General features: G+C 48.1%; 2 protein-coding genes and 1 pseudogene across 2 annotated transcripts; 1 reads left to right on the forward strand and 2 right to left on the reverse strand.

The window, feature by feature from the left end:
• Window positions 1-18,593: 18,593 nt before the first annotated feature.
• Window positions 18,594-20,320, reverse strand: LOC117855578 (glucan endo-1,3-beta-glucosidase). Its single transcript, XM_034737960.2, has 3 exons — window positions 20,095-20,320; window positions 19,293-20,004; window positions 18,594-19,207 (listed from the first exon to the last, which is right to left on the reverse strand). Exons 1-3 carry the CDS (start codon window positions 20,165-20,167, stop codon window positions 18,823-18,825), a joined length of 1,170 nt encoding a protein of 389 aa, XP_034593851.1. The 5' UTR covers window positions 20,168-20,320; the 3' UTR covers window positions 18,594-18,822.
• Window positions 20,321-30,275: 9,955 nt separating this feature from the next.
• On the reverse strand, window positions 30,276-32,525 carry LOC117855576 (glucan endo-1,3-beta-glucosidase). The gene is made up of 4 exons (XM_034737959.2): window positions 32,415-32,525; window positions 31,034-32,326; window positions 30,692-30,946; window positions 30,276-30,572 (listed from the first exon to the last, which is right to left on the reverse strand). Exons 1-4 carry the CDS (start codon window positions 32,485-32,487, stop codon window positions 30,538-30,540), a joined length of 1,656 nt encoding a protein of 551 aa, XP_034593850.1. The 5' UTR covers window positions 32,488-32,525; the 3' UTR covers window positions 30,276-30,537.
• A 39,132-nt stretch (window positions 32,526-71,657) lies between these two features.
• The window catches only part of LOC117858315 (glucan endo-1,3-beta-glucosidase GV-like), a 4,185-nt pseudogene continuing 3,753 nt past the window's right edge, over window positions 71,658-72,089 (forward strand).

A 72,089-nucleotide genomic window follows, 5' to 3' on the forward strand; every position in this document is an offset into this window, starting at 1 on the left:
TTTAAAAGGGGTTCACACAATAATTCAAACATGAGTTCAAACATAAATTTGAACTCAACACTCAAAGAGAAATGCACCAGCATGAATGCAACAATGAAAGCCTATCATTCATTAACTTATTTTAGAAAAGATTTAAATGCCTAATCAAATAAATGTATCCTTAGAGAATCCTTAGGTCCTTAAAAACAAGCAATTAAATTCTAGCAAATTCTAAAAAATTTTATTAATTTGCAAAACTTGAAAATTAGTGTGTTACACCTACTATATCCACCTCGTGTTGCCACGACCTTCCACGTAGCGCGGGCTGTGGCCCATCCATTGTAGGCCGAAACAAGCATCGGCATGGCCAAGCTCAATAGCCATCATCTTACACCTCCAGATGTGCCACCTCCTATCTCCACCCCTGCCCAATTGTTCATCGAGACGCACTCCTCCTCTATCTATGGCGGCTCCCCCTGTCAGATCCGTGATTGCGGCCCTAACCTAGCTTGGGCGGGCTCGTCACTGTCACGCCCCCACTGCCGGATTTGCGGCCGCCGCCCTAACCCGGCTTCAGCGGGATCATCATCATGACATCCCGCCTCCCACCCCCAGATTCGTGACTACCGCCCTAACCTGGCTTCGGCGGGCTCGTCACCGTGATGCCCTAGCAGCCTCCGCCTCCCGCCCAGCTCCGGCAATGCTCCTACTGCCTCCGCCATCACCCTCGATGGCCGCCCTGCTAACCACTCAACATGTGACCCGGCCTCTGCCTCCCGCCCAGCGCCGACGGAACCCCCACCATCGCCCTCGACCACCGGCACGCTAACCACTCGGCATGTGACGCCCCCGCCCCAGCGACCACTAACGCGGCCGGTGGCGCCCCCGCCGCCTTGTCTCCCCGCGCCGCACGGCGCTACCCGCCGCCGGTCTAGCCTGCCTTCCTTTTGCTATGTCTGGACAGGAATGGAGACTAAGGGATTCTCTGGCCGCTGACGACTTGCCGGAGGGCAGCCGCTGCTGCCACACTCAAGCTAGGAGACAAGGAGGAAGAGGATTAGCTTGTGGCCATTGGATTCACGTCACGCACGAATTGTATAGGGATTCCGACCTAGGTGGGCTGGCGTGCTCCACCCTGCCGTGAACGGGCCATTTTTGGGCCATTGGTAATCGGCAAGGCAAAAAAACGATGGATGTGCACAGTTCGAAAGCACACAAAGAACTAGGGAACATGAAAATATTTTTTTTGAACGAACGGGGAACACGAAAACATTGGCTAGGCCCGAGCTGAAAGAGCGCATGGCCTAGTAGCCAAGCTAGAACAGCCCGCTGGAGCTAAACTCTAGAATAGGGGAAAAATGACTTAGTTATCTTGGGGGACAGGAACAGTCTCCGTGCCCGGGGCTTGACTGCACCCCTCATCTATCAATCTAGAAGCGACGAAGTCGCGGATCATTTTTGCGGTGATACGACTTCGTCCGACGATAGTTGTAGGTGGAAACTTTGGTGGCGCTTTGCTTGGAGCCATTTCTCTCTTTCGCACAGTGTTGACAGTCGTCTACAACGAAGACAAAAGGGAATTAAGAACAAAACTAACTATAGCAAGACAAAGTGCTACCAAACCAAAAACGGAGTAAACACAAAGGTGGAATGGAAATGAGTGGTGAAGAGAAACATACCTCGAAGAAGGAACGGAGGCAAGAAGCGGACGTCTGGCACGCGTGAATGAGAAAGAAGTGGCCCAAACAAAGAACCCTAGTGATCCCGGCATTATATAGACCACCAAAAGGGTACGAGATTCGAAAAGGCGACGCTTTGATTAATATGAGGAGATGTCTTTTCATGAAAGAAAAAACACTAACGAGCTGAAGAGGAGAGGCACTTTGGGAAGTCCTTGAGCTCCCCAGCTCGGGGTGAGACAAGTCGCTAGTTCGGCTCGTCAGAAATGACCCTCGCTAGCAAGGGGCTACATTGCCCCCCACCCCACCACCACCTTTAAATTGCTTGGTCCCCTGACTCTCCTAATTTGTTTGCGAAGTGGTTTTGCGTAATATGTAGGAATGGACCATGAGCGCGGAGTGCCAACTTCACATGTCAAAGGATGGCCGCTGCGCAGGCGGGAAGCGTTGCCTGAAGACGGTGAGCCTGTGGCTCCCGGTGCTGGGTGGACCGCGGTGAAGAGAAGCAGCGGAGTACTTTTCGGCAATCAGCCGTTTCACGAGTGGAAGGGCCTGGAAGGCGCGAAGTTAGGCTAGGAGGACTTCGTGAGAAGAGGTGACTTCGGGTCCAGCTGTAAAGTGATGAGTAGTGCAGGTGGTGTAATGTTACCATAATGACCCTAAATATTCTTCAAATAAAGTGATAAAGGGGGGTGATGTGTTGTAAATTGTAAAAATTATGACCCTGTAAAATGGAACCGTCATGAATGAAGAAGGACACGTTCTGGACGGAGGGGAAGTTGTTTCATGCTCACCCGAAATCATTTTGCATTCTGTTCCTTTCGAGTTGTTTGGCCCTTCACTTCGAGACGGTTTCCTAACCCAACAGCCTCAAAAGCTTCCAGGTCGGCTTTCTCCTCCCCCTTGCACCCACACAGCCTCAGCAAGAGGTGGCCCACATGAACGATCTGTTTGCCATTGTAGAGATTGTTGTCATGCTCGAGTTATGCCTACCTCAACAGAAAAGAATCTCCAGTTCGTGCCCTCAAGAAAACTGTTCGTTGCCTGTAGCTGCTCAATTCCACGCCGAGGCATAGTGCTGGTTCTCAATCTGCCAGGATAAAGAGCCTACCAAGGCTATACTTGGCAGGATCCTACCTCTGCTAATAGATTGCAGTTCTGTGTTTGCCGCTATTTCTTGGATGCGAGTAGCTAGCTCTCTTTATATGGTCGCCGATCTCGACCATCAGACCGTGAATTGACCATATGATAAGTAAAAGTTCAGATGAATCACGACCTGCCGGAGGTCGTGTGATGTTAATTCCGGCAGATGAATCTCGATCTGCAACGGCGGTGCGATGTTGATACCAGCGAGAAGGCCGCCTTCAGAATTTCAGACGAATCGTAATCTCCAACGGCGGTGCTATGTGGATTCCGACAAAAAAGGTTGTCTTCAGAATACAGATGAACTGCAATCAGAACGACGATGTGATGTTGATTCCGGCAGAAATTTAGGGGCAACAATCGACACTGAGCCATGAGAAAATAATCTGCAACATCCATGTCTTGTGGCATTTGTGCTCTGCTGTTTCTGGTATCCTTTGGTTGTCATATATGGACGTGAATTGAACGTGGACGTATTGTATCCATACGCTACTCTAATGGAAACTGAGACACGTTCCAATACTTTGTCTCCTATGCGGCAGGCTATACGCCTTACGTAGAGTCCAATTTATTTACCTACTCCCTCCATTCCAAATTCTAAATCGTTTCAAATTTTCTGGATTCATAGATGCACCTAGAAATACTATATCAACCTAAAAAAAGTTAAAACGACGTATAATTTTGAACGGAGGGAGTACAATATATTGATCTGACCGTGTTGAAAACTGTAGGTAGATCAAAAGGCTATTATTGGACTTATTAAAATCAACGATGTAGACGTTTATCGATTAACTTCGTAATTTCATGGCTTTGGTCATTATATTGTGCCGCCGGTGGCTCTTCACCGCCTCCATCTTAGATACCGGTGTAACTTTCCTTTCCTACAATATATATGGACTTCCAAAATAACCTGATATTGATTAACGTGGTGCTATCTCTGGACTTTTAATTTTCTTTCTTTTTTTATTCCAAATTATGCTGTTTGTGGTGGGCTGTATATGAGATGAACTCTATGATTAATCTACACCCACTGCTAGAAAACTGAACATTAATCCCGGCTGGTAGACCTCAAATCTCTCAGAAATCCATCCGGGATAAAATTTTCGAGACGAGAGGGGTCTTTAGTCCCGGGTCGTTCAACCGGAACTAAAGACCCCCTTTAGTCCTAGTTGACTAGGCGTAGGACGGGCCCTCTAGTCCTGGTTAGTTTTACCAACCGGGACTAAAGGGCATACGTGCATGCGCCTGCATACGCGCCTGCATGGCCCCTTTAGTACTTAACACTTTTTTTATAATGAAATCAAACTAGTATCTACACAAATCAAACTAGTATTTATACAATTACTATATATACAATATCTAGTATATTATACAATTCTTAGTATATTATACAAATCAAACTAGTATTTATACAATTACTATATATACAAAAATTTGTCCATTCATTTCTAGGATCCTCGAGTCGTGGTGTTGCTCGGTGCATCTAGTGAACGTCTGTCGTAATGAAATTCTTCCTTTGGATTTATCACCTCATCCACCAGAAATCCCATGAGACCATCACATATTGCCCCAATTCTCTCCTTCTCCAAGATGCTATGTTGAATATTCCACATGTGTAGTTTGGAAGTATGTGAATGTTACACGAACAATTAAATATAAGGAGCTAGAAAATAATTAATTATTAATAATTTTATTTTACGTACATTCATTTCATGCGATGTCCTCGTAGCCTTGGGTCCCACAAAACTGTACAGGTGCTCACAGATGTAGTATCCACATAGATTATTCCCGAGTTCCTGTCTTAAACACTTTAGTGGGAAAAAATAAGTTATAAAATATTCGTGTTATAGAATGTACAAAATGTTCAAACTTCATACGTACCGGGAAGTCTGTTTTGAATGTAAGTTTTTCTTTGAATGGACCTTTGTGTTTCTTGAGGAATTGTTTCCATGCACTGCGGATTAAAATAATGAATGATACAGTGTTAGGTGCAAATTTAGGAAATAAACTTTTGCATAGAGATAAAGGTATAGAATTATTACAAGTTTAGCATATCTTGAATGTCTTGGTAATCCTTCGGTGGTTTCCTCAACAAATCGAACACAGTGACGGCTTCTATCAATCTCAATTATTATGAGGATCTTGTGGAAATTGCATACATAAATGTTCATATTAGAGGTAACTAACATTAATTAAGTAAGGAACAAGAAAACAAAAATAGACGGTATCCACACTTACTCAAAGTTGTATGGCAGTAGTATGTAACTCTTGTAATGTTGTTTGTCCAAGAAATTGTATGCCGCCTCCAATATTTTCTTTGGCTGATCCCGTATCTAGTTTTGGTCAACGAGCGATGGATCCATGAAGCCAACATGGAATTATGATTCTTTACAGCACATCTGAATTAGCATCCTACATAAAATGGAAGATGAAGTTAGTAGGAGACACATGCATAAAAAATAATGATATGAGCCAAAATTTACATATAGATAAACAGACACTTACAGAACCCAGGCGCTGATGAGAGAGACTTCAAGGGTATCCTAATGGTACACTTCATATATATCCTTGAATTGCATTCACAGGACTTTGTCACCTTCGTCGAAAAAATCTATCGGTTTAACCCGAAGACCGAACATTTGCCTCTCGTCAGCAGACTCCTTCATTTACCATTCATGGCATTCGTACATCTTCGTGGATAGCTTCTGTACCAACTCAAGCCTTACTAGAGGCTTGCCTAGCTCAAAGGTCCATTTAGGTATAACTGGCTCTGGACTTGGCAGATCAAGTTGCCCTAGAACTTCAGCAAGGGACACACCTATTTCTTGCATGAATTTCACGATATTTATTTGTTGTTCTAAGGGCATTGCTGCTATCTTTTTAGTGTCTTCATCTGGTAGATCCCCGAGTTGGGGGATAGTACGACTTGAAGACAACTTTCCTTTCCTTTTTTCCTTCTCGTCAGCCTTAACTAACGCTCGGTCGTAGTTCGATAGTGGCATCATCTTCTTGGTTTCTTTTGACATCTTAATAAAAAATTGTAATTTTGCTAGATTTACTAGCTTCGGCTCCATCTCCTTTGCTTTTCTCTTTTGAGCAATTTTTTTGAAGAACTCCTTGCATTTTGCTTGGGCTACCTCCCTTGATTCCTCATTTGTCATGTCATAGGGTACCTTCTTAGTGGGTTCAGGCTCCTTTGTTTTCTTCTTTTGCTGCTGTTGGCGCTAGAAATCACTGATCATATTCCCAGCATCGGACACACGACCCGGGAGAATCTGCTTCGCTCCTGTTTGGGTGATCGCCCTGGTGCGGTTCGCACGGCGTGCCAGCCAATCTGACCTGTTGATTGGCAAGGAAATAAACGTATCAATTCCCAGGGGTTGCGATCGGCTAAAGTTCCGATCCTGAGAAAAGCTTATCAGCGAATCGGCCGATTTGCAGTAATAATGGGATCGGCTATGGGGCAACCGATTACAAGGCAACGTTTGCAAAGAAAACTACTAGAGTAATCCGACTAGAACTCTATCCCCAAATCTAAACAGAAAACGAATATTTACAAGTACGATTCGTACTATCTTCACGCGCTTCATGGGTTGACCTCCTCTTCATCTTCATAATCCTTTTTAAGCCCACATCGGCCCAACCATTCCAACCCCCTAATCGGTCGATCACCTCTTTAGCAAGGGGGTAACCGATCAGGACCCACACGTCAAGGGCTCAGACTCATCCCGACCCTGGGTACTAAGGTCGGACGAGGCGGAGATCCTCTCCTTGGAGGGTCGGGCGCGTCCGATCCCAAACCCCAGGGATCGGGCGAGGCGGAGATCCTCCCTTGGAGGGTCGGGCGCGTCCGATCCCAAATCCCAGGGGTCGGGCGAGGCGGAGATCCTCCCTTGGAGGGTCGGGCGCGTCCGATCCCAAGCCTTAGGGGTCGGGCGAGGCGGAGATCCTCCCTTGGAGGATCGGGCGCGTCCGATCCCAAGCCTTAGGGGTCGAGCGAGGCGGAAATCCAAGGATCAATCGGCCGATCCTCGACTGTAGCATCAAATGGCCGATCCTTGACTGTAGCAGCAATCGGCCAATTTCCAATCGTCGCCCTTGTATCTCGCCGCATCTTCCGATCTTTTCTTCTCCTAACGCCGATTTTACATGTGTCAAAATCTGGCGTCAACAGCTGCCTTAGCTTGGAAGGCGGTGGTTGCAACTTCTTTAGAGGTGCTGCAGGTTCCTTGCTCGATGCAGGTCTTAGTCCCGGCGACGGTGATCGGGGAGGGGTGTTGTTGTCGTCGTCGCTCGCACCACAAGGATTCAATGGAGATGGAGACGGTGACTGAGTAGGAAGCGACGGTCCTGGTAGTGATAATGGTCCTGGAGCATGATGTGCTGGAGATGATTGTCTTGAGCTTTAAGGAGATGGTCGCTGCGAGGGATCTACCGGGAGTAGTGATGCCTCTATGCCTGGGCTGATGATCTAGCGTTTGCGCCATAGAATGATCCTGTGAAGCACATCTCCTAGTGTCCTTTCCCCATCACCTCCTGGGAGGTTGAGCTCTAGGCCTTCATATTGCCTATCAACAAGCTGCTCTAGGCTGATGCTGGCGTAGCCAGGTGGAATCTCCATGCCATTGCTTGTCTGTCCTGGTAGGATTGGTAAGGCACTCCCGTACGCCACCTGTACATATAGCAGAAATAAAGAAGTTATTAAACTCCCGAGGCGTGGATTGATTGAGAAGATTGCATAAATTATGTATATGAATACCTTAATAGTGATGTTGTTGAACGGTCTATACAGCTCACATTAGGTGCATTGCATGATGTTATCCACAGGGTAATGTTGGTCGTCCACGGGTAATCTTGGCATCTGCTCATTGGGGAACCCTGTGGAAGCACAACTGCTTCAGCGTTAAGTAGGGTTGATGACGTTTGGACCCGGTAATGCTCCAGATTGGGCCATCTCGATAATTTCCAGGGCCCCTCGATGATTTATTTCCTCCTGCACTCTTACTTCAGGTGAATGCACTTTGGCATCTAACATGCACCGCCAGCTCTCCTCTTGCTGTTCCTTTCTTCACTTGCGGCTTCTGTACGAGTCGATGTCCCTTTGGAAAGCGTACTTTCACAGAACGATCCCATAGACTCGGCAACGTCCTGGGTTCTCGGGATTCCTGAGCACCAATGTGAGCTCATCAGTCTCTCTATCCACCTTCAACCTCATAGCTTTAGCATCTTTAATGTTCTTAATAAGCCTTTCGGCCTTCTGATGTATTGTTTCATTGAAGATAAGTGTCCCATCCTCTTGGCTCAGGTTGCCTCCATGAGCGTAATACCAAATTTTCAATCGATTGGGCTAGTCAATAGTTGCTGGTGCGATACCTTGATCGATCAGGTCTTGTTCCATCTTGTGCCATTTGGGAATTGTAGTGCTGTAACCACCTCACCCTAGATGATGATGGTACTCCTTGCTAGCATTGGCAATGTTGACGCGAACATTACTTGCACCGCCTTCACTCGTCTTGTATTCGACAAATGAGTCCTAGTGGTCCCTTAACTTTGGCCACTCATCGAAATCTGGAGTTCAGCGCTTCTTGATAAAGTTGGCATCCAGCATCTTCTTGAATGTCTGGAATTGGGTGGCCATCTTCTTCAGCGTCCACTCTTTCACATCTTTTTCTATGACACCTTTGGTAAGTGTGAATTGTTTCTTGACATTTGCCCACAACATATCCCTTTTGTGTTGGCGGGAGCACGTATGGATCAGTGGATTTACCCTTCCACTCCCTGATGCTATTGGGCACATTGTCCCTTACGATTGTCCCAATCTGACTCACGTACTTTCTTACCACATGTTCGGGGGCAATCATCTTGCCCTCTTTTATCACTTCCGTGATGTGAAGCCTTCCCTCCATTATTTTTGTACGACCTCGCGGTTTATTTTGGTTCATCGATCCAGAAGGCTAATAGTTCAAGAATTATTAATTAGTGCATAGTAATAATGAATATGAAATTATAGATGGGGTAAAACAATGGAAATGGTATATACCTCGTCGGAACCTTCCGTCACGGCAAGATTTTGCTCGAGCTCGTGCTCTTCATTGACATCACCGGACATGTTGAGGGACATGTCCGCGTGGCTACCCTCTTCGTCGGTGTACATTACTGGCACGTTGGAGCCACTACCACCAGCAATAATCTACTCCATTAAATACTCCATCTCAGCTACTTCAAACACACATGAAATCATAGATACATTAAGGTATATACATGAAATCATAGAACAACCATGAAATAAAAAGGAACTGACTGAAACCTTACATTAAATTATATATACAACACCTCTAACAAATTTACTATATGAAATTTACATGAATGTCTTGAATAAAGCATACATGAAAAGTTACAAGAAATTTAACGTTAAAAATAATCATGCGATTATATACAACACCTCTACTTGTATATTGTCACAAAAATATTCTTAAATTATATAGACGACACCTCTACAAAATTTCTACTAAATTATACAAATTTTCTATAAATTTCTACTAATTTGTACAAATTTTACTAATTTCAAATAATTTCTACTAATTTTCGAAGAATTTATACTAGATTATACTAATGTACTAAAAATTATACTAAATGAATACTAAATTATACTAAGCATTTATACTAAATTATACTAAGCATTTATACTAAATTATACTGGTTTTCTAAGCATTCCTACAAATTTCTACTAATTTTCGAATCATTTCTACAAATTTTCTAAGCATTTCTACTTATTTTGTAACTAAAAAAAGTAAAAAAGGGGCCCTTGCGTCAACAAGCCGCGGGCTTGTGTCAGCAAGGGCCCCGGTCGGGGAGAGGGGGGGCACGTCGCGGCAGCCTGTACTGGCGGCAGTGGTGGGGCGGCGGGCGACAGAGGTTGGGGCGGGATACGGCGAGACGGCGGGCGACGGAGTGGCGTGCGATGGAGTCCGGCACGGCTGGGGCAGGCGACGGAGGTGACGGAGTTCGGCAACGGCAGCCGGGGTGGCAGGCGACGGAGCGACAGGCGACGAGGGTGGGTGACGGAGATGGAGGCGGCGGGCAACAGTAGCCGGGGCAGTAGGCGACGGAGCGGCGGGCGACGAGGAGGATGGCGGGTCGGGGCGGCGGACGGGGCTAGGGGACGATGGCGCGATCTTGAAAAAATGACTAAGTGTTGGAACCAGGGAAAGGAGAGATGAGCGGGCGCTTTTAACCCCCCTTAGTCCTGGGTTGACTTTGCAACCGGGACTAAAGGCGTTAGTCCCAGTTGCCAAGTCCACCCGGGACAAACCTTAGTCCCGGTTGCAAATTGCAACCGGAAAGGGGGGGGTGCTATAGTCCTGGTTGGAATTGGCAACCGGGACTAAAGGTCCTTTTTGGGATTTTTCAATTGCCGCCTATTTTGCAAATAGATTTTATAAATGTTTTCAACTACTTTTTGGGAAGGAAAAAATAAGAACTCTACATATTTCGAAAATGCAAAAATATACTAAATTAGCAAGTATATTTAAAATTATTTTGAATCAGTCATTAATTCTATACTGGTTGTTTTAGTTTCTAAAATAATTATTTTAATGCATCACTATCATCAACAAAGTATTCAATCAAATAATTTGAAAGCGTAAAAATTTCAATTGATGTACGTGGTTAACATTGTTTATATTGATCGAATACATTTTCACCTCAACTAATTTAAACACACAAATTTATATATGTTTTCCACTCATTTTGTAATGAAAAAAATAAAAAATTTACATATTTCGAACATGCAAAAATATATTAAATTAGCAAGTATATTTAAAATAAGTTTGAATCACTCATTAATTCTATACTAGTTGTTTTAGTTTCTAAAATAATTATTTTAATGCATCATTATCATCAACAAACTATTCAAATAAATAATTTGAACGCGCAAAAAATGCAGTTGATGTATGTGGTTAACATTGTTTATATTGATCGAATAAATCTTCACCTCAACTAATTTAAACACACGTGAAATTATAGATACATTAAATTAAAAATTGTATCAAGTAGTACAATTAATGTATAAACATGAAATCATATAACATTACAATATAATTCACCATAGAGCATTACAATATAATTCAAAGGTTCTGATGGCCATAGAGCATTACATAAAGGTGAACCATATTTAGTGCATTACAATGTAATGTTAAAAAACATCTTCTTGACGAAAGTTCCTCGGTCATGATCGCGGTGTGAGTATGGAGCCTCTTCTTTTGCTAGCATGTTGCTTGGGTCAACTTCGACAGCGAATGGAGGCATGCCATAAAACTGATCATAATCATTTGACTGGTCTGTTTTGTCCTTGGCTCGATGATTTTTCTTTTACTTGGAAGAACTATGTGGTGCTTTGGCTCTCATGGCTCTTCTGAATTTTTCTTGGGTTTGCTAGACATGTCCTTCATGTAGAAAACCTGATGCACATTATTGGCAAGGATGAATTGTTCATCATTGTACACAGTCTTGGTCAGATCCACTATTGTCATTCTATATTGATCTTTCGTTACACCACCTCCAGTTAGCTCCACTTGGAAATGGAATTGAGTGATGTTCAGCAATCCGTATTCAAGTTCCCATATCTCCTCTATGAAACCATAATACGAGTCCTTGCTCCTATTGCTGTCTATGGTATCGATGCGGACACCACTATTCTGGTTCATGCTTTTCTAGTCTTAGGCTCTCGTGTAAAATATATAACCATTTATCTCATAACCCTAGAATTTCACAATTGTGCTAGAAGGTCCCCTGGCTAACCAAGTGAGTTGTTCATGAATCACAGAGTTACCTATAAGGTGTTGACGCAACCAAATCCATGTGATGACAAATAATCCATATATTGGATTTCGTTGGGTATCAGGAAAATAGAATCTGCCTGTGTTTCTTGATATACAGAGCCACAAAGGATGATTGTTGCAGAACAATGAAGTGTGCTTTGTGGAACAAATTAGTATCATTGTTCAAACTTGATTTCCTTCCAAGGGTCCCTGTTCCCCGCAGCCTCCCCTCATGGCGTGATATTGGAACTCCAATCAAATTAATTGAGTCAATAAAGTCAACACAAAACTGGATGACCTCCTCTATTCCATATCCCTTGGCGATATTTCCTTCTGGACGGGCACGATTATGAACATAGTTTTTTTGGACTGACCTGAACCTCTCGAAAGGCCACATATTGTGCAGGAATACTGGATTGAGAATAGTAATCTCTTTGACTAGGTGAACTAGGAGGTGCATCATAATATTGAAGAATGATGGTGGAATTACCAACTTAAAGCTGATAAGACATTATACCACATCATTCTATAACTTTACTAGCTTGGTTGGATTAATTGCCTTCTGCGAAATCACATTGAGAAACGCGCATAGCTTTACGAGCACCAATCAGACCTTCTCTGGTAGAATACCCCTTAGTGCAACCGGAAGCGACTGGGTCATCAACATGTGTTAGTCATGGGTCTTGAGATTTGTGAACTTTTTTCTTTTATATTTATTATTCCCTTTATATTCGAGGAGTACCCATACGGAACCTTGATACTATTCATGCATTCAAACATGCTATCATTTTCTTCCTTGTGAGAGTGTAATTGGCAGGAGTAAGTAGTGCTGTCCATTATCTCTTTTTTCCGGATGTAGGTCATCTCGTTGCTTCATATGTTTCAGGTCCTGTCGTGCTTCCAATGTATCTTTTGAGTTCCCATAAACACTCATGAAGCCAAGCATGTTCACACAAATATTCTTCATCAAGTATATCATGTATATTGCATTGCAGACCTCTAGTATTTCCCAATAAGGTAGATCCCAAAATATTAATTTTTTCTTCCACATGGGTGCACGTCCGTTATCGTCGTTCAGAATAGGTTCTCTACCAAGATCATTTCCAAAGACTACCCTTACATCCTTTATCATCTCACTGACACAATTTCCATTACGGTGTGCAGGTTTTTTGTGATGGTCTGGTGCCCCTTTGAAATGAATCCCTTTCTTTCTTAATGGGTGGTTAGCTGGGAGAAATCGACTATGGCCCAAATACATGGCCTTGCTACAACGTTTCAAATACATATTGTTTGTGTCATCTAAGCGCAAGCCAATCATTGATGGTTACGAACAACAATGCTCGTAGGTCAAAACTCTCTTGTTTATTCTTATCCTACACACGTACACCTTTTTCCTTCTAGAGTAGTAAAAGTTCATCAACCAATGGTTTTAGGTACACGTCAATGTTGTTGCCGGGTTGTTTTGGGCCTTGGATAAGCACCAGCACCATAATGAACTTCCACTTCATGCACAACCAAGGAGGAAGGTTGAATATACATAGGGTCACAGGCCAAGTAATATGACCACTACTCAACTCACCGAATGGATTGAATCCATCAGTACTTAAACCAAATCTTATGTTCCTTGCATCACTTTCAAAGTCCGTGAATTCTTTATCAATTAATCTCCACTAGGCCCCATTCACGGGATGTCTCAGCATCTCATCTTGCTTACGTTCTTCTTTGTGCCATCGCATCAACTTAGCATTCACCTTGTTTCTGAGCAAACATTTCAAATGTGGTATTATAGGAAAATATCACATCACCTTCGCAGGAACTCTCTTCTTGGGAGGCTATCCCTTGACATCACCAGGATCATCTCGCCTGATCTTATACTGCAGCGCTCCGCACACAGGACAACCATCCAATTTCTCATATTCAACACCACGATAGAGGATACAGTCATTAGAGCATGCGTGTATCTTCTGAGCCTCCAATCCCAGAGGCAAAGAATCTGTTTGGCTTCTTATGTTATGGATGGCAATTCATTATTCTCGGGAAAAATGTTCTTGACAATTTTCAATATCCCCTGAAATGCCTTATCGGACACGTCATTTTTGGCCTTACATTGCAGAAATTCTAGTGTGGTACCTATTTTTTTATGGCCCTGCTTTCAATCTGGGTACAACAACTTTTTGTGATCATTAATCATGCGCTACAACTTTTCTGATTCCTTCTTAGTTTTGCAATCTCTGTGTGCATCCTGTAACACCTGACCAAGATCATTAGTAGGGTCGTCTTCTACAAACTCATCTTTATCAGCCTCGCCCATTTTAGTATCTGCAAAAGCTTGACCTGCAGCCCAGTCCAGAATGTTGTTCTCATCCTCCTCTTCTTTGCCATCTTCCATTACAACCCCTCTTTCACCGTGCTTGGTCCAAACCAAATAGTTAGGCATGAAACCATATCTAAACAAGTGGCTGTGAACAGTCCTCAAGGAAAAGTAGTCCTTCTTGTTACTGCATTAGAAGCATGGACAACATATGGACCCGTTCTCTAGCTTATTCACTTTGGCCACTTCGAGAAAATAATGCAAGATATTAACAAACTCCTTGGTCCGTCTGTCCACGTTATACATCCATGGTCGGTCCATCTGCATCGTATTATGTGAGAAATGGACATATAAAGTTAATGTGATTATAATATTTAGGCCTCGTAAAAAGCATTAGATAAATAAATTATTACGTGAGAAATGGACATATGTCTTCGTATTAGATAAAGAACTTGAACAATATTCATAATTTACACCAATCAACCTTCATAAAGATAAAAACAATTCACATTAAAATTACACCATTCAACATTGATAGTTATAACTAAGGATACATATAAAAGATTACACTTATAACAAAACAATAAAGATACATATGCACTAAAAATTACAGACACTCGATAGTGGACTTCACATAGTCAATTATCCTAAAATAATAGTACAACATATCAGAATGTTCGTCCTCCGAGCCATCTCTCCACTTAACTCAATCTTCTTTGAAATCTATCGAAAGTCACCTCCACATATCCAGTACTAGAAAATAATGACACAACAGAAGATCTTCAAATTCACATAATTGGGCTGAATATTATAAACGAAAGTTGAAATAATTGTCTAAACATCTTTTGGAGCAAGTGCCACATTCTCATAATAGAAATGTGGTGGCACACACACAATAGCCCATCCAGGCAAAAGATCTATCGACTGAGCATGGCCCATGGTGGCAAGCCAAAACCAACCAAAAATCACTAGGTCAAGGTCAGTGAACAGATTTTTTCCTAAAGAGAATATTGGGCTAGCATACTTCTATTACGAGAATTAGGCTCCAAAAGGCGTTTGGAATACTATTTGAAGATTCTTTTGTGATATTCAGCTCTAGTTTGTGGATTTGAAGCTCTTTTGTTCTACCATTATTTTCTAGTACTAGAGGAGCGGAGGTGACTCTCCATAGACTTCGGAGAAGATTGAGTTATGTGTAGAGAATAGTGTAAGTACATTTATGCCATGTGCAGACATTGTTAACTGGAATTGGAGGAACGGAGGTGGTACATCCATTGCCGGTCCATCTGCATCGTATTACGTGGAAAATGAACATAGAGCTTCGTATAGGATTATTGTTTATATTATTTAGTTCTTGCATTAAACATGATATAATTAAATTATTGATCAAAGAAATACAATTATTATTAAATTACAGTGACATGAAAATTTGTAGCAATGACCAAATTCTATTTTCTTACACCTACAATTTATTTACCTTAATTTTATTACAATGACTAAATATTAAAAGCACATTTACTCTATTTTTTCTCATACCTAATATTGATCAAGTTCTTTTAACTGATACGAATCAAGCAAGCTATCCATCAAATTATAGCTCAAAAACATGTATAAATAAAACCTTTACATTCTCCCTCGTTCTAAAAAACTCATTTTTCTTCCTCTCTAAAGCATAAAACAAAGCATAATAACAAAAAAATGAAGGGAGGATGAAGTAGCTAACTTTCACAACAATTTGGACGAGCGAAATCCCCACAGAAATGAGAAAAAAAATTAGGCAGTACCTCTCCTAGGGTTGCTTCGTCACCATGGAGAGGAGGCCGGTGGAGTGGGGAGTGCCTCGAGCTGGAGGAGGAAGAAGAGCTCTCTGCTTGGCAACTTTATAGGGGAGGAGATTTTGTCCCGGTTGGAAATTCCAACAGGGACAAAATACAACCCCTTTTGTCCCAGTTGATGGATGGTTTTATCCCGATTGGAAGCTCCAACCAGGATAAAAGACGCACCCTTTTTTCCCTATTAAAATTACCAGGACAAAAGACACACCCTTTTATCCCTGTTGGAATTTCAAACCAGGACTAAACTTTTTGTCCCGGTTAGTTACTCCAACCGGGACAAAGGGTGTGTCTTTTGTCCTGGTTGGGGGCTTTAGTCCCGGTTGGTATTTACAACTGGGACTAAAGCTCCCCCCCACGCAGTGGCCTTCAGTGGCACGCCACTTTAGTCACGGGTCCAATGTTAACCGGGACAAAACGGGGTGGATGGAAGGTCAGTTCTCTAGTAGTGACCGTTTAATATTCATAAAAATCAACTGTGCATATCTTTTCTTTTTTTTAATTGACGTGGTAATTTCTTGGTCTTGAGAGTGAACTTGGTAGCTTCTTTTAACCTTCAAATATTAAGATAATAATAGATAGATAAGATTTTAAGAGAGATTATGGCAATGCATTACTCAGAGAGATTAGTGGTGGAACTGGGGGTGGCCGGCAGGGGCCCTATGGTCACCCCTCAACAATTTTTCTTTTCTAATACTCTTTATCAGAAAAGTCAGGTTGTTGGAACATCTCTACTCTTCCATGAGACTAGGCAATGTAGTCGTTTTCTTCCAAAAGTCGGTGTAATCGTCCGTGAATGAGAGACAGTCACGGTGTGCACACAGGCGGTCAGACACCTTTCAGGTACGCAGGGGAGAAGCTAGCTCCAAAATTACAGTAGTGCACCGCTTAAGGAGTATAAAAAATATATGGCAGTATATGGTAAATATGAGTGTGACTAGTGGTGAAAAATTTTGTTTCCCAAGCGTATGTGCACCAGGCAAACTTAACGTAGCTTCGCCCTGCAGGTACGTCATCAACGATCATGTGTTCACGTTCGAAATCCAACCGGCAGCTCGCGAGTCATGACGTTTTATTTACATCTCGCGACGGCGCCGACGCCGCCAAGACATCAGTTGCCCGCTACTCGTGGACTGCTGGACACTAGCTATAGCTCTGCGACACGCTGACAGCTGATGCCCGACGGGCGACGGCCATTGTGCCATCGACGGCGGGAAGGCATTGGCCGCGGCGGCATGGCTGCGAGCCTGCAACGGAGAGCAACATCATATCAGCGACGGCAGGCAGGCATGCATCACGAGCGACACCCTACTACTTCTAATGTTCCTCCTCCAACTAGGACCAATATAAATATAAACAAGCTATATTTTCCTAATCCATATCACCTAAACTATTTGTGATTTAATTTATTGTCTCATATTGAGGAAGATATTGCAATGAAGGTTAAGACATACCGTGAAGGATCGCGTGCGAAATTTAAATGAACAAGATATATTAATCACTTTTACAAACTATTCGCTTTTATGTATTGATGTTGCATAATTACTATAGTCATAACTAGCTAGTGTATGCTTGTGTGTACAATGAAAAATTAAGGTACATTGCCAAATTCTTGAACCCGTAATAATATTCTCTCCAGTTCCGTCACTGCATGATCCGAGAAATAGTACTTAAGATGCTAAATGCCATTACATAATTAGAGCGAGCCTAATAGCGGCGATACGCCGGACATGACACCATAGTGGCTGGAGCCTGGAGGAGAGATGGATGGAAAAGATTCTCCACTTGCCTTGTTTGCCGACACGGATCGCACACATCCTGCAAGAGAATTGCAGTCATGCTTGTCGCATCCTCGCACGTTGTGTCGAAGAAAATAAAAATTAGAATATAATTCTTACAGACAAGTAGGAGTTGTTGCATGAGTTGGCAGATGATAGGGTCCTTGGCAAGGCGCCAACTCCAACTTCTCCTAAGGCTCCAGATGAAATCTTACCAAACGTCTCCCCCGATGAAATCTTACCAAAAGTTTAGTTAAAAACAGCTCCATATCCGAGGCACTAGAGAAGCCGAAGTCAAAAATAAAAGTGGCTCCTCTAGCTCCCCTCCATTATTTAGGAGGAGGCGAAGCCCTGAGCGGCCTTAGTTTGATCATATGTCTTGGCCTATAGCCAAGGGCTTTTCGCAATTATTGGCCTTACTGTAGCCCGTGACGATGACTGACCGGTTGCTGGCCGTGGAGCCCAACGACTGCTGCATCCGTTCACGTGAAGGAGTTGGTACGAGACGACGGGTCCCAGCCGTTGAAGGCTCTCTATCCATGCCTGATCTGAACTGTGACAGGTATTTGGTTATTTAGTTCCGACTAAAATTCCTATCACATCAAATGTTTAGATACTAATTAAAAATATTAAATATAAACTAATTACATAGATGGAGGCTAAGTCGCGAGATGAATTTATTAAACCTCATTAATTCATGATTAGCACATGTTTACTGTAGCATCACATTGTTAAATCACTGACTTATTAGGTTTAATAGATTCGTCTCGCAAATTGGTTTCCATCTGTGCAATTGATTTTATAATTAATTTATGTTTAATACTCCTAATTAGTATCTAAACATTCGATGTGATAGGAATTTTAGTCCGGACTAAAGAACCAAACACCCTACTCTCTCTCTATGGATGCGTTTCTTCTCTCTGTTCTTTAAATCATGTTTTGCTGAAACCTTTTTGAGGCCTGGGTTGTCATAATTCATAAACGAACGCAGAGGTGTGTAGATTAAGTTCACTCTGATCTCTCAAGGAAAGGTATGTCCTAGTAGAAAAAGATGTTCCAACGTAAACATTTCATTAGAAAAAGTTTCATGAGATAACACAGTTCCATCTGACATGCAGTTCGAGCTTAACAGCGGCCTGCTTTCGAAAAAAAAGAGCTTAACAGCGGTATCCACCGTTGATGTAAACGACTACATTCGTGTGAGTTTCATTTTCCGACGTCGCAATTGTTTAGTCGTGGACAGAAACTCCTCGTTCTTCAAAAGAGCACGGAAAGGACAGTTTATTTTGCATCCGTGCCCTGGAAGTCGAAGTCGTAGACCTTCGTCCCGTCGGGGTAGAATAGGCCGAAGTATCGCTCGGCGTCATCTGACCCGTCGCCCTTCTCGTTCTCGTTGAAGAGGGCGAAGATGTACACGTCCATGTCGATGTAGGGGTAGCGCGGGGTGCCCGTGTCGCCGGACAGCACTCTGTTGATGACGTAGTTGTTGTATGCCTTGGCGTTGGCTACCGTCGCCGGCGGGCATTCGCTTGTGTCGGCCTTCGAACTCGTCTCGGCATCGCGTGGTGGTTTCTTCCCCGGTTTGACTTGTCCACGTGATGGCCACCCAGTCTCCGTCCATACTGTATCGGTCTGACCTGCATTCGAGCCACTGGCCATCGTCTGCCTGAAAATCAAATTAGTTAAGCAGACGAGCAGGGGCTGCACGGATGAAAGAGGTTAGTTTTGTTGTGGAGAGAATCGATTCAGACATGTGAGGTTCCGTCAAGTTTTCGATGGCAAAGAACGTGGCGTCCCTCATCGCGTCCAGTAAGCTGTGGTAGACGTGGCCGCTGTTCGGGTCCGGCACGCCGGGCTCGTAGCTCCCCAGCGCGAATTCGAGGGTGATATTCTGTGGCTCCTTGGCGAGCGCGAGGAACGGGTAGGGGTTGATGGTGAGGTAGGAGCCGGTCTGCTGCAGGAACTGGAGCATGGGCTTCATCACTGACTGCGCGATGTCGTCCCGGAACCTGGCCCCGGACGGCGGGAACGACGGCTCCCTGAGCGCGTCGAACGCGACCGGCGTGGTCACCTTCACGGCGTCGTCGAGGCCCAGCTTCGCCAGCGCCGCCTGCACGTTGATCATGGCCGGGAGAAGCTTCGATGTCAGGTTCTTGGCCTGCTCGAACACCTCGTTCCCCACGGCCAGGCCATTGATTTCTGTGTCGGGTAAGTACGCTGCCACGTTTTGCCGCACCCAGTCGAGCGCGTAAGACCGGCTCCTGGCCGCGTCGGCGATGTTGCCGTTGGGCATCATCACCATGACCTTGATGCCGGTGTTGGCCATGGCATTGAGAACCGTTGAGTTGGTGTCGTACATCCTGACCATGGTGATGCCGTTGTCCATGAGCAGCTGCACCACCGACTCAGGGTCCAGCAGGTCGTTCCCCAGTCTCCCATAGTTCACGCCCACCTCGGATGCATCTGCAGTGTGCAACAAGCAGAAACATCAGTTGCCACCTCGTCGCGCCAACATTAACAGAGGCAGCGCCATGCGCCCATGCGGTATTATACCTGCACAGGAAAAGAGGAGCAGAGGCGCTAATGCAGCACCCAGGAAGAAGATGAGGAAGCGAGCGAGCCTCATGATATGCTGCCCTGGACCGGGACGAACGAGTCTGAGTGTGTGACGAAGAACCAGAGGGTGCGAGGGGATTTGTAGCCCAAGGACCCCGTCAACGGATTGGATCGAAACAACCCGTCTGAATGGGACTGAAACATTGAGAACTTCTAGTGTGTGGTGGCGGAACAAGATGCATGTGCTTTGATGACCTGCTGAGTGACTGGTGAGCAATAATGGGTCAGGTATATGCTTAAATTATACACTATATCTAGATATGTAATAAATAATATCTATAAATCTTAAAAAGTCAAAACGATCTACAATTTGGAACGGAGAGAGTATCTTAGAAAAACATTCTTTGTTATAAGGCTTTCCAAAGTTTGTCAACATGTACACTTTCTATGTGACCTGAGACGAATATCTTTTTCAATCAACAATAACTGGTCCTGCCCTCGTGCCTGAAAAGTATAATAGGTGTCATTTGTAAACCTTTTATTTAAATTGCATTGGCCCGAGCTAGAACTTGGGACATTGGTTCTGATATGATGAGATGAGTGTAGATCAGTTGGTCACGAAATGAAGATCAAAGTTTTGACACCGTTTGTCATGCAGAAAGCAAGAGACAGAAAAGTATTTAGAGTTTTAAAAGCTATCCCCACCCCTGAGTAAAATTCCAGATCTCCATCCACTGGTTTTATGCATGCGGCGAGCTAAAGTGCTGGCGTAGACATATGACATCAACAATGGAGAAATTATGTAATTCAACTCTCTGTTGGCAATAGTGTAAATCAAAATGGCCAATCAAATCATAAAAGGGAACCTTTTTTAGACAATATAACATGATGTGGTGGAACAGATCCAGTGAACGACGTAAAAGGAGAAAGTAAACTGTAAACCATCGCCGCCGCCGCAACAAGGAAAGAGGCCACAATGGAAACTTGGAGGTCCCTTCCTCAGGCTAAATAGATGCTTCGTCTGATTGAACACCTTTAGTCTTACGATGTCGATTTAATTTGAGGGCTTCAGGTCATATTAGGTATGTGATCTTATTTATTACTTAATAACGAAGACGTAAAAAAGTAATTAAGATGGAAAAGTGGAAAATTGAAGGCTCTAACAACAATTATATCTTATGGGTGTAACCTAAGTGGTGTAGAAGGGATGACGAATTTGAAAGCAATGACAAATAATAATAAGTGCATATTTTGAATGACAAATAAGAGAAAAGTATAGGTTTCAATGGCGTATAAGGAATACTCTCAACCTTTAAATAAGTATTGAACTAAACAACAAGAGAATTTTTATACAATAGACCCAAATGGGTACGGTGCGCATCGTCCATTTTCTCCATCAATGATTCAGATCTTCATCATGACACATGTTTGATCCAATGTTATCATGATAAGGTATCGTGGGTATTATATTACGGTATTACCTATTTAAATGACGGTCAGATTTCATCCATGATACCTTTTACCCAGCGGTATCTCGGCCTACCGTAAAAGTGCTCAATAGTTAAAAGGTCTTGGCCCACAGTAAAAGTGCTCAATAGTTAAAAGGATCGAGCTAGTCACAGTTACCAAGACTGATAAACTTGGTAACTGTACCAGTTGAGTGTTATGGGATGAAACTCCTCCCTCTCTTGATGAAACTTCCTCATAATGATCTTACCAAATCAGCAATTTTACTTATGTGGCAATAAATTTAATGCTCATAAAACTCCTATTGAGACTGGCCATGTCATGAGACCTTCTCTTGTTGAGAGAATACTCTGCTCACTCGTACAATGACGTAGGGCCTATTTGGGAAGAGGTGTTAAAGTTTAACACCTCCCATTTAACATATTTTTAACAAAATGGCTGCCAAACACTTGTGTTAAAAGAGTTGTGTTAAAATTTAACACCTCTCTTTTCATAAACACATGGAGGGGTGTTAAAATTTGCTAAAGGTGTTAAAAGTGGTCCCCCTCCCCACTTATTCCCTGGTTGCCCCCCCTTCTCTCTCCTCTTCTCTCTCCCCTACCCGCCACTAGCGCGTCCTCCCTCCTGCATCTGTCCCCCACTCCTTCCCCTCCCGCATCTGTTCCCCACCCTCCCTCCCGCATCGCTTCCTCCGCGCCCGCCACCATCTCCTCCCGCCGGCCCGGTGGAGGGGCGGTGCGCCGCGGTCTTGCTGGCGGCCCGCCCCGGCCGTCGACACCAGGCGCGGGCTGAAGTTGCGCCGCCCACCCTTCGCTGCCGCAGCAGGCCCAGGCACCCGGCTGCCCGTCTCCGTAGCGCCCTCGGCCTCCCGCTCCACCCCGCCCACCTGCCCTCTGCCAGGGGCGGCCGCGCGTTTCGCGAGGTGAATGCAGGGGTCGGGACAGGCGCAGCGGGCGCGGTAGGAGCGGTCGGGGGGCCGTCAGCGACTAGCGTGCTCGAGCTGATTGAGTGCCCTGTCTGCACCTGCTCCATGTTCCCGCCCATCCATCAGGTGGGTGCCTCGCTTCCGCTTCTTCGATTTCAGATGGGATTTCAGATGGGGTTGCGTGCAGATTTGGGGATCTCGGTGGTGAGTTCCCATCCTTGGAGGTGTTGAATCAAATATTTGTAGTTCATTATTTCAAGTGCCCGATTGAGAAATTAGCATCTGTCGGGTGAACAGTTTAACCAAAGATATCAAACGAATTCTAATTTGATTAACTCTGCAGTGGGCTATGCAAAATTGATGGCTTCTAATGCCAGCACATTGAATAACCAGATTTCCAGCCAAGCATGCAAAAACTTCTTTATCATGTACCCCTCTCGTATCTGGATCTCAAGCAAACCATGGATGTGAGGATGTATCATTCTGTGCATTGTTTCTAGGAGCAGCCCTGTGCTCTGCTGTGGTTCCGTTTGATTTAATTCAATCTAGTTCAATCGGCTGTCACTATCTTCTGCCTGTGCCGCTCGGTTTTTAGCCACTGCCTTTGGGTTACTGCAGCTCTGCAACAATGATTTGGTTCTGTTCTGCTGTCACTATCAATTGCAGCCTAAGCTCCTTGGTTAATTGCTTGGCAGCCGCAGCCACTCTTGGACCTCTTTCATTTTTCTTTGTGGTTCAGTTTTCGCTTCTCGTCTGATTTGAATATTTTTTCTCCATCAGTTCTTTGATTTGGCCGAATGAGAAAAAAAATGGCCAAAGCACTTGGCGCCAAAGCACGAGCAGCAACAGAACGCAAGCACGCCAGCACTTGGCGCCAAAGCAAACACCTGTGCACATGGCGCCAAAGCAAACGGATAGCTGTGCACAAGGGTATTAGACAGCATTTAAGAGCATTATTGAGGGGTAATGCAGTCATTTTTCAGCTAAGGTGTTAAACTTTAACAACCTATCCAAACACCCCACATGTGTTAAAGTTTAACACCTCATTTGAGGGCTGTTAAACTTTAACACCCCTTCCCAAACAGGCCCTTAGTTTAACATTTTTATCAAACAGCATTGGATATCTGCTTTTGCTTGTTCATGTGCGAGTAATATAGTGTTACGATTCCTTTTAGGTCACCCCTGAGAGACTTAAGTAAACTGTGGTCGTTGGAATATATGACAGTCTGGCACCAAATCCCTAGACTAGCTTGTGGACTAAAGAATAATCCAACCCTGCCGATCTATCATTCAGAAGAAACGAAGTGACACAGCAGGATTGCAGTCGACATAAGTTGATGGGCTTTGGAAGGTAGTAATACAAGAAACGTGGGCTGACTCAAGTCACTGTTGGTTTGCCCGGACGAGGGATGGAGGAAGGCGGCAGCCGGAAGGTGGCCGACGAACAAGTTGGCCTATTGTGGGAGGTGCAGCCATTATAATTTATGGCGTCCCCCTCCGTAATATCCATGACGGTGATCTTTTTTGAAAGAAACGACGTCGATAACTATGCAGGATCTCGCCTTGTTGCTGTTTGATTCGCGACAAGTCGATCCTGTTGCAAGGATGTTGCATTGCCCCAGCGAAGTTGTTGGTGAACACCGCCTTCAGTTGACTCCACGTGTCAATGGAGCCTCCGTCTAAGGATTCAAGCCATGTGAGTAGCCCTACTTCAACGTTAATGGGAAAATAGATGACTTTTGTATCGTCGTTTCCTCCCGTCGCCTAGACTGATAGCAAGTAGCACGTTAGCCATTGGTAATACTTGGAGGTTTAAACTTGTTCGGTAGAGCCATCTTGCGTACTCATTTGGAGAAGGCAGGGAACTCATCAGAATCTTCTCCTGAATAGTCAACTTCCTGCTCGCGTTCATGGTGACGCCCTTTGATGATGTCACGAGCGTTGTGGTTCTGGTTGAGCTTCTGACGGAGGTTGTGAGGTTGCTCAGGCTCTGGTTGGGGCCCACAGTGACCACGGCCCCCAAGGGTCCCGTCCGACTACCTTCTGCCCTGTGCTAACATGTTCTGGGGTTCTCAATTCTAGGAACCTCGTTTCTGGCAGCCTCGTAGCGACTTGGATGCCTGCTGCTACTGTCATGGTGGGAAGAGGTGCGTCGAACTGAGCTGATCGGGTTCTGTTGATCAAGTTGTTCGTACGCATGCTCCGCCCATAGAGCCAGTTGCCTAGTATACTTGGTTTGTAGCATTGCCCGAGTAATCAGGTCAATGGATGTGACGGTGGCGAGAGGAGTATGGTGATGACGCAATTTAACTGCTTCAAACGCGTGATCCAAGTTCATGACGGGTAAGTCGGATTCAAGGCGGCAGCGACGATATGCTCGTGCAGCGTTCCTTGTTCGCCGACGATTCCTTTGACTTCCTATCTCTTCTCCTTCTACGTTGGCGGTGAGCTCATCTGCTGACACATCGTCTGGATGACGCCCGTGTCGTTGATGCCTTTCTAGTTGTTCTGCTCAGTCGCCCTCTTAAGGAGCGATGATGGCAAGTAGTTCCCGCTCCGGAGAAAAACTAGCCAAGCTTGACGTGATGATCTTTGTAGGACCGTCTTCTTCGTAAATGGGAGATAGAGGCGTGCCCTCCTCATATGGGAGAGTGTCGAGGTATGCAACAAGGCGTGACTCGTCGTCCTTGGCAAGAGCAGATGCCTTCATGTTGGGCCAGTAGACAAATCTGCCTTGTGGAGTATATGCGATTACCAGGCCCTGATAAAGGGGTTTCCTCATCCGGTCCTAGTAGTAGTCAAGGTCCTCAATCAAATCCGAGTTGGATTGAGATCTGGACAGGCTTGCTTGGTAGATGGTGCCCGAGTTTTGGAGTCCGAATGGGAATCGACTTGTATCATAGACCGATTCGCACGATGGCTTAAGCGCCAGCACATGGGAACCAGTTCGATTGGTGGGAGAAGTTGAGTTATACTCGGACTCGTCCCTCGAGCCTCAAAAGAGGTCGAAAATTTCGTTGAATTTTTAAATGAAATCCTCCAAAGCTTGGTGATGGAGGTTGATGTCGTAGCGCTTCTCCTCCGGGGCCGGCGTGATGTGGCGGTGGAAGTTTCTAGCGCCGTCCGCGATGCAGACTGAGGAGCTGAAGACAAACGCCGCGCCTGCTTCGAACGCGACGGTTGGCTTGATGATGAGTTGAGCCATCAAGTTCACCGATGGATCTTTGGCGAGATCCCCTACCTGGTGCACCAGCTGTCGGTATTTAGACCTGACAACCTACCGAAGGGGTACCCGAGATAGTGTTGTATGCGTGGGGCTTGCCAAAGACCAAGAACTCGAAGGTGAACTCGAACACATGATTTAAATAGGTTCGGGCTGCTTATGTCGCGTAATAACCTACGTCCTGTGTGTTGCTTAGATTGTATTGATTGATGTTGTTTGGATAGGGTCCCTGCCTCACCTTATATTGCTAGGGGCAGGGTTACAGATGGGTTGTTTACAAGAATACTAGTCGGATTCGACTAGAGAGTTCTACTCTAATTGCTACGAGTAGTTTCCTAATCCTCACTAGTTCTTGTCCTCCACGTAGACCACGCCGTCCTGCACCAGAGTCTCCATGTCCGACACGTCTCGGTGTACAGCCCCGTATTGTAGGACTGTCCAAGTCTTTTGGTGGGCCCATAGATGTATGGCCGATAGTGACGCTCCTTGGCGGTAGGCGGACGCGTGATGGCACGAGCCGTGCGGGACGAGGCACGGGCGCGGTGGCCATACGCCGGTGCCGGATTTGTAGCCAGACGCAGCGGCAGCGGCTTCCCCACGCGGGAGTGACACAGGGCCTGCAATGGCTGTGCGGCGGCGTAGAGCGATAAGGTGGCCTGGTCGCCAAGGGCGCCGGCGCGATAGGGCTGATCGGGTACCGCGGTAAAGGTGCGGCAATGCTGCATGATAAGGTGGCCTGGTACCCTCGCGCTGGCATGGCAGGGCTGGCCGGGTGCCACGGTGGTGGCGGAGTGCCGCAGATCGACAAGGCGGCCTCGCAGCCGCAGGTGTGGCGCAGCGAGCTTGCACTGATGCGACAAGGCTGGCCTGGGGCCGCATTGGCGGCGCGTCACCGCGGAGTGAAGGCATCGGCCATTGTGGGTGCGCGGTGACCCAGCGGCGAGGGCGGGGTGGCGGTGAGGCTAGGGTGGCATGCGGTCCCAGCGATGGCCGTGGCATGCACACCGCATTCTAGCGCGGAGCTTGCGGCGCGGCGAATCTGAGGGCGGCGGCGCATCTGGGCGGCAAGCGCGAGGTGTGTGCATGCAGTGGAAGCAGATGAGGTAGCACGGTGGCGCGGTGCAAGGAGGCACGATGGTGGTGCCGCCCCTGGTGAGCTTCCATGGCGGTGATCCTAGGAGTACTTGGCTGTGTGTGTGCAGCGTCTAGGGATGGGATGCTCCGGGCGAAAGCCTTTGCCGGCGATCATGCTGGTGGCGATGACGGCGGCACCCTAGGGCGTCATTTTCCCCGTTGGAGGTGTCATGTTGGTGCTCCATCCCTACTGCACGGGGTTCTCTAGGTGAAAACCCTGTCCAATCTTTGGATGAGCGACGACGGCGCCATTGGTGTCGTTCCCTCCTTGGAGGCGTCATCTCTAGAGACCCAACTCGGCTTGTTGCATTGCTGGTGATGATGTTGGTCATGGGAGTCGGCGGCGGTCCCGTCGCGACGGGCTAGCAGGGCGGCAACGCGGCATGGTGGAGGATGTTCAGCTTGATGGGGGTTGTTGAGCTCGCGTAGTGGCGATCGCAGTTCTGGTGGCGGCTAGGGGTTATCGCATTGTTGTCGGGATGGCTGCTTGCAGCAAACCTCGGTGGCTAGCATTGCTTGGCAATGGTTAGTGCGGCGTGGGAATGCGTCGGAGGACGGCGTTTGCAGCAATGGCACCATGGGATGACTAGGCTTGCAGCATACTACGGCGGGTGGCTCAACATTGCTGGGCTACTCTGGTGTGGTACATCGTCAGAAGACGACGCAAGTGACTTCTTTGGCTACTGCCTCAACGACGAAGGCTATGTGCGCGGGTGAAGCAACGAGGTGAAGTCGGCCTGCGGTAGCGATTTGGCTATTCGATGGGGACCTTGGGAAGCGGAGCAACATTGCCCTCCATTCTGATGGTGACAATAGAAATGGATCCGTGACATGGACTACTGTGGCGGATGTGGCGAGGCCCCGCGTGCGGTGTTTTCTTCGAGGTGACTAGAATGAGGTGGAGTCCAACGGCGGGCGTGGTGAGGCCCTCGTGCGTTTGTGCTATCATGGTGGCGACTGCAAGGCAGCCTGCGAGAGGTCCAGATCTGGTGGTATCACTCTGTCAGGTGGATTGTGGTGTTGCAGCGGCACTACAACGAAGGGTCCCTTATGGCAGTGGCCTTCCTTGTGCGGTGGGGCCTGTTTTCTCTCGGGTCCCTGTTGATGCGGGGTCAGGCCAGGAGGTTTCGACGACTACATGAGAGTGCGAATGTTGGTGGGCGTCGCGATAAGGCTTTCGGTCCGGCTGCCGTTGTCGAGTCGAGTTGTGCAACCGCGTTGAGGTCCCAATCCAACTGGTTGGCTTTGGCAGTTTTGAGTTGAGTGTTACCCGTGTTGATGTCCTAATCCAACCAGACGAGTATAGGTTGTTTTTTTTCTTTTCATTTTCCTGCCTATAGCTTTCCATGACTGTAGTCTTATATTTTTCTGCTATATCAATAGAAACTCGCACTCTCTTATGCGGTTCATTAAAAAAATTCTAAAAAAGAATTGCCCCTAGCATTAGGAACAAGGAGTAACCATTTAGGACAACAGTTAATATGAACTTGAAACTGACCCTCAAAGAAACTGGACCAAGATAGTGGCAAGAAATTTCAAGGTAAGAACTAAAAAAAAATATTGCCACAAATTACGAACCACAGATTCGAGGTTGTACATTGAAAATTTAATTTTAAAAAGTGCAAGTCACTTCTATTGTGGCCTATTGAGCATAGAATGTAGTGGTTAAGATAATGATCTTTTTTACGGTCTTTGAAAATGAACCAAGTGATATTAAGATTATAACTTGTGTGTTACCAATTTTGATACTTGTGAAGTTGTGATGCTATCTTCTTGTAACTCTCTTTATTTTTAGTTATAAAAAATTTAAAATTTTAAACTAATATAGGAAATCTTAAAAAATATTCAGGGAATATTCTTGCATTTTTTCTTCTTTTTTTTTTGAATTATCATTCTGGTGAACATTGAAAGGTCATAACGCCACAATTTCAACTCCTTATGATCCTTTAATCTAAATTCATTGATGCATTATCCAATCGCACTAGCTTCATAATTTTTTGACTGAGTTTGTATTTTATTTGGGTTTTATTTGAATTTGATTTAATTACTTTACGGCAGTTTAGTGCGAACTTTAGCCAACAAGGGTTCGAGGAACAGCACTAAGTACTCCGACTATGAGGAAGGCCCAAATAGTTTGAAGGCAGGTTCGAACTTTTCTTGAGTACCGGGTTCAAATCCTCCTTTAAGTACCGGTTGTGCAACCGGTATTGCTATTTCGATTCTAAAGGGGATCTAATTTGGCTGCCACGTTGCGCGTGGCCGAGGCCGGTTGGTAATACCAGCCAGTGCTAAGTTCTTTTTTCTTTTCTATTTCTTTTCTTATTTTCTTTTCTATTTTTTTATTCTATATTAGTATTTCGTATTTGTTTCCTTTATGTATACGGCTCTAATATGCTAATATATATAAAGTTATATTTGATTCATAATATTACATTTGAGATAATATTATAAATAGACATCTTGTGCATACACATATATGAATAATATTACATTGCATCAACATTCAAAGTTCAATATATATAACATATAATATGCATATAAATAAAAAATTTCTCCATTGTAGTTTATTCTAAAAATCACAAATTACTCTAGCTCTAAAGCATAAAATTTAGTATACTAACCATGTAACAAGGGAGGATTAAAGTATTTGAATGAGTGAAATCCCCAAGAAATGGTCAAAAATCAAGTAGCACCTCCCCTAGGTCCCCATGGAATGGATGAAGCCCGAGCTGGGTGGGTGGCTCGGGCAGGAGAAAGAATAAATGGTGCTATTTAGTACCGGGTGAAGCCTCCACCTAGTACTAAAGGCCCTTAAGCACATTAGTACCGGTTGGAGGCTTCAACCGCTACTAATATGCAATCTCTAGTAACGGGTGAAACCTCCACCCGGTACTAAAAGGGTTCACGGGGGCCTCGTCGGGGACTGACCGTTAGGTTCGGTACTAATGCTCACATTAGTACGAGGCAAAAACAAATTGGTACTAAGGGTTAGGACCAATGCTCAATTTTCCAACAGTACTATTAGCCTTTCTTATTTATCGAGTTTGGCTCGGGCATCGATGGTGGGTGTAAATGATCGATTCGTTAACTAAGCCAGAAGATATTATGATGACATTTGTTGGATGGTTTGAAAGTTATATAAACACTTGTTGTGGGACAAGTTTTGAAGGCTAAACGAACAGTCAAAAAAGACTGAGGGAGTATTATGCATGCATGCTTAATTTACTATTTGAAATGCTTGCGCTAGTTATGACTTATGATCCTATTGGAACAGTTAACCTTGATATTGATGCATGTTACCTTGGTAAGGATGCTCCTTCTGAAAAACATTCGGTTCCCAAGCGTAAATAGATTGGGAGGAGCCAGGACTAAGTCAATTTAGACCATATGATGTTTCACAGTGTGACCCATAGATCGACAGAGTAGAAGAGACACAAAGCACATGTGAAGATTTTGTTATTCCGGTGATTAGGATATTTACATTAGGGGGATCCCCATGGATTTATATACTAGGATACTCGCTCTCTCGTAGAGAGCAGTACTTGCTAAGTAGCTCACACCAAGTAGGAATATGACTGAACGAACAGCTTCCCAAGTACCTGGGTTTTATTTCTTAGTTTCATAGAGAGTAGACACCAAGTAACAAGATGGTAGTGCATCCTCCTCCAGGATGCAGTGTTGTCGCTTCAGTTCAGGCCCTGGATGGAAGCGCGCAGTTTCCAATCCCTGTCCACAGGGGGAGGAACAAATTAACATCTCTCTTAAACAAGAATCAAGTATATGTACATATAACTGAGATGTAGGCGGACAGGAGGAGGCGTTCGATGAGCGTATGATTAACTCACTTGGCTCCTCGTAGACGACGGAGGCGGCGCCGGCGAAGTCGCACGTGCCGCTGGCCCTATGCTTACGCTGGTAATAGCTGTTGAACGCGTGCGAGGCGTGCGCAACCTTGGTGTTGGGTTCGAAGCATGCCGCGCCGGGCTGGGTGTCGCTGCAGTCCGCGCCGTTGCTGCACGCCCAATTCAGCGCCTCCTGCAGCCGCCCGTCCCCGACTGCCGCGTTCGCCACGCACCAGCTTGCCTTTGCACTGCACATGCCTGTCTCAGGAAAAAGAGGGGAACAAAGATATATACCCAGTGAGATCACTAGCTACTGATTGGATATCTACAAGAAAGGGAACTCACTTGGCTCCTGGTAGACGACGGAGGCGGCGCCGGCGAAGTCACACGACCCGCTGGCCTTTTTGTTACGCTGGTAGTAGCTGTTGAACGCATACGAGGCATGTGCGAGCTTGGTGTCGGGCTCGAAGCACGACGCGCCGGGCTGGATGGCGCCGCAGTCCGCGCCGTGGCTGCACGCCCAGTCCAGCGCCGCCTGCAGCCGCGAGTCCCCCACGGCCGCATTCGCCACGCACCAGCTCGCCGTCTGTCCTCCTGGTGGCGCGCCGCTGCCTTGGAAGCTGAACGCGTACACCTTCTGCATGTTGGGGTAGAACAGCCCAAAGTTCTGCTCGATGTCGTCCGGCCCGTCGCCCTTTTGGTTCTCGTTGAAGAGAGCGAAGATGTACACGTCCAATGGCGCGTTGGGGCGGAGAGGGGTGCCCGTGTTGCCGGTCAGCACGCGGTTGATGAGGTTATTGACGTACGCTTGCGCGTTGGCTATCGTGAACACCCCGTCGCCGTCGTCCTCCAAACGCCTCCCGCCGCGGTGTCCGCCGCCGTGATGGGGTTTTCCGTGCGGCGGCCAATTGGTCTCCGTGAGAGATAAGCTCACGCCGGGGACCAAATCGTCCATCGCAGAGTGCGCGGCGTCGCGCTCGGCGTCGAGGAGGTTGTAGTACTTGAGGCTGGTGTCGTCGTCGGGGACGCCGGGATTGGAGTTGCCCAGGGCGTAGTCCAGGTTGATGTCGTGTGGTTGGTTGTAGTACGCCCAGAACGGGTACATGTTCATGGTGAGGTAGGAGCCGGTTCTCTTCAGGAACTGGAGCATGGGCTTCATCACCGGCTCCGCGATTTCGTCCTTGAACCTGCCCCGGGACGGCGGGAACGTGTTCTCGACCGCGGTGAACGCGATCGGCGTGGACACCTTCACGGCGTCGGTGAGGCCCAGCTGCGCCAACGCCGCCTGGACGTTGGTCATGGCCGGGACGAGCTGCCTCGTCAGGTCCGGCCTCGAGTCGAACACCTCGTTGCCCACGGCGACGCCGTGGATCTGCGTGGCGGGGTAGTAGGCCTTCACGTTGTCCCGCACCCACTGGAGCGCGTACGAGGGGTTCCTGGCCGCCTCCGCGATGTTCTCGTTTGGCACCATCACCATCACCTTTATCCCGGTGTTGGCCAGCGACCTCAGCACCTCCTGTTTGGCGTCGTATATCCTGACCATGGTGATGCCGTTGTCCTTGAGCAGCTGCGTCACCTTCGCCGGGTCCGGCAGGTCGTTCGCCACCCTCCCATAGCTCACGCCCACCTCGGACGCATCTGCAGTGTACAAGAAGCAGAAACATTATTAGTTGTCGCTTAATATCACCAACGTTAACAGCGGCAGTCTTTGTGCGCGGCATTATACCTGCACAGGAGGAGAGGAGCAGCGACGCCAATGCCGCGCCGAGGAGGACAACAAGGAAGCGAGCGAGCGCCATGACTGCTCAGGACCTTGGAGCGAGGCCGAGTGTGTGACGATGAACCACGGGATGCGTGGGAATTTATAGCCTAAGGTCAGTGCTGCATGCATGGTGGCGGGTCCCGTGGCGGCGGCTGCGGAGCAAGTGAGTGCTAACTTTTGTGTTCGGTACGCACTGCTCGGTGGCCTCATCCCGCCGGCGACAGCGGCAACCAACAGCTCGTCCATCAATGGTAAATTGGTAACTGCCTTCAAACCTGCTAGTAACTGCGTCAGTGCGTCACCAATCCTCCATTGACGAAGCTAGGCTAACAGGTCGTGGTCCAGCTTATGCAGTGTCGCGCGCCATGAGCTAGTACCTGTTTTGCCACGCCCTGCGATGCCGCCCTGCCACTATGGAACGAAGTACATTCCACCCCGCATGGTTCGCTGGGAGATCTGCATGCGCCTCGCGCTCGTGCACGTCTGACGTGGACAGCCACGAGCTATCTGCAGGTCTGTTGCGCACAAATTAAATGAATGCCCGGCCACATATGCACGGTGGGGTTGATTGAACCCCGCCCAACCCACTTCGCCGTGCGTCCCATCCAGCCCACTTCGGCCTTGGGTGCTCTGTACCATATGCGTGGCCTCTAATCCGCAGCCACTTCGTCACCTGTGCAGCTTAAAAAACACGAGAAATAAACGCAATCAAACGTGGAAATCAAACCAAAAAACACCAAAATATCACTGAAAAGTATACACTTCATCATAAAATAACTTAATGCACCATGGCATATATATATATACCACTGAAGTGTAGGTGTAGCCAAAATATTCAAGGTATTTCCTCCCATTCACGTTGGTTGAGCGCATAAAATAGTGCCACCATAGCATGAGGGTTTAGAGTCCCTGCAAAATATCTAGTGTGTGTAGTGGGCGCACAAAACATGAATGTGCTTTGATGACCTGACATAAGTCGGAATAAGAGTCAAGTATGTCTCTAATTTATACCTTAAAAACATTGTTTATTCGTAAGTCTAGACGACCTTCCCATTGTTTGTTAACTTGGTACTTCTTCTAGTCCAAGGTACATATGTGTTTTAGATGGTTCCCTTGGTGCAATTTTGTTGTTCCACTAGCACAACACAATCATTCTTATACATTTTACAATTACAGATGGTACTGTTTAGTGAGATATTCCACGGTATGCGTTAGATTGTTTCAACAGTTGAATCTCATTATTCCAAAACTAAAACTCAATCATCCCTTGTAGATTTCCTTTTTAGATTCTATTGTCTCACAGGAGATGTTCCACGGTATGTTTTAGATTGTTCCTCTCATAGTTTCAGCATTATTTTGGAGATTTTGTGGTATATTTTGAATTGTTCAAATGGTGAAATTACTTGTTCTATCAGTTGTTGACATTTGTACATGCACAATAGCTTAACCGCAATAGCACGGGTCAATGTAGCACTAGGTCAATAGCACGGGTCAATAAGCTAGATGATTGAAGAAGCAAACTGATAATACACAGAAAACAAAGATACAAACTACTTACTATCACAAGTTGATAAGGAAATGTTGCACTTGAAGAAACATAATTGATGCAATGAACAGTGAATGCATATCTTGACGGTGGAAGGATCCAGTCTTTAAACCTGATCACATAAGAACCATATGAGCTGATATAGACCGACTAAACTAGGCTAGAAAACTAAGAAGATATTTTGGCAAGGTTTCACCAAGATTGCCCTCAACCCACGGTGACTCTAGCTATAGCATTGCCGATGGTGGCGGCCATTGAGTCATCATATTCACCTGTGCCACATGACACAGAAAAACAGCGAGCCCCATGGCGTATTTTGCGTGATATATACAATGTCTTCTCGTAGATAGCATCAGATGTTCATTAACTCTAAAGTCTAGCGGATTCCCTTATAGTGTGGAAAATTGGCTCTTTTACAGCAAGGCCTAGTTTCTAGTTTTGTTGTGTTTCTTTTACCTGATTTCCAGTATTAAATCTTGGAACTTCTTACAATTAGGATCAAATGTATGTTTGGATCTTGTTTTCTTGAAGAAGGATCTTTTTTCTTCTTTAAAGATGGAATGTATTGGTCAAAGGTTGACCAAAATATGTGTATGTCAATTTTGTTTTTCTTTAAGATCGAAATTCTTTTATTGACTGAATGATATGCAAAATCTCAATCCCCTGATGGGGAGGTATGTACTTGAATTTTTCAATATTTTATTTGGTTTTTTCCTGCTTGAAATCACATCATTTCAAAATTTTATTTATGTGGTAAAATAGTGGAAAGATAAAATCATATAAGAACGCATGAACAACTGGGTCCTACATATTGTTTAGCGCAACAAATTTATATTATGCGCTATGGGATTGAAGTGGAGTAGAACATTGAGATGGGCTACTTGTGAGCCTCCCTCAGACCGACACGCTCCATGTTCTACATGTTAAACCACCGCAATCTTGCCTTCTTATCTTGGTTGCTTCCCTTCCGGCACCGCATATCCCCACTGCTCGCACCCATCTTCGACGTCAGCTTGAGTCCCTGTCTATCCCAAACCCTTCAACAAGAACTTTCAAATGGAAAGCAAGAAAGTTCCGGTACAAACAAAGGAACAACAGTTAGATTGTCACTTTTTTAGGCCACGTTAGACGGTCACTTGGTAGAAAATCATCAAAAATTTTATTGTAGGTCATAGGTACGGTGTTGGAGGCTGCGGGACCGAGGTGAATTATTTGGACCCACGGACCTACCTCGTTGGAACCTCCCTCGCACGCACGCGGAGGGAAAAAAACGATGAGAACCGGAGGGAGGGGGCGTGAAAAAACCGGGCGAGGAACGGAGGGCGCGCGATGGGGAGCGGTGCGGGGACTGCAGCGCAGAGCGGTCGGAGGGGTGGCTCGGGGACCGAATAAGTGTTGCAGTGTACTTCGTGGCCGGCTATAAAATAATTATTCTATAGTTAGGCCACCTGGCACAATGTGATAGGCCATCACCAGGGTCCACGCGTTGCTGCCGTCTCGGCCTATACGCGAGCCACCACCGAGCGAGCGAGCCGAGGGTGAGGAGGCGCAGGTCATTACTATAATCAGTGTGAGGGCCGCCATTACGTTATAATCAACGCGGGGGATTAAACTTCCGATCTGGTCAAGATTTCAACCAGGTTCTCCGTTCAAAATACAAGATACGACCACGTAATTAATTCACGTTGTTTAGTTCATTTTGATTACTGGAATTCGAGTCCACAATTTCAGGCAAGGAAGTGAACGAGTTACGAGAATACATGAACATGGTCTGTATACAAGTTCTTGCATGTGTACGTCCAGAAAGAATGTGCAAGAAATTGGTAGCTCGCCATTCAGATTATGTCTCGAGTCAATCGAACTATTGTAAGTATTTGAAAACTTCAGACATGACCCGTCGCCCCTCCATCGCCGCCCCGCCCCTCACCGGCGATGACCCTACGCCTCCTCCACACATCCCCACCCCGCCAGCCACCCCAGCAGTCGTGCCCCCCACCTCCAACCTCCCCGCGCGCGTGGTCCTCCTGGGAGAAGTTCTTCTTCCTATCCCCACCATCACCTCCCCGCGATGGCCAGCCGGCGCCCCTCGACGACAATTGGGTGCCAGATTCACCAGATCCGCGCGTCCAATCACCCGATCTGCGGCCTCCAGCGGCGGATCTGGTGCCAGAGGCCCTGGAGCGCCACCCTGCTAGAAGTTTGCCCTACGCGGAGGTCGTCAAAGGAGTGGCCTTCAATTCCTCCACCAGCCCACCCGCCTACCGCATCAAAGAAGATCTCTGTGCCCCTACCAGAGGACGAAGCAGTAACTCCGGTGATGCGACTGCTCCGCGGCGCATTCATCACGCTATGGCATCAACGGCGTGCTGGGGCGGGGCCAAGAGCGGCACGACACTGGGACATCTGACGCGGCTTCTAGCTAAGCAACAGGAATGGCAGCCAGTGACACGCCGCAGGGCGCGGCCGCGTGCGCCGCCCGAGAAGCCGCGACACGACGGCGGAGGTGACCGCCGCTACAGAAGCTCTTCAAGGAAGCCACCAACAAATGCTCTGCTCGCCTTCAACCGAGTAACTGTGGGGCGCTGCTTCATCTGCCTTGCGACTGACCACCGAGCTGCGTCGTTCTGAGACGCGGTGCGCTGCTTCCGCTGCCGCCGCTTCGGCCACAAGGAGCGCAACTGCAAAGCAAGATCCTCCGTCACCTCCTTTGCTCCCCGCCCCAAAGCCCCCGCCGGCCGCCACCCCGTCTCCGCTACGCCACGCCCCAAACTTGCGGCCCGCCCACGCAACTACACACCACTTGCCACCCCATCACACACCTCGCCCACCTCTGCCTCCCTTTAGCCGCCGTCGAGCCGCAAGGCAGCCAGCAGCATGGCCATTGGCGACCCCCACATGCGGCCGGAGGTTGAAACGTTCTTCGTCTCCGACTCCTTCCACGTCGAGCACGTCGCGAGGGAATGGGAGGCCTGCGCTCTTGTCCCTTGGGCGTTGCACCTGCCACCGGGTGCTGGAGCTCGGGACATCGCAGGGCTCATCTGCAGGGAGCTCCAGCTGCGCCCCGACGATGTCAACGTCACGCTGCACCAACCCGAGCTCTACCTCATCCGCTTCGACAGCGCGACTGAGGCGGCGGAGGCACGCCGCCACGGACGCTTCACTAGCGGGGGCATCGACATCTGCCTCCGCCCGTGGCGCAGCCTCACCCACGCCCTTGGCTTCCGCATCTTCTACAAGGTACGGCTCTGCCTCGATGGCATCCCGTGCCACGCTTGGATGCCGGAGATCGTCGAGCGCGTCATCGGCCACAAGTGTGCTCTGCAGCACATCGTCACTGACCTCGTCTAGCCGGCGAACTCTAGGCACATTGAGCTCTGGGCGTGGACGGCGGACCCAAGCCAGATCCTGAAGAAGGTCTGGCTCGCCTTCATCCACAGTCTGACGACCAAATCCTCCACCTTCTCTGTGTCGGCCGAACCTCCCCTCACATCCTAGCAGCAAGGAGCTCGCTACGAGGTCTTCATCCATATGCCCCTACTGGAGGACTACACGGCGGCTGCGCGCAACCTCCAGCAAGCTATCAACAACCCAGAGAATGTCACCCCGATCCGGCGGAGGTATGAATGGCGATATGGCCTCGTCGATGGTGCTCCATCGGATGCAAGGTCGCGCTTCCCGGCTAGGCTCCCTCGACCGCCATGGGAACCCGAACTTCGGAGCCACGACGACCACGGTGACAGGAGGCCCGAAGATCTGCGACGAGGAAGGAGCGGCGCCTATGGTGCCATTGGCACCGGGCGCGGCGCAACTGGAGAAGACGACGCTACCGATGGCGGACGCGAGCGTGGACGACATGCTCGCCAGGAGGACAGGACCCGCGTCAAGCACCGGGCGGCTCGACAACCTTGCAAGCGCGACTTTGTCTGGCCGCTCCGGTGCAGGGACAACGACGACGACGACGACCACCGCGACTACGATCATCCAGGCCACGGGCGCAAATATGGCGACGCCTACTGGGGCTGCATGGAAGCTGTTCGCCGAGACCACTCCAGATCCCCACCATGCCGCAGCTATGCACCGCCACAGGGACGGCACCACGCATTGGGCGCATAGGAACTGAACAGCCATGACCCATCTCAGCTCTGGGCTATGTTCCTGGCCCAGGCGACTGCGATGAAGACACATGACCAGGTAACAACTACAACTAACTGTCTTACTCTCCACTCCAGGAACAGGGAGCCTCATGCCGACGACTTCGTCCGCAAGATCTCCTGGCTCGCCGATCGCCTTGGCTTCGACGACACCTGCTCGGGGGAAAAAGCCTGGTCCGCGCCCATCCCGCTGCCACAAGTCTTCGGCACTCTGCGGGCGGCCCTCCTCCCGGCGCCACCACCGCCGACGGTGGCCAACGTCGAACGAGCACTGGACGGCATGTGCATCGACCTCAAGTAGGCTGCGGCTGCGGGCGGTGACGACGGCCAGCTGCCTGCGCCAACTGCTGTCGGGCCACCGGCCCAGATGACGGCAACACAGGCGGTGCACACCCCTCGCCAGCTGGGCCGCCGGACGGCCCATTCGCCTGTTGGCCGGGCTACGGCATACGGTGGCAGCCTGACGGGGCGGGGAGCCTCGCTGGGCCTCTCTCCCCTGCTGGGCCGCCTGCCGGCCCACTCGTCTGGCCAGGCAACGATCCATGAAGGCACATCTCGCCCGTCAGTTCAGGGGGCCTCACCAGCCCTCTCCCCACTCGTCACTGTGTCTCCGACCCAAGCGGCCGAGGCAGCGGGAGGGGGGAGGGCTCGAGCGGGCCTGCTGGCAGGTGCCGCCCGGCCAACCGAGCCCACAGCTGGCAAAGGCATCACAGTGCCTGCTGGCCAGGTGACCCAACAGATTGGGATGGGCGACGGAGAGCAGGATCTGAGAGAGATAAATTCTCTCTTCCGCACTCCTCCTCCGCCACTGCTCCACGAGCCTGGGCTGCGTCTCCAACACCAATGTCACACCTACGACATGGCGGCGGTCAGAAGAAGTGCACGGCTAGCAAAGAAGCCACTCATCCCAGCGACCGAGAAGGCGCAAAGGAATTTATGGCGCAAGCTGGGACTAACCAACGACGAGATGGAACCTATCGATGAGATCCTCCGTGACTTCCTGTCCATGTTCCAGGGACCCCTCCCTGAGAACATTGTGGCAGCCCTGACGGCCATCTTTGGCCTTGACGACGAAGGCGCGGACATGCTAGGGGAAGCCCTGCTGAATCACGCAGACACGGCTGCGGCGGAGCTACAGCAGGTTAATGGGGACTCCACAGCTTAGAGCCGCGACAACAACTTCGAGCGTCCACCGGCACTATATGTATTTTGTTATTTCGTCTGTATCGTCACCTGTACTCCAAAGCCCTGCTGGCTGACCTTCGGGCTTTTAACCATGCACGCCCTGCTGGCTTCGACCTTCGGGCAACTATGTGTACCATGAACCCACGAACCGCTATGCAATTAGGAGGGCCTTCTGCCCACGTCAAACTAATGCCGCGAATAACAACTGCAGACGACAACGTATACATAACTGCCAACGAATACGAACGCCCAGATGAACATAGCGGCCTACATCACAAGAGTCAAATCACTGCATCATGTCATACGGCAACCTAGATATTCTATCGTGGAATGTTCGAGGGCTAAACGCGGCAGCACACTGTCTAATCGTACACGATATGATGAACTCGACGCCGTGCCAAATCGTGTGCATACAAGAGACAAAATTACAAGCGATAGACTCCACCCTAGCTACCTTCCTGGGATCCTACAAATTAAACTGCTTTGCGTATAAACTGGCGATAGGCACGAAAGTAGGGATCCTCCTGCTCTGGAATGACACGGCAGTACAAATTCAGAATGTAACAATTGGTCGATAATCAATCTCGGCAGAGGTAACAATTCGACATTGCATGACAACCTTCACGCTAACCACGGTATACGGCCCGGCGCGACGAACCGAAAAAGAAGCCTTCCTACGACATATGCGGATGTTAAAACCATCTGATGACACAAAATGGATAATTCTAGGGGACTTCAACTTAATCTACCGCGCAAGAGATAAAAACAATACGAACCTCAACCGGAGACTTATGAATAGGTTCAGAAATGCCATCAATTACTGTGGCCTAAAGGAGATAAGCCTACAAAATAGAAGATTCACATGGAGCAATGAACGTAGGACACCAACGCTTGTTCGCATTGACAGAGTGTTTTGCAACCAAAGCTAGGACCTCCAATTCGACACTTGCCTCCTACATGCGCTGCCATCATCCCACTCGGACCACTGCCCCCTGCTAATAACCAACCATGCCACCCTCAGACGCCCTACAACCTTCAAATTCGAAAACTTCTGGGTACGATTGCCAAACTTTAAACAGGTGGTTTCCACAGCTTGGAATACCCCGACACACCATACGGAACCTTTCCACAGGTTGGGCCATAAACTCTATGAGACGTCAAAGGCGCTAAAACATTGGAGCAGGTCAATGCTATCTGACGCAAGAATGAAGATGCATATGGCTCAGGAGGTAATATTACGCCTAGATGAGGCACAGGATATCAGGGCACTGTCCGTGATAGAAACGAGGCTAAGGGGAAAACTAAAACAGAGACTCATGGGATGGGCGGTCATTGAGAGGGCCAGGAAAAAGCAGTGCTCCAGAGTCACATACCTAAAAGAAGGAGATGCCAACACAAAATTCTTCCATCTAAAGGCAAATTGTAGAAGGAGAAAGAACTTCATACAAAGACTACGTCACGATAATGGCTGGGTCTTTTCCCATAATGACAAACAACAAGTCGTGCAAGACTATTTTCAACATGTTATGCGGGAACGCCGATAAGAACGCTCGACTTAAACTGGACAGCACTAAATTTGCCGGCCGTTGACCTATCTTCGCTTGATAACCCATTTACGGAAGACGAAGTCTGGCGGGCTATCTCACAGATGCCAAAAAACAAAGCACTGGGACCCGACGGATACACAGGCCTCTTCTTCACCACCTGCTGGGAGATGATCAAATGCGACCTCATGGCGGCAATTAATTCCCTATACAACTCTCGCTGCGCAGACTTAAACCTACTAAACAAGGCCACAATCATCCTGATCCCCAAAAAAGAAGGGGCAGAGGACATCGCGGATTTCAGACCCATCAGCCTGATCCATGCCATTGCGAAGATCATAACAAAGACCTTAGCCCTGTGACTAGCCCCATTCATGAACCAACTAATCTCACCATGCCAAAGCGCTTTCATCAAAGGAAGAAGCATCCACGATAAATTCCTCTACGTACAAAACCTGGCATGCCGCTTCCACAGACGCAAACAACCGACCCTGCTTATGAAACTCGACATATCCAAGGCTTTCAACTCAGTACGATGGGACTACCTCCTCACGATGACGCAACACAGAGGATTCCCACAAAAATGGAGGGACTGGATTGCAGCTATCCTGACCACACCAACATCACGAATTTTACTGAATGGAATTCCCCTGGAACACATACAACATGGAAGAGGACTTCGACAAGGGGACCCGCTCTCACCGCTTCTTTTCATCCTAGCAATAGACCCACTGCAATGCCTGCTCACGACCGCCACGTAAAAGGGCCTACTCCAGAAACTGAATAACCGAGCATCACGAATGAGAACATCCATGTACGCCGATGACGCGGTGATCTTCATTAAACCTACCACACGAGATGTCACAAATTTGAAGAACCTGTTGCAAAATTTTGGAGAAGCGACCGGCCTCAAGACAAACATCCAAAAAACAAGCGTCACACCGATAAGGTGCACTAACACTAATATTCAAGAAGCGCTCCGCAACCTCCCAGTCGCGCAAAGGAATTTCCTGATAAAGTATCTGGGCCTCCCTCTAACGGTCACACGACTACGACAAATATATTTCTAGCCAATGATCGACATAGTGGCGAGCAAACTGTCAAAGTGGAAGGGAAGGAACCTCACACAGGCTGGCCGGCTATGCCTCACAAAATTAGTCTTATCCTCACAACCCGTCTACACATTGACGGCTCTCAAAATGCCCAAAGAAGTACTGGAGGAGATTGACAAAATAAGAAAACATTTTCTATGGGCGGGAGACAAGGACCTTACGGGGGGGAATGCAAGATTAATTGGACAAGGAAAACCTTACCGAAAGAGCAAGGCGGCGTGGGAATCCTGGACCTTGATAAATTCGCGAGGGCGCTCCGTATCAGACGGCTATGGTATGAATGGGCTTCTCCGGACAAGACATGGGTCTAAACAGAAACATCGTGTGACGACTGGGATAGATTGCTCTTCGCCGCATGCACGACGATCCACCTCGGTAATGGGGATAAAACACATTTCTGGCAGGACACGTGGATAGCAGGCCGTCGACCAAAGGACATCGCCCCACACCTCTACGCAAAAACAAAAAGGAAAATGAAGATAGTGCACAAAGCGCTCCACAATAACGCGTGGATCAGAGACCTTCAGCATACAACAAGCTTCACAAGCACCCACCTGAACGAATTCATAACACTGTGGCCTCTGATCCAACAGTACAAGCTAAATCCGAGCCAGGAAGACAGAATTACTTGGAAATTCATCCAGAGCGGTCAGTACACTACGACTTCAGCTTACAAGGCGCAATTCCTAGGTGGTGTGAAGACGACTAACCTGGCAACTGTATGGCTAGCTTGGGCACCACCAAAATGCAAAGTTTTTGCCTGGCTAATTCTCCAAAACAGGGTCTGGACTTCGGATAGATTAGCAAAACGTGGATGGAACCACACACCAACTTGCACCCTATGCCGATGCACAATGGAGACTGCGCATCACCTACTAGCCGAATGCAGGTACACAAAACGAATTTGGAAGCTTGTGGCCCAATGGCTACCACACGGGAATCTGCACCCTGATCAATGGAAACACAGCACAACGGCCATAGAATGGTGGACCAATATCACATCTGCAACATGAATCTCGCGTAAAGCGACCAGAAGCCTCACTCTCCTTATTATGTGGGAGATATGGAACGAGCGAAACTCTAGAATCTTCCGTCATCATGGTTCTATGGTGGCATCGCTAATGGCAAAAATCAAATCTCCAGCCAATCTTTGGATAGCAGCGGGTGCAAGAGACCTAGCAGGCCTTCTTGAGTGTACATAATACCCTGTGTGTCCTTTCTTCCTTTTCTGTCTTTCTTCGTTTTCTTTTTCTGTCCGGTTAGCCGGCTGTACCCATCTTTATCAATGAAATAGGCACACTCTCGTGCCCTTTCGTTCAAAAAAAAAAATTGTAAGTATTTCATGTTAAATCAGTCTTGTCATTATAATAACTCTCCGTCGTAATTATCATCTCAGGCCAATCAAATTATAGTAAGAATTACATGCACTAGTAGAGAATTGGCTTTCGATGCGTCCCCTTTTGTCCCGGTTTAAAGTTGGCCCGGGATAAAAGGGGGTGCGCCACGGTAGGCAAAAATGCAGGGGAGAGTTAGTCCTGGTTGGTAATTGCAACCGGGACTAAAGGCCCCCCTTTAGTCCCGGTTGCAACGGCTAGTGGAGGGCTATCGGTGGCGGCACCCTTTTATCCCGGTTGGAGTCTCCAACCGGGATAAAAGGTCAACCCTTTTATCCCGGTTGGAGGTTCCAACCGGGATAAAAAGTTTAGTCCCGGTTGGAGCTTCCAATCGGGATAAAAGGGTGTCCCTTTTGTCCCGGTTGGAGCTTCCAACCGGGACTAAACTTTCAACCGGGACAAAAGGTGTTCCTTTTTGTCTCGGTTGGAGTTTTTAACCGGGATAAAAACTCATCCCCATTATATACGGCCAAGACAGAGGACTTTCTTCCTCCTCCAGCCCGAGCCAGTCCAGCACATTGACAAAGAGAGCTAAGCTTCACCTACTCTCCGGTGGTGCCGAAGCAAGGGAGGTGCTGCTCGAAGTTTTTTCCCTCGTTTTCGTGGGAATTTCACTCAGCCAACACAAGTATTGTGAAGGTTTGCTACTTCATCCTCGTGTTATGCTTTGATTTATGCTTTGGAGATGGAAAGATTATTTGCTAGAATGTGATGATGAAGTAGAAAAATAGAGAGGTATTTTGAGCTAGAATGTGAGGGAGATTGATGTGTCATATATATAGTATGCATTATTGCAGTGGTTTAAGAATGATGCTACCTTATCTAGACGGTTTATCTTATCAAATTCAATATGGTTTTTCAAATCCATACTTGTTGAACTTGCATACCGTGTTCATCTCTGCGATGATGTTCTCCGCCGAGCAGCAACGTATGTCAAGAAGGAGGTTCGATTCTACGAGAAAGAGTGGATATGGACATCGTGACCGTGTCCCCTTTTCCGTAGCATCTAACCTCTTTCATGACGAAGTGCGGTGCCGCCCAGTTGAGGACATGCTCGTGAGATGATCACGGTCTTCAAGTTCAACAACTTCTGCAGTGGTAAGGAAAGAATTTTTGTACATAGATGACTTCTGCTACTTGTTGAACTTATCAAATTCAATAAGGTTTTTCAAATCCATACTTATTGAACTTGCATACCGTGTTCATCAATCCGAGGATGTTCTCTGCCGAGCAGCAACGTATGTCAAGAAGGAGGTTCGATTCTACGAGAAAGAGTGGATACGGACATCGTGACCATGTCCCCTTTTCTGTAGCATCTAACCTGTTTCATGACGAAGTGCGGTGCCGCCCAGTTGAGGACATGTTCGCAAGATGATCACGGTCTTCAAGTTCAACAACTTATGCAGTGTTAAGGTAATAATTTTTGTACATAGATGGCTTCTGCTACTGGAGGAAGTGGCGATGGTGGGGGTGATCGTGGTTCCTATTTCGGCAAGGGGAAAATCATAGTTGGCCCTCAGCATAAGCCGAAGAAAAAGAGCGCGCTGGAAAAAGCAATACTTCGTTATTTGCAGCAACGTCATGAAGAAGCTGTTGCCGCGGGTCAGGAACCTCCTTTTGGTGGCCGTTATGCTCCACCCTCAGTCCCGGGTGTTTCACGTCCACTTAGTACTACCGTTTCAGGCGGCACAAATAAACCTAAGGATTAGGTTGGGTCAGCGGAACCTTCGTCTTCACCGTCCAAGGATGCTTAAAGTCCTCCTAGATAATAACCAGTGGATGGCTTGTTGTATTGTATCATGTTGTTTGAAACTTTAATTTAAATATGTGTATTTGGATCTTCATGTTGTTGTATTGTACCATGTTGTTTGGATCTTTAATCGATTTTCACGCGTAATCCGTTGTCAAGTGTAATCCATTTTCATGCGTAATACGATGCAGATGGACCGGCAATGAATGTATAGTGCAGACAGGCGGAGCAAGGCGTTTATTGATGGCTTGCATTATTTTCTCGAAGTGGCCAAAGCGAACAAGCCAGAGAATGGGTTCGTATGTTGTCCATACTTCCAATGCAATAACAAGAAGGAGTATTCAACAGATTCCTAGGGGACTATTCACAGCCACTTGTTTAAATACGGTTTCATGCCTAACTATTTGGTTTGGACCAAGCACGGTGAACTAGGGGTCTGTAATGACCGACCCCTAACCTTTCCCGGTTAGGTTTGATCTCAGCCCTTAACCTCAGTCAGTGCTCTGTTGACCGCACCTAAGTGCTCAGTCTTCCGCCAGTTCCGACCCCTGAGATCCGACCCCTACCGCTTTGTTCCTTTCCCGACCCTGGCGAGTTCCGCCCTCCGACGGATCCGGCTGATCTTCCTCACCCGTCCGATCTTTTTCCCCGGTGGACCCGTGAGATCCTTTTCCAGATCCCCCGCGTCAGCCGCACTCGAGTTGCATGGCCGCCTCGGAGCTTTCCTGCCGCGTGGCTCGTCTTCTCCGACGCCCCCGCTCAGTTTTGTCTCTGGCAAGCGACCAAGTGGGTTCCCGCGCCCTTTTCTCCAATGGCAGCGGAAGCCCTCTGCACCCCTTTCTGCAGACCCTCGTCTCCCGCGCCCATCATCGCGATACCAGATCCCGGCACCGGAGACCGATGTCGCCCGTCTTTTCCGTCCCTTCCAGCAACAGTTGCGCCGCCCGGTCGTCGCTACGCGACGATTCCCCAACCGCCAACCCGACCGCGGCCGCGACAGTTCCTTTCCCCGCTCTGTCAGAAGCCGCCCGACAATTTGTTGTTCCGCGCTCTCCCCCGCGCCGCGTCCGTTTGTTCTCTCACCTGTGCGCCCTCGATCCTAGCGCCGTTTAACCAGTCGCTTCTATCACCTCTTCCGCACGACGACGCCCCCTCTACGCCAAATCCCAACCACCGGTCTACCCGCGCCTACACCGCCCTGACGGAGTAGCGCAATGATCGCTGGCGTCACCCCCGGAGTTCTGCAGCACCGCCCGGTTTGCTCAATCGCCGCCACGGCAGAGCACTCCATTGCTTCTCCCCGGCCTTCGCGCCGCTCCCCTTCTATCTCTCCACGACGTTTCCATTCCTCTGCTCCAGCAGCTATAAAAGGAATGCCCTCGTCGCCGGAGTTCCCTCCGCTCTTGCTGCCCTCAGCTTTCTCGCTACCTGCTCAAGCTCCTAGCGCCATCCGCCCAGTCTTGAGGAGTTCATCTCTCAGTTCCTTCTCAGTTCATCCAAGTCACCAGCAGCGTGCTCCCTTGTGCTGCGTAAAGCTCTCTTGTGATCCGCAAGAAACGCCGCTGCCGGAACATCGCCAATCTTAGTCCCTGCTCGAAGATTTAGTTCCCCGCCTAAGTCCGCCTCTTCCCGACCCCAAGCTTTCCTTTCAGGAAGAAGGTGAGTGCCGACCCTAAGTCCGTCTCGCCCGACCCCTCCTATCCGCCCGACCCCAGTTCCGTCCCGTCCGACCCTGTCTGTTCGCCGACCCTTGTCCGCCTCGCCCGAGGGCTTGGCTGTGATCTTTTTCTTCAACTCGAGGGTGTATGTGTAAAACGTGGGAATCCTTCAGCGCCTACGCCTGCGGATCCCAGTTATCACATCCTCTAGTTCAAGGATCAGACCACTAGTTCCCTTCCTACCCTTACCTGTTGATCATCATCAGCTCTTTCAAACCGCCTCAACCTCCTGCTCTTTGTCGCGAGTTTCTGGGCTCAGGCGAGCCAGTGTTGCTGTTGAACTAACTGTCTAAGCTAACCCTTGCATTGCATTCGTGTAGAGCTGCATCTCGCTGACGGCTTCTACGAGCTGCACCCGGCGCCCGAAGAAGAAGCTGTAGCCGAGATCTTGCCCGCGGAAGTCGAAGTCGCCCCCGAAGCCGAGCAGTTCCAGCCCTCTTGGTTTGCAGGCAAGCCCCGGTTGCATGAAAATCCTACGTGTTCTTGCCAAACTTGTGCATGCCTTCCGAATAGCATGTTTGTGCATTTACGTCTAGGAGTTGTATGAAACCCTAGATGCATGACTTAGTAACCCTTGATATGAGCACTAGCTGTTGGACCGAGTAGCTGCATTGCTTAAATAGGAGACGGTAAAAGCCGAGTGATCTCCTGTCACTCGCGAGTTGTAGGAGTTGCATGTTTACTCTCTGCTACAACTATAAGGACAATGGACGGGGCAGGGTTTGGGTAACACTTTGGTGGTCGGATGGTTGCCCCGTCTGTCTATGAAAACTTGCTAAGGCCCGACAGAGGTGGTGTTCGTGATCAAGTGTTTGAAAGTACTAGCCTCATACTTAGTATGGGATGAGGAAGCCTAGTACCTGATTGAACCTAGACGTGAGCGGTCACCCCATTGTTCTTGGAACGGAGTTTCCCCTGCTGGTTGTCGCACGTGGTGGCAAAGCGTGGTCACAGAACGGCAGAGACCGGGTCTGTGAAACCTTGCACCAAAGTAAATGGGCCCGACACGGGTTAGGGAATTGATGGGGAAGGCCGACACAGGAAGCGACCTCCGGGTGCGCGGATGTCGTGGGGCTAGGTTCACCATGCATGGTTAAAGAACTCGGATCGATTCGTCTGCCTCTCACAGTTTGAGATTACTTGGTCGCTATGTCACCCTGAGTAAATGAGGAATCTGATGATGGCAATGTTGTTGTTTTTATCTACACACTTGATTGGCTCGATGTTTGCTTAGAATAAGTTGCACAACCTAGACTGGTAAGCAAATCTAGAACCGGAGCTAAAACTTGGAAATAAGTTACCTAGTGCTTTTGGCAAAACAAACCCCTCAGCCAAGAAGCCTTGCATGTCTAGTTGGAAGAAGTAGTTGGCTCCTCCCCGGTTAAGTCTTGTTGAGCTTAGTAGCTCAGCCTTGTTGTGGCTCCTGTTTTTCAGGTGAAGTTGCAGCTTCCGACCCCTCCCTTGTTGGCGCTTGGCCGCCCCAGCTTCCGCCAGGCTGGACGGTTGAGTAGGACCCCTCCTCGGACGGCGAGGAGAGGACTCAGTGATGTTCTGGTTGGCCTCGCCCGGATGTCCGACCCCGACGAAGTCTTCCGCTAGCTTTTCTCTGTTGATCTTTGTTGTAAACCCTAATGTTGGATTTTATGATGGAACCAAAAATGAGTAAAACTTGTTTAAAAACCGTGGACTCGTTGTATTCTCTGTAATCGCTCGCCTTGTGTGGGTTGCTGAACTCGATCCTGTTTAAGTGGTTAAATCGGATGAAGTCCGACGGCGCTTCGTGTTGGCTGGAGTTAACCAGGGTGTCGCATGTTAGGCGGCTAAACTCTGATTAATCAAGCTAATCCGAGGTGGTTCCGCCACAGCTGGTATCAGAGCCGAGTTTAGCATATCAGAGAACCCAATGAGCCCTAAACACTTCTTTGGAAATATAAAAGTTGCCAGAACCTTTCGAAAATCTCGTACCAACGTTAAGGATGACTTAGTGCGAGAGGCCCTAGGGGATTTTGGGGTTGTTTCAGGTGACTAATAAGTATCTGGTTATGTTGCTAACTCCTCCAGCACTTCGCCACGTCTATTACACGTATGCTGAGTTCCGCATCACGAGTATGCGAGGGTTGATAGGGAGTTCCATTCAAGGGACCCTATCTTCGCGGTTGTTTTCGCCCACGTCTATTACACGTGCGCAGGTTCCGTATGTGATCCATACGAAGGTTGATGTGGTTCGATTCCAACGAACCTATTGGCACGGTTGTTTCGCCACGTTTGTCATACGTGTGCCGATGCCGCATCACGAGTATGCGAAGGGTTATGTGGTTCCATTCGGAAGGAACCTATTTCCACGGTTGAGTGCTGTCCATGCAGCCTTAAACGCATGGGTGCCGTTCCTATAGTGAACGGTAATGTATGGGAACGCTTTCGTGGGTGCTGGCACGAAAGGTTCATGTGTGTGTTTTCTGCAGGTTGCTAACCGCGCTCGTCAAGACGTTGCTAAAACCGACTAGTTAATATAGGGAGAGAAGTATTGTTGCCTTGTCACCGGCGCTGACCGCGTAAGACCCAAGGTTTGGGCAGTTGTTTTTGGTTAAGAGTACGGTAGGCCGTGCATGCATCATACCAAAAATCTGTAATGTTCTCTTCTCAACAGCAACCCTGTCCGACATAGCTCTTTTGGATCTAAGGATTTCTAGCTCCTCTTAGTTGCTCTCGGTTAAGCCCTTCTGCTTCTCTCTCCAATCCCTAATCCTCGGAGTTATCTCGCGTGATTTCGGTTTTCTTGGTTCCAGATGGCTGCTCCCGGGCATGTGGTGTTTGGAGCGAACGGTACCTTCCAATCAACATGCCTACATTTCGAGGGGTTTCCCGCGATCTTGTGGGATACGTTGAGATGGTTTGGGTATCAGTCCCCACCCCTGTATTCTGGGCGGCTGTATGTGGAGCAGGGCATCCAGACGTGCCAGGTGCAAGCACTGGTGCCACCCCCTTTTGCGCGGCCCGACTGGCCCTCTCTGGGCATCATAGCTTACGGTCTTTCCCCGGAAGATACGTGGGAATCCGCCGCTCTTCAGTTGCTCACGCAGTTCTGTCAGTTCCACCCTGTGGAGATCACCCTGGACCCGATCGGTCTTTTTCCCGTCAGGAGTCGGCTGGACCCGGCCTGGCTGGACCGCATCGGAAACCTCGAGGTGTTGGCCACTACCTGTGCTATGGTCACCATCTCCACCAACGTCCGTTGCATGGCTGCTTTCTACCGGCTGATAGAGCTCCAAGGAAGAGCCATGACTCTCTTTGCCCGGACGGCTGCAGACACCCACGGGTACCTCCAGGCAGCTAGAAGAGACCTGGTAGGCCAAACCTACCAGCTGATCCAACGTGGAATCCAGATCCACGACATGCAAGACCGGATCTCCGATCTAGAAGGAGAAGTTGCCGACCTCGTGGACGGCATGATCGAGCTCTCGGAGGAGAAAATGGAGGTGGAAATGGAGTTGGCCGTTGCCAATGCCCACCTAGAGGAGCACCAAGCTGAGCTTGAAGATATGCATGCCCTCAACATGCAGCTTGAAGCTCAGGAGGACCCTGAGGAAGACGAGGGAGCGTCCAGCATGGACATGGAAGAAGATGGCGCCCCTTCTCCGACTCATAGTGTCCAGTGGTAGCTTAAGGGTTCTCAGGGAACCTTCTTTCTTTTGTTGTACTCCTCGGCAGCCTAGTCTTGGAAAGTTGTAATAGGTTAGCCTTGAGTTGAGTACTCCCTGTGCTGGAACGTCGTTATGTATAAAGTCAACCGGTGCATGGTTTATCCTTCTCGTATGGTGTGGATGCTAAGGTTGAGTGAGTGGTGCCGTAACCTTGTGTTGTTTTCGGGGAGCCTGATCAGTTGGCCGACCCTAGTTTGCGAGCTAGAGTGTGCCGACCTTAAGGCAGTTACCGCCTTGCCCGACCCTCTTTGAGTACGGACCGTATCCGACCCCTTGGTTCGAGTGGACCCGACCCTAGGAGTCTGTATGTGGTGTGGGTACCTGAGGTGGAGTACCAGGGCAAGTAAGGGCTATCGGTGATGAAATGGGAGGAATGTGCTTCCCCTATAAGGACGTGTGATGCACCATTGGCAAGAGTCGCATTGAAGGATTTAATTCATACGTTCCCAATTGCTGGAGTACACCTAAGGTTATGAGATTGATGGGGCGTTAACTCTTGCAGATGGCGCACCGCACGAGGTCTGGAACTATGCCCAGTGGCAGTGATCAGCGACAGGATCTTCCCCCGCCCCCGCCACCATCACCATTGGAGGCAATCCTAGCAACTCAAACCGAGCTGCTTAGGCATCTGGTGCAAGGACAACAGCAGCCACATGGTGGTAGAGCACAGCAGCAGCAGCATATCGCAAGATATGAGGACTTTTTGGGGACGCAGCCCCTGTTGTTCCAAAGGACCCAAGAACCGCTCGACGCCGATGCATGGGTTCGTACGATCGAATCCAAGTTCGAGCTCCTCACCGCTCCATGCCCTGACAACAACAAGGCGCGGTTTGCAGCTCAGCAGCTGCGTGGTTCCGCACGGCTTTGGTGGGACCACTACCATGCCATGCTACCTGCTGGCCACGTGGTCAGTTGGAACGAGTTTAAGACGGCGTTCAAGGCGCATCACATTCCTGAAGGTCTCCTGGAGCGCAAGCTCAACGAGTTTCTGGCCCTCACCCAGGGAACTCGGGATGTGCTGCACTATGCCCAGGCGTTCAATGACCTATGCCGTTATGCGGGATATCACGCGGACACAGATGAGAAGAAGCGGGACAGATTCCGCCGAGGACTGAGCTTGGAGCTCAGGGAAAGGCTGAACCCCATCCGGGTGGATACCTATAACGAGTTGGTCAATCTGGCCATCTCCCAGGAGGACTGCATGCAAGCTCTCAAGGCCGACCAGAAGAGGAAAGCCTCTGTGGCTCTCCCGAGCCCGCCAGCCCGAAGGTTTCGGATGATCCCTCCACAAGCCCCTGGCCGACCCCAACAGTCAGGGAAATGGATCGCCCGACCCCCGCCGGCAACAATGCCTAGTTTCCCAGGCTTCCAACCGCAAGTACCCCGGCCGACCTTGCCAACGCCACCTCGTCCGGCAGCCAGTAACAGATGTTTTACCTGCGGCAATGAAGGACATTTTGCAAGGGACTGCCCCAGGAGCAAGACTCAGCAGCAAGGCCAGAACCCTATGGCAGCCAGAGGAAGAAGGCCCAAGGTGCAAGTCCGACAAGGCCGACTCAACTACACCAGCTTGACTGAACTTCCCGAAGGTGCGTCAGTAATGACGGGTACTTTCCTTATTTTAAATCAAGCCGTTGTTGTGTTGTTTGATTCGGGAGCCTCTCATAGCTTTATCGGGAGTAAGGCAAGGGAAAGATGTGGGCTAAGTGTAGGTCACACTAAGGAACCCTATGTGATCGCCACTCCGGGAGGAAGGATAATGTCGGATCAGGTCGTTATTCTTGTACCTCTCCAGCTAGGCCCCACCCTCTTCAAGGAAAACCTTATCATCCTTGACCTCGAAGGCCTAGACGTCATCCTTGGCATGGATTGGATGGCCCGACATCGTGTTGTTTTAGATACCTCAGCCCGATCTCTTTTCATCAGCTCGCCCTCTCATGGCAGTGCTACCCTATCCTTGACCCATCCTGAGTCTTTGACTCCTTGTGCCCATCCTCTCTTGGGATTCCGTTTAGAAGACCTCCCTGTCATCTGTGAGTACCCAGATGTGTTTCCAGGAGACTTGCCAGGCATGCCACCTGACAGAGAAGTGGAGTTTTCTATAGAGTTGGTTCCCGGCACAGCCCCGATATCTAAGAGACCCTATCGGATGCCACCCGCTGAGTTAGCAGTGTTGAAGACCCAGTTGCATGATCTGTTGGAAAAGGGCTTCATTCGACCCAGTACGTCATCTTGGGGTTGCCCCGCCCTGTTTGTGAAGAAGAAAGACGGCAGTTTACGGATGTGTGTGGATTACCGACCCCTCAATGCGGTAACAGTCAAGAATAAGTACCCACTGCCCCGCATTGATGTCTTGTTCGACCAGTTAGCCGGAGCAAAAGTGTTCTCCAAGATCGATATTCGTTCTGGTTACCACCAAATCAAGATTCGACCTTGCGACGTACCCAAGACAACTTTCTCTACCAGATATGGACTGTATGAGTACCTGGTCATGTCCTTTGGACTCACCAATGCACCCGCTTACTTCATGTACCTTATGAACTCGGTGTTTATGCCCGAGCTGGACAAGTTTGTAGTGATGTTCATTGACGACATCCTAGTGTACTCAAAGGACAAGAAAGAGCATGCCAACCATCTTCATATAGTTCTCCAACGACTGAGAGATCACCAGTTTTATGCAAAGTTCTCCAAGTGTGAGTTTTGGTTGGATAGCGTCAAGTTTTTAGGACACACTATCTCCAAGGACGGTATTGCCGTGGATCCCAGTAAGGTGCAAGAGGTCATGGAATGGAAGTCTCCTGTCTTGGTACACCAGATCCGGAGTTTTCTCGGACTGGCAGGTTACTATCGGCGTTTTATACCGGATTTCTCCAAGATAGCTAAGCCGATGACCGAGTTGTTGAAGAAAGAGGTCAAGTTTGTGTGGGACACCAAGTGCGAAGAAGCTTTCAAAACCCTGAAGCACTTGTTAACCACCGCCCCAGTTTTGGCTCAGCCCGACCCCTCTAGGCCGTATGACGTATACTGTGACGCCTCTGGCACTGGACTCGGATGTGTTCTTATGCAAGACAGCCGAGTCATTGCCTATGCCTCACGTGCGTTGCGACCTCATGAGCTGAACTACCCGACCCATGACCTTGAGTTGGCAGCAGTGATACACGCCTTGAAGATATGGAGGCACTACTTAATGGGAGCTCACTGCAACATCTATACCGACCACAAGAGCCTCAAGTACATCTTCACGCAATCCGACCTCAACATGCGTCAGAGAAGATGGCTGGAGTTGATAAAGGATTATGACTTGGAAGTGCACTATCATCCTGGCAAGGCCAATGTGGTGGCCGATGCCCTCAGTCGCAAACCCCGTTGCAACTGTTTGTTGTCAACAGCCTTCACCAACACTTTGTGTCACGAGATGGGAAAACTAAGTCTAGAGCTTATTCCTCATGGAACCCTTGATCACATCATCCTTGACTCAGTTGTGGAGGACCGGATTCGGTCAGCACAAGCTAAGGATGAAGAAGTAAAACGGATCATCAGTAAGGTCTCGGTAAAGGACGAGGGATATAAGCTTTTCCGGCAGGACCAAACGGGAGGTGTGTACTATGGAAACCGACTAGTAGTGCCCGCCGACCCTGAGTTGAGAAGGCAGATCCTAGATGAAGCTCATCTTTCCAGGTTCTCCATCCACCCTGGCAGCAACAAGATGTACCATGATCTCCGTCAGACCTTTTGGTGGAGTGGGATGAAACCGGAAATAGCTCGTTATGTTTCAGAATGCAACACTTGTCAACGTGTCAAGGCCAGTCACTTGAAGGTAGCAGGAACCTTGCAGCCGCTACCTATTCCCTCTTGGAAATGGGAAGACATCAGCATTGACTTCATAGTTGGGTTACCCCTTACAACTCAACGATATGATTCTATCTAGGTTATAGTGGACCGTCTGACCAAGACGGCACATTTCCTCCCTGTTCGTACCACCTATACCGTCAAGCAGTATGCAGAGTTGTATCTCGACCGCATAGTTTCCCAACACGGTGTACCCAAGACCATCATCTCTGATCGAGGAGTTCAGTTTGTGGCCCGTTTTTGGGAGCAATTACAAACATCCATGGGCACAAAGCTCATCCGAAGCTCAACGTATCATCCCCAAACCGATGGCCAAACCGAGAGAGTCAATCAAATCCTCGAAGACATGTTAAGAGCTTGTGTCATCCACTATGACAAAAACTGGAACAAGTGCCTGCCCTTAGCAGAGTCCTCTTACAATAACAGCTACCAGGCCAGTTTAAAGATGGCACCGTTTGAGGCCCTGTACGGCCGAAGATGCAGGACACCCTTGAACTGGTCCCAACCAGGAGAGAGACAAGTTTATGGCCCTGACTTAGTGGCAGAAGCCGAGGAGCAAGTGAAGGTAATTCAGGCAAATCTCAAGGCTGCCCAATCGCGACAGAAGAGTTACTCTGACCAGTGGAGGAGACCCCTGCAGTTCACCCTTGGTGATCATGTGTACCTTCGAGTCTCCCCAACCAAAGGAGTGCAATGGTTTGGAATAAAGGGCAAGTTAGCTCCCCGCTATGTTGGCCCTTACGAGATTGTGGAGAAATGTGGGCCCGTCGCTTATAGGATCCAGCTCCCAGAGCAGCTGTCGGCCATACATGATGTTTTCCATGTGTCTCAGTTCAAGAAATGTGTCCGAGTTCCAGCAGAGATCCTAGAGCAAGAACAGCTTCAAGTAGAACCTGACCTGACCTACGCCGAGTACCCAGATCGAGTAATTGACCAGAAAGAAAGGCACACCCGACGCCAAGTGGTAAAGATGTACAAGATCCTCTGGAGAAACCACACCGAAGATGAAGCGACATGGGAGACGAAAGAATATCTGAACAAGCGTTTTCCCGATTTTCTATCCCATCAAGGAGGTAAGAACAGCACACCCTTGATCTTGAATCTCGGGACGAGATTCTTTTTTTAGAGGGGTAGGCTGTAATGACCGACCCCTAACCTTTCCCGGTTAGGTTTGATCTCAGCCCTTAACCTCAGTCAGTGCTCTGTTGACCGCACCTAAGTGCTCAGTCTTCCGCCAGTTCCGACCCCTGAGATCCGACCCCTACCGCTTTGTTCCTTTCCCGACCCTGGCGAGTTCCGCCCTCCGACGGATCCGGCTGATCTTCCTCACCCGTCCGATCTTTTTCCCCGGTGGACCCGTGAGATCCTTTTCCAGATCCCCCGCGTCAGCCGCACTCGAGTTGCATGGCCGCCTCAGAGCTTTCCTGCCGCGTGGCTCGTCTTCTCCGACGCCCCCGCTCAGTTTTGTCTCTGGCAAGCGACCAAATGGGTTCCCGCGCCCTTTTCTCCAATGGCAGCGGAAGCCCTCTGCACCCCTTTCTGCAGACCCTCGTCTCCCGCGCCCATCATCGCGATAACAGATCCCGGCACCGGAGACCGATGTCGCCCGTCTTTTCCGTCCCTTCCAGCAACAGTTGCGCCGCCCGGTCGTCGCTACGCGATGATTCCCCAACCGCCAACCCGACCGCGGCCGCGACAGTTCCTTTCCCCGCTCTGTCAGAAGCCGCCCGACAATCTGTTGTTCCGCGCTCTCCCCCGCGCCGCGTCCGTTTGTTCTCCCACCTGTGCGCCCTCGATCCTAGTGCCGTTTAACCGGTCGCTTCTATCACCTCTTCCGCACGACGACGCCCACTCTACGCCAAATCCCAACCACCGGTCTACCCGCGCCTACGCCGCCCTGACGGAGTAGCGCAATGATCGCTGGCGTCACCCCCGGAGTTCTGCAGCACCGCCCGGTTTGCTCAATCGCCGCCACGGCAGAGCACTCCATTGCTTCTCCCCGGCCTTCGCGCCGCTCCCCTTCTATCTCTCCACGACGTTTCCATTCCTCTGTTCCAGCAGCTATAAAAGGAATGCCCTCGTCGCCGGAGTTCCCTCCGCTCTTGCTGCCCTCAGCTTTCTCGCTACCTGCTCAAGCTCCTAGCGCCATCCGCCCAGTCTTGAGGAGTTCATCTCTCAGTTCCTTCTCAGTTCATCCAAGTCACCAGCAGCGTGCTCCCTTGTGCTGCGTAAAGCTCTCTTGTGATCCGCAAGAAACGCCGCTGCCGGAACATCGCCAATCTTAGTCCCTGCTCGAAGCTTTAGTTCCCCGCCTAAGTCCGCCTCTTCCCGACCCCAAGCTTTCCTTTCAGGAAGAAGGTGAGTGCCGACCCTAAGTCCGTCTCGCCCGACCCCTCCTATCCGCCCGACCCCAGTTCCGTCCCGTCCGACCCTGTCTGTTCGCCGACCCTTGTCCGCCTCGCCCGAGGGCTTGGCTGTGATCTTTTTCTTCAACTCGAGGGTGTATGTGTAAAACGTGGGAATCCTTCAGCGCCTACGCCTGCGGATCCCAGTTATCACATCCTCTAGTTCAAGGATCAGACCACTAGTTCCCTTCCTACCCTTACCTGTTGATCATCAGCAGCTCTTTCAAACCGCCTCAACCTCCTGCTCTTTGTCGCGAGTTTCTGGGCTCAGGCGAGCCAGTGTTGCTGTTGAACTAACTGTCTAAGCTAACCCTTGCATTGCATTCGTGTAGAGCTGCATCTCGCTGACGGCTTCTATGAGCTGCACCCGGCGCCCGAAGAAGAAGCTGTAACCGAGATCCTGCCCGCGGAAGTCGAAGTCGCCCCCGAAGCCGAGCAGTTCCAGCCCTCTTGGTTTGCAGGCAAGCCCCGGTTGCATGAAAATCCTACGTGTTCTTGCCAAACTTGTGCATGCCTTCCGAATAGCATGTTTGTGCATTTACGTCTAGGAGTTGTATGAAACCCTAGATGCATGACTTAGTAACCCTTGATATGAGCACTAGCTGTTGGACCGAGTAGCTGCATTGCTTAAATAGGAGACGGTAAAAGCCGAGTGATCTCCTGTCACTCGCGAGTTGTAGGAGTTGCATGTTTACTCTCTGCTACAACTATAAGGACGATGGACGGGGCAGGGTTTGGGTAACACTTTGGTGGTCGGATGGTTGCCCCGTCTGTCTATGAAAACTTGCTAAGGCCCGACAGAGGTGGTGTTCGTGATCAAGTGTTTGAAAGTACTAGCCTCATACTTAGTATGGGATGAGGAAGCCTAGTACCTGATTGAACCTAGACGTGAGCGGTCGCCCCATTGTTCTTGGAACGGAGTTTCCCCTGCTGGTTGTCGCACGTGGTGGCAAAGCGTGGTCACAGAACGGCAGAGACCGGGTCTGTGAAACCTTGCACCAAAGGAAATGGGCCCGACACGGGTTAGGGGATTGATGGGGAAGGCCGACACAGGAAACGACCTCCGGGTGCGCGGATGTTGTGGGGCTAGGTTCACCATGCATGGTTAAAGAACTCGGATCGATTCGTCTGCCTCTCACAGTTTGAGATTACTTGGTCGCTATGTCACCCTGAGTAAATGAGGAATCTGATTGGCTCGATGTTTGCTTAGAATAAGTTGCACAACCTAGACTGGTAAGCAAATCTAGAAATGGAGCTAAAACTTGGAAATAAGTTACCTAGTGCTTTTGGCAAAACAAACCCCTCAGCCAAGAAGCCTTGCATGTCTAGTTTGAAGAAGTAGTTGGCTCCTCCCCGGTCAAGTCTTGTTGAGCTTAGTAGCTCAGCCTTGTTGTGGCTCCTGTTTTTCAGGTGAAGTTGCAGCTTCCGAACCCTCCCTTGTTGGCGCTTGGCCGCCCCAGCTTCCGCCAGGCTGGACGGTTGAGTGGGACCCCTCCTCGGACGGCGAGGAGAGGACTCAGTGATGTTCTGGTTGGCCTCGCCCGGATGTCCGACCCCGACGAAGTCTTCCGCTAGCTTTTCTCTGTTGATCTTTGTTGTAAACCCTAATGTTGGATTTTATGATGGAACCAAAAATGAGTAAAACTTGTTTAAAAACCGTGGACTCGTTGTATTCTCTGTAATCGCTCGCCTTGTGTGGGTTGCTGAACTCGATCCTGTTTAAGTGGTTAAATCGGATGAAGTCCGACGGCGCTTCATGTTGGCTTGAGTTAACCAGGGTGTCGCATGTTAGGCGGCTAAACTCTGATTAATCAAGCTAATCCGAGGTGGTTCCGTCACAGGGTCGTAATGGAAGATGGAGAGGAGGAGGAGGAAGGTGACACCATTCCGGACTAGGTTGCAGGCCAAGCTTTTGCAGGTACTACAATGGGCGAGGCTGATGAGGATGAGTTTGCAAAATATGGCCCTACTGATGACCTTGGTCAGGTGATACGAGATGCATACAGAGATTGCGAAACTTAGAAGGAAGCAGCAAAGTTGTAGCGCATGATAGATGATCACCAAAAATTGTTGTACCCAGGTTGCCAGCAGGGCCATAAAAAACTAGGTACGACACTAGAATTTGTGCAATGGAAGGCAAAAAATGGTGTGTCCGATAAGGTATTTCAGGGGATGTTGAACATTGTCAAGAAGATTCTCCCCGAGAATAATGAATTACTGTCCACAACATATGAAGCTAAACAGATTATTTGCCCTCTCGGATTGGATGTTCAGAAGATACACGCATGCCCTAATGACTGTATCCTCTATCGTGGTGATGAATACGAGAAATTGGATTCTTGTCCCGTCTGCGAAGCCCTGCGGTATAAGATCAGGCGAGATGATCCTGGTGATGTCGAGGGGCAGTCTCCCAAGAAGAGAGTTCCCGCGAAGGTGATGTGGTATTTCCCTATAATACCACGCTTGAAGCGCTTGTTCAGGAACAAGGCGAATGCTAAGTTGATGCGATGGCACAAAGAAGACCGTAAGGAAGATGAGATGCTGAGACACCCCGCAAATGGGGCACAGTGGAGATCAATTGATAGAACATTCCCGGACTTTGAAAGTGAAGCAAGGAACATAAGGTTTGGTTTAAGTACTGATGGATTCAATCCATTCGGTGAGTTGAGTAGTGGCCATAGTACTTGGCCTGTGACCCTTTGTATGTTCAACCTTCCTCCTTGGCTGTGCATGAAGCGGAAGTTCATTATGATGCCGATGCTTATCCAAGGCCCAAAACAACCCGGCAACGACATTGACGTGTACCTAAGGCCGTTGGTTGATGATCTTTTACAGCTCTAGAAGGAAGAAGGTGTACATGTGTGGGATAAGGATAGACAAGAGATCTTTAATCTACGAGCATTGTTGTTCGTAACCATCAATGATTGGCCTACATTGAGTAACCTTTCGGGACAGACAAATAAGGGATATCGAGCATGCACCCACTGTTTAGACGACACAGACAGCATGTACTTGAAGCATTGTAAGAAGGTCGTCTATATGGGTCATCGTCGATTTCTCCCTGCTCACCACCAGCTGAGAAAGAGCGGGATGCATTTCAAAGGGGCGCCAGACCATCGTAAAAAACCTGCACACCGTAATGGAAAGCGTGTCTTCGAGATGATGAAGGATGTAAATGTAGTCTTTGGAAAGGGACTTGGTAGCCAACCTGTTCCGAACGACAATAACGGACATGCACCCATGTGGAAGAAAAAGTCAATATTTTGGGAGCTACCTTATTGGGAAATCCTAGAGGTTCACAACGCAATAGACGTGATGCACCTAACGAAGAATCTTTGCGTGAACGTGCTAGGCTTCATGGGTGTTTATGGAACCTCAAAAGATACATTGGAAGCACGATAGGACCTAAAAGCCATGGGGCAACGAGATGACCTACATCCGGAAAAGAGAGATAATGGACAGCACTACTTACGTCCTGCCAGTTACACTCTCAGCAAGGAAGAGAAGGATAGCATGTTTGAATGCTTGAATAGTATGAAGGTCCCGTCTGGGTACTCCTCGAATATAAAGGGAATAATAAATATGAAACAAAAGAAGTTTACAAATCTCAAGGCTCATGACTGCCACATGCTGATGACCCAGTTGCTTCCGGTTGCACTGAGGGGTGTTCTACCGGAAAATGTCCGGTTGCCGCTCGTAAAGCTATGCGCGTTTCTCAATGCGATTTCGCAGAAGGCAATCGATCCATCCAAGCTATCAAAGCTACAGAACGATGTGGTGCAATGTCTTGTCAGTTTTGAGTTGTTATTTCCACCATCCTTCTTCAATATTATGACGCACTTACTGGTTCACCTAGTAAAAGAGATTGGTATTCTCGGACCTGTATACCTGCACAATATGTGGCCTTTCGAGAGGTTCATGGCAGTCCTAAAAAACTATGTTCTTAATCGTGCCCGTCCAGAAGGAAGTATCGCCAAGGGATATGGAACAGAGGAGGTGATCGAGTTTTGTGTTGATTTTATTGATTCAATTGACTCGATTGGGGTTCCAACTTCACGCCACGAGGGGAGGCTCCGAGGAATGGGCACCCTTGGAAGGAAATCAAGTTTGAGCAATGATACTGATTTGTTCGACAAGGCACACTACACTGTTCTACAACAGTCATCCTTTGTGTCTCCGTATATCGAGCAGCACAGGCAGATGGTAGCTTCCAAAAACCAACCAAGTCCGATGCTTGGCTTACCCGTCATCACATGGAAACTTTTCCCTCCTGGTTGCGCCAACAACTTATGGGTAACTCTGAGATTCACCCACAGCTTGCCTGGCTATCCAGGGGACCTGCTAGCACAATCATCAAATTCCAAGGCTATGAGATAAATGGTTACACATTTTACACGAGAGCCTAGGACCAGAAAAGCACGAACCAGAATAGTGGTGTCCGCATAGATGCCATGGACAGAAATAATAGCAAGGAGTCGTATTATGATTTCATACAGGAGATATGGGAACTCGAATACGGACCGCTGTACATCCCTTTATTTCTTTGCAATTGGGTGAAGCTAACTGCCGTAACCAAAGATCAGTACGGAATGACAATAGTAGATCTGAGCAAGACTGGATACAGTGATGACCCATTCGTACTTGCCAATGATGTGCATCAGGTGTTTTATGTGAAAGACATGTGTAGCAAACCCAAGAGGAATCCAGAAGAGACATGGAAGCCAAAGTGCCACATAGTTCTTCCAGGTAAAAGAAAAATCGTGGGAGTCAAGGATAAAACAGTCCAATCAGATGATTATGATCAGTTTGATGGCATGCCTCCATTCGCCGTTGAAGTTGATCCAAGCATCCTGCTATCCAAAGAAGAGGCTCCGTACTTACGCCGCGATCATGATCAAGGAACTTTCGTGAAGAAGAAATTTTACAACGTTGTATTGTAATGCGTTAAATGTACATGACCTTTGTGTATTAATTGATACAATTTTTAATTTACCCTATGTATGATTTTATGTGTTCTTAAATTTGTTAGGTGAAGATTTTTTAGATAAACATGAACAATGTTAACCGCATACAAATTTGAATTTTTCTGCGCATTGAAATTATTTAATTGAATAATTTCTTGATCACAGAGATGCAGTAAAATAAATATTTTAGAGGCTAAATAAACTGGTATAGAATTAATGACTAAATCATACTTATTGTCAATTTACTCGTTAATTAAATATATTTTTACATGTACAAAATATGTGAAGGTTTTTGTTTTTCATCCTGATATGCAGTGAAAAGATAAAATAAAATCCATTTCCAAAAAACAGGCGGGAGAAGAAAACTAGGAAAAAGACCTTTTGTCTCGGGTGCCAACAGCAACCGGGATAAAAGGCCCCCCTTTTATCCCGGCTGCAAACGGCAACCGGGATAAAAGGGTACTTTTCGTCTCCCGCCTGGACGTACCCTTTTATCCCGGTTGCCAACTGCAACCGGGATAAAAGCCCCCCCCCCTTTTATCCTGGTTGGTGGTGGTACCCGGGATAAAAGGGTAGGCTCCCAGCCCCACCTGCGGATGCACCCTTTTGTCCCGGGTCCTATCACCAACCGGGATAAAAGGGGAGGGGGGTTAAAAGGCACTGTACTCCTTTCTACCCACACGCTAGTTACACTTAGCAAAATTTTTACCAAGTCCCGCGCGTTCTGCTCCGTCGCCGCCCGTCCGCCTCCCTCGCCGGCCGCCGCCGTCGTCGTCCCCCATTGCCCCGGCTGTCGTCGTCCCACCGCCGACCGCGCCCCGACATCCTCCTTCTCCATCGCCCCGGCCGGCCCGCCTCGATCCTCCTCGTCCGTCGCGCTCGGCCCCTACCTCATCGCCGCCGGCCACCAGAGCTCCATCGCGGGCCTCATCGCCGCCTCCATCCTCGTCGCCGCCTCATCACCCCTCGTCGCCGCCTCGTCACCGTCCCGCCGTCCCGCGCGCCTTAGCTCCGTCGTCGTCGCCTCGGCCGCCGTCCTTGCCGCACCGGCCTCCGCCGTCCCGCCGATCCCGCCACCTCATCGCCCCGGCCACCGTCGACGACCGTGCGCGAGAGGTCCGCCGCGCCGGCCGGCACTAGCGCCGGGAGGGCCTTTTTTTTAAGTTAGAAAATTAAGTTAGATTTTTAAGTTAGATTTTTGTATATGTGTTTAAGTTAGATTTTTAAGTTAGATTTTTTTAATTTAGATTTTTAAGTTAGATTTTTTTTAAGTTAGATTTTTAAGTTAGATTATTTTTAAGTTAGATTTTTGTATATGTGTCCCCTCCGCCGTCCCGCCGCCGTGACCGCCGCCGTCACAACCTAGTAGGCACTACCCGTGGTTCCGGGGAACCGTCCCCGCCTCCGCCGTACCGCCGCCCTGACCGCCGCCGTCACAACCTAGGCACCGCCCGTGGTTCCGGGGAACCGTCCCCGCCTTCGCCGTACCGCCGCCCTGACCGCCGCCGTCACAACCTAGGCACCGCATGTGGTTATTGCTAGAAATTCGTAAAAATTCATGTTATTGCTAGAAATTCGTAAAAATTCATGTTATTGCTAGAAATTCGTAAAAATTCATGTTATTGCTAGAAATTCGTCACAAAGTACTACTAATTTGTAGAAATTTGTATAAATATTCCGGACTTTGTAGGATTCATGTTATTTTATGATTTCATTATATACATATAAGTAAGGCGATTTCTATGACTGTCATGTATGATTCCATGTATGTTTCAATCAATAGTTGAAATGGCAGACGATGAGACCGCAAGGTATATCATGGAGCAGATAATCGCTGGTGATGGTAGTGGTGACAACGTTCCACTATCGTACACGGATGAAGAGGGCACCCAGGCGGACATGTTCCTCAACATGTCCGCCGATGGGAATGAAGAGCAACAGCCGCAGCAACACCTTGCCGTGGCGGAAGGTTTCGGCAAGGTATATATAACGATTCTTGTATTGTTTCACGCCACCGTTACTACTACGTACTAATTAACGAATCTGGAACTGTTAGCCCTCCGGATCGACGCAAGGGCAGAAGACCCGAGGTTGTACAAAGGTGATGGAAGGGAGGCTTGTCATCAGGGAAGTGATAGAAGAGGGCAGGCCGGTTGCTCCTGAGAAAGTAGCAAAGAAGTACGTGAGTCAGATCGGGGCAATCGTCCGGGACAACGTGCCTATCAGCATCAGAGAATGGAAGGGCAGAAGCACTAATCCGTACGCCCTCCCGGAGACAGAAAAGAATATGCTGTGGGAAGACATGAAGAGACATTTCACATTCCCCGAAGGATATATTAAGAAGGATGTCAAAGCGTGGATGCTTAAGAAGATGGCTACACAATTCCAGACATTCAAGAAGATGCTGGATACCCACTACATTAAGAAGGGCCGAACTCCAGACTTCAACGCGTGGCCAAAGTTGAGGGACCACTGGGATGCATTTGTTGAATATAAGAGTGAAGACGGTGTGAAAAAGATCATGACCAACACAACAAATGCTAGTCAGAAGGGATACCACCATCATCTGGGGCGAGGTGGGTATGGCTCAGCAATTCCCAAGTGGAGGAAGATGGAACAAGATCTGATCGAACGGGGAATCGTACCTGCAACTATTGAATGGTCCGAACGATCAAAAAATTGGTACTACGCTCATGGAGGCTCCCTGAGCCAAGAGGATGGGATGTTGATTTTTAATGACACAATACGTGAGAAGGCCGAACATCTTGTGAAGAACATTGAAGATTCTAAGGCTGGGAGGTTGAAGGTGGACCGAGAAAATGATGAGCTCACATTGGCCCTCGGTAATCTGGAGCACCCAGGACGTTGCCGAGGGTTCGGGGTGGTTCCGTGGAAGTTTGCTTTCCGAGGCGACAGCGCTTCGTACAGAAGCCAGAAGCGAAGAAAGGAATAGATCGAGGAGAGCTAGCGGCAGATGCTAGAATCTAAAGTGCAGGCACAAGAACAAAGAATGATGGATGAAATCAATCGTCGGGTGGCCCACGCAGTTACGGAGTTGGCCCAATCTGCAGCATTGCCGAATCCTAACACCGCTAGCCCTTCTCAACGCCTCTTGAGCAGTTGTGCTTCTACAGGGGTCCCCGATGCGCAGACGCCCAGGTTACCCGTGGAGGAGCAACGGTTCCCCGTGGATGCCATCACACAACGGACCTCATGTGAGCTGCATGCACCGGTCGGCAACCTCACTATTAAGGTATACTTATACATAATATTTATGTAATCTTGTCAATTGATCCAGGTCTCGAGATCGGAGTTCAACTTGTTTACTTCTGCTATATGTACAGGTAGCGTACGGGAGTGCGTTAGCAACCCTGGCGGGGCAGAGCAGTCATGGCATGGAGATTCCACCTGGCTACGCCAGCGTCTGCGTAGAGCAAATAGTTGATAGCCAGTATGAAGATCTAGAGCTCGACTTCCCGGGAGGCGACGGGGAAAAGATATTGGCAGATGCGCTTCATGGGATCATTCTATGGCGAAAACGCTACATCATTATTCCCAGCATCGAGCCATCTCCTCAGAGCTCAAGACCGCTCCCCGTAGATCCCCAGCAGCGACCTTCTCCTCATACCTCGAGACCGTCATCTCCTGCTCCAGGACCGTCCCTTCCATCTATATCAAGGTCTCCATCTCCACCACATCCTGGTGCTGGGAGTGATGACGACAATAACAACACTCCTCCCCGATCACCGTCGCCGGCACCAAGAGCGGCCCCCTTGAAGGAACCTGCACCACCACTAAAGAAGTCACGAGCACCACCTCCCAAGCAAAGACAGAGAAAGAAGAAAACAAAGGAGCCTGAAGTGACTCGTAAGGAACGCTGGGAGGCAATGTCTCATGCGGAACAGTGGGCAGAAATCCAACGAGAGGCCAGTGAGTGGTTCAAGAAACAAGCCGAAGAAAAAAAAGCAAGGGAGATGGAGCCACCGCCAGTAAGTCGGCGAGATTTAAACTTTTTTATCAGGATGGAAGAAGGAGCCAAGAAAAGGATACCACTCTTATCAAACTATGAACGGGCTTTAGTAAAGGCTGATGAAAAGGATAAAAGGAAAGGAAAGTCATCTTCCAGCGGTCTTGTCCCCGACCTCAGCCATTTATCAAAAAAAGATGCTCAACGGGTAAAAGCAATGCCCTTGGATCAACAAGCAAATGTATTGAAGTTCATGGAAGAAACAGGTCTGGGACGTGATGAATGCATAGGGCAAGTTGAGACGCCAACTGCACCGCCCCCTGAGCTGAGATGGCCTTATGAGCTAGGCAAACCTCTAGTAAAGCCTTCATTGGTACGGAAGCTATCAACAAAGATGTAAGCATTCTATCAATGGTACATGATGGCATCCGCCGACTCGAGGGAGATGCTCGGCCTGAAGGTAAAACCGATAGATTTTCACGGTGAAGGGGAGAAAGTGCTGTGGCTAGACTTCAAGGATATATACGAACTGTACCATCATGATGCCCTGGACGTCTCTTTGATCAGCGCTTGGGTTTTGTAAGTGTCCGTTTATCTCTACATGTAAATTTTGGCGTGCGTCACCGTACTAACTTCGTCTTCCATTTCATGTAGGATACTAATTCAGACATGCCACCGAGAGGCGTACCTACATATAGGCTTCATGGATCCATCTGTAGTTAACCAACAACAGATACAATTAGCGCCGGAAAAAACCTTGGTGGAAGTATACCATTTCCTAGACAAACAAACATTCAAGGATTTCATACTACTTCCATACAACTTCAAGTAAGTGTGTGTATACTGTCTACTTTTGATGTCTTTTTCCTTATCTCTACATGTTAGTTAGCTCTAATATGCATGAACATTTTACGCACGCAGCTTCCACTGGATCCTTATTATAATTGAGCCTGAAAGAAGCCACGTCACTGTCTTCGATTCGTTGAGGAAAGATCCGATGGAGTACCAAGAAGTGCAAGACATGCTAGGCTTGTAATAATTCTGGACCTTTATCTCTATGCAAAAGTTTATTTCCTCAATTTTATCCCTGTTACACTATATCATTCATTATTCTAATCCGCAGCGCATGGAAACAATTCATAAGGACACACAAAGGTCCATTCAAAGAAAAACTTACATGGAACACAGACTTCCCGGTACGTATGAAGTCTGCACATCTATTACATTGTATAACACGAATATTTCATAACTTATTTTTTTCCGCACTGAAGTGCTTAAGACAGAAACCCGGAAATAATCTATATGGCTACTACATCTGTGAGCACATGCACAGTTTTATGGGACCCAAGGGACTGAAGATGACGCCGCACAACTTTAAAGTACGTAAAATAAAACTATTACTAGTTAATTATTTTCTAGCTCCTTATATGTATTTGTTCGTGTAACATTCACAAATTTTCAAATTATAGATGTTAAATATTCAACAAGGTCTCTTGAAGGAAGAAAGAGTAGCGGCAATATGTGAAGGTCTCATTGGATTCTTAATGGACGAGGTGGTAGATCCAAAAGGAGAATTTTATTACGATGGACGACAATTAGACACTCCGATCAGGAACACCACGACGGGAAGATTGTAGATAGATACTTTAATTTATTTGTATATATAATACGCGCTAATTATGATCGATTTGTACTAAGCTAGTTGAATTGTGTATAAGAATTGTGTATATATATAGAAATTGTATAATTACAAATCCTATTCGTTTAAATACTAGTTGATTTCGTTCTAAAAAAATCTCAACTACTAAAGGTTAACAAAAGGGCCGCAGTACTACGTACGTGATGCATGCATGAAAAATTCAGGCGCCAGGCAGTGCCATGCAGGCGCCATTTAGTCCCGGTTGGAATCCAGCCGGGACTAAAGGGTAACCCTTTACTCCTTTACTCCCGGTTGGGAAACCCAACCGGGACTAAAGGGGCACCCTTTAGTCCCGGTCGCTTTTACCAACCGGGACTACCAGGCCCTTTAGTCCTGGTTGGTGTCACCAACCGGGACTAAAGGGGGACCTTTACTCCCGGTTAAAAGACCTGGGACTAAAGACCCCCCTTTTGTCCCGGTTGATTTATCCCGGATGAATTTTCGGGAGATATGCACCCTACCAACCGGGACTAAAGGCCAATTCTCTACCAGTCATGGTAAATTTGTCCAGGCATTTTTGTAACTCGTTCATCATAACACGATCACGATACACACCTGTGTCGCCACTTCTCAATATTTACCATAGTTTGGATGCAATAGTGCTACATGTATGCACACTCTCGCTCTAGCTTGTATCCTCGCACATGCCTGATAAAAAAAAACCACGTACACATGCAAGAACTTGTATATAAACCATGTTCATGTATTCTCGTAACTCGTTCACTTCCTTGCCTGCAATCGTGGACTCGAATTTCAGTAATCAAAATGAACTAAACAACGTGAATTAATTACATGGTCGTATCTTGTATTTTGAACGGAGAACCTGGTTGAAATCTGGTCTCCCCCGCGTTGATTATAACGTAATGATGGCCCTCACAATGATTATAGTAATGACCTGCGGCTCCTCATCCTCGGCTCGCTCGCTCGGTGGTGGCTCGCGTATAGGCCGAGACGGCAGCAACGCGTGGACTCTGGTGATGGCCTATCACGTTGTGCCAGGTGGCTTGGCTAGAGAACAACTATTCTGTGACTGGACACGGAGTATAATCTCTGCGCGGTGCATCGTGTACATAGAATGCACCCAGACCGGTGGGCGCACCAGGTTGGAGCAACCAGCGCATCCAACCAAACATGCGATGAGTGCTTTCTAAGTTAATTTGTATTTTCTACCTACCACGTAAAGCCACCTAGCATACAAATCCCACCAGACTGCATGTATGGATGTAATATTTTGTTGGTTCGAATCTTTGAAACAAATTTTCTCCTAAATTGTAACCCCGATTGACAAACCATTTGTTCCATCTGTTTCAAAAAACATATTCTTAACAAAACTAGATCTAATATGGATATATTTTTATCGTTTAAGTGAGTTCCATATCTATGTACTATCGATTGCTACTCAGACTACTACAGAGTTGCAACTAGTTATAACTTTGTGTGTTGTTTGCATCTTGTCACAGTAATCATATCAAGTTGCAATTCTGAGTTGCAATCATACGTTGTTGCAACTAGAGAAATCGTGTTGCAACCAAGTAGTAGCTAGTTGCAATTGGATAGTAATTGGTTGCAATTCTATTCAGTAGGAAGCATATCTAGGTGCAATTAGAGTAGCAACTAGGTTGCAACTGAGTATTAAATAATTGCAATCATAAATAACAAATGCTAAATAGACTACAATCAAGTTGCAATTGGGTTGCAGACGTTCGTGCAACTCAAAGTACAACTTAGTTGCAATGACATACTTAAAAAAACTTCATCAAATATAGCCTTCATGGATCTTGTTGTCTTAAGCATATTTTTTCCAACAATCTGCTGCAAACGATTAAAATCGGATCTGCGATTTAGGAGATATTGTATTTTTTTCATTTTGAATCAAGAAAAGATTCCCTGCATGCATACTTCCTGATGGGTGGGTTAAACTGTGAGGTGGCGTGTCGTGGTTGGTTGTCTCCATTTAGTTTTGCATGTAGGAGCGTGGTCTTTCACATGAATTAGCTAGCGCGCGGAACGTAGAGGAGGGTCTGTGCATTTGCTATATAGAATGCACCTGGGTGCATTTTAGTCTGATCCTCTCTCTCTATATATATATTTATATATATATTGCTGTCAACTGGGTGATTTTAATTAAATTTATGGGTTTTTTCTCTGGAAAAGCTCATCACAGCTGGTTCAAACCGGCGGTGAAATGAGCTCATCACCGCCGACCTCTGGCATGAACCGGCTATGATGAGTCCATCATCACCACCAGGCTGTGGCACAAACTGACATGTGGCACAAACTAGCGGTGATGGAGTCCATCATCCGCCAGCCTGGGATACACAGCCATCGCTACCGAAATTCATATGACGGATCCAAAACTGACGATGAAGGGGGTTTTGGAGCCGACGGTGATGATGCCCTGTGGAATAGTGTTCCTACATCGGAAAACATTAAGGGGGTGTTTGGGAGGAGGGGGCTAAACTTTAGCCCTATCACATCGGATGTTCGGATACTAATTAGGAGGACTAAACATAAGCTAATTACAAAACTAATTGCAGAACCCCTAGGCTAAATCGCGAGACGAATCTATTAAGCCTAATTAATCCATCATTAGTGAATGGTTACTGTAGCACCATATTGTCAAATCATGGACTAATTAGGCTTAATAGATTTGTCTCGCGATTTAGCCTAGGAATTATGTAATTAGTTTTGTAATTAGTCTAGATTTAATACTTCTAATTAATGTCCAAACATTCGATGTGACGGGGGCTAAAATTTAGCCCCCCCTCCCAAACACCCCCTAGGTTATCCAAGCGGGAGGTTGAACCTACGAACTCCAAGATGAAGAAGGTGATGGTGGCTGTGGTGTGAAATCCATCATGCATATCCTGACTGCCAGGAATTCGCTGGTTGCAACACGACTCCTCGTCCACGTCGTTGTGCAAGAGGATTCAGGATGCGATAGCGTAGCCGGTTGTAGTGATGGACCTCGGGAGGTGGGCGTCCAAGGAAGAAGAACGCATCTCTCAGGCATCAGTGTTGAGCGAGCTCGTAGCAATGGGGTGGCAGCGGAGTTGCTCGTGATTTTGGGAGGCGGAGGCGTGATACGGGTGGAGGCGGAGGCGTGATACGGGTGGAGGCGGCGCTGGAGTTGTTCGTGATTCCGGGAGGCGGAGGCGGCACAGTCGTTTTCTGATTACAACGGGGGTGGAGGGGTTTCGTCATTGGAGATTTGTACGTGAGTTTATGAGGGGATCAAGGGATTGAGTGGAGAGGGCCGGATGTTTTGCTTTTTTAATGAATTTTTATATTATTTCGTTTTTTTCTAGCTATCCTTGGAAAGATCATCTCTTTTTTTATATAAATAGATTCGGCGTTGCATTTCATTTCAGGTCTTCCCTGGATTTAACAGAACTGTGGTCGCTGGCATTGGCAGCTTGGCCCCAGCTCTAGTGGACTCCAGTTGACCGAACAATGCGTTGACCGAACAATGCGACCCTGCCGAACGGGACTGCAACCTAACATCGAGAAGAAGCCAAGTCACACAACAGGATTGCAGTTCGGTTGTATTCTCGATTCTTTTTTCGACGCAAGTTGGCCAGCTTTGGATTAGGGGTGTTTGATACATAAACTTGAGCACTTGTTACATCGGATATTTGATACTAATTAGGAGTATTAAACATAGTCTAATTACAAAACTAATTGCACAGATGGAGTTTAATTCGCGAGACGAATCTATTAAGCCTAATTAGTCCATGATTTGACAATGTGGTGCTACAGTAACCATTTGCTAATGATGGATTAATTAGCCTTAATAGATTCGTCTCGCGAATTAGACTCCATCTGTGCAATTAGTTTTGAAATTGGCTCATGTTTAGTCAACCTAATTAGCATCCGAATGTCCGATGCGATCCTGCTAAAGTTTAGCACATCGTATCCAAACACCCCATAGAAACGTGGCTGTGGAGGCATGTGGAGGCAAGTCGCCGTTGCTTTGCCCGGACGAGGGACGGAGGAAGGCAGCAGCAGGAAGGAGTCGATGAGCAAGTTGGCCTATTGGGAAGGTGCAGCCATTTGCTGCGTTACGCCGTTCGTCTGTAGTGACACAAGAGGCCGGGGATGCTGATGTACGTGATGCAGAAGTTCGACCTGTCGCCACCGCCACGGGACCCATGCATATGCTGCGCGTCGACCTTGCTTGGCTATAAATTCCCACGCACAGCATTTGGTACAGCACACACTCGATCAGTCTCTGCCGCCCCTCGCCAACGCAGGGGAGAATTCCATGGCGCTAGCTCGCTTCCTCCTCGTCCTTGTCCTCGGCGCGACACTACTCTTTTCCAGTGCAGGTATATTTGCGCATGCTGGAGAAAGAACCACTGATTTGAGGATATATACTTGTTCTGGCCCACGCATATGCACAGTGCTACAATATTTTTTCTTTCATATATACTTACCTTATCATCACTCTTTTTGACAAGATTATTTAGTTTGCAACTTTCTTATGTGCATGCATTTTGCTAATAAACTTATGCATTTTCTACAGTATGATGGATAAATAAACAGATATAGGGTGTATATTTGTCGTAACAGCGGGTGAGGGTAATTTACAAAAAAAATATCAGGGTGTTTTGGGTAAAAATTTTTGCCACGTAGGCTGCAACCAAGCAAGCTT

The sequence above is a fragment of the Setaria viridis genome, chromosome 5 (assembly GCF_005286985.2).
Source record: "Setaria viridis chromosome 5, Setaria_viridis_v4.0, whole genome shotgun sequence".
Taxonomy (NCBI): Eukaryota; Viridiplantae; Streptophyta; class Magnoliopsida; order Poales; family Poaceae; genus Setaria; species Setaria viridis.

Excerpts from the sequence above, each read along its gene's own strand:
- LOC117855576 (XM_034737959.2), bottom strand. The coding sequence starts at position 32,487 with ATGGCGCTCGCTCGCTTCCTTGTTGTCCTCCTCGGCGCGGCATTGGCG. Across the intron at positions 32,327-32,414 it reads GCTCCTCTCCTCCTGTGCAG|ATGCGTCCGAGGTGGGCGTG; the intron begins GTATAATGCCGC and ends TGTACACTGCAG. Across the intron at positions 30,573-30,691 it reads CGTCGTCTACGAGGAGCCAA|GGATTGGAAACTGCGCGCTT; the intron begins GTGAGTTAATCA and ends CCCTGTGGACAG.
- LOC117855578 (XM_034737960.2), bottom strand. The coding sequence starts at position 20,167 with ATGAGGCTCGCTCGCTTCCTCATCTTCTTCCTGGGTGCTGCATTAGCG. Across the intron at positions 20,005-20,094 it reads GCTCCTCTTTTCCTGTGCAG|ATGCATCCGAGGTGGGCGTG; the intron begins GTATAATACCGC and ends TGCACACTGCAG. Across the intron at positions 19,208-19,292 it reads AACTTGACGGAACCTCACAT|GCAGACGATGGCCAGTGGCT; the intron begins GTCTGAATCGAT and ends TTTGATTTTCAG.